Source organism: Amphibalanus amphitrite, unplaced genomic scaffold (assembly GCF_019059575.1).
Source record: "Amphibalanus amphitrite isolate SeventyFive unplaced genomic scaffold, NRLGWU_Aamphi_draft 000265F_arrow, whole genome shotgun sequence".
NCBI classification, from domain to species: Eukaryota; Metazoa; Arthropoda; class Thecostraca; order Balanomorpha; family Balanidae; genus Amphibalanus; species Amphibalanus amphitrite.
In genome coordinates this window covers 398,110-460,000 of record NW_024881760.1, presented here as the reverse complement: position 1 = coordinate 460,000, position 61,891 = coordinate 398,110, and the positions used below count along the sequence as shown (strand labels likewise).

The following is a 61,891-nucleotide window of genomic DNA, read 5'->3' as shown; positions in this document are numbered from 1 at the left end:
ATATTACAACAATGCGGATTATTCTGATAATATTTACGCCTTAGTTAGTTGTTCTGCAGAGCATGCTGGTACCGTTTGAGTGTTCGGAAATGGAGCGTTTCTGCCGGCGCGCTCGGGCGGTATCAGTGGCATGGTCGTGCCGAGCGCCAGTGTCTGTGTGCTGTTAGTCTCTGTCCAGTGCAGCCGCGAAATGACGGTCTCATCAGGCGGCCACAGATGGGCGCCGACGCGGCGGAGTGGACCGTGACGCCGACACGACCCCGCCGCCGCCGCCGCCGCCGCCGCCGCCGCCGGGGCTGGCGGTCAGAGTCTGCCGCCCAGAGTCGCCGCCCTGGGCCGCGGTTATCATCGTCTTCAAATCTAGAGCGTCGTTCGAAAGGTTTAAATTAATGTAAAGTAAATACAAAATATAAATCCTTACCTATTGGCTATTGCAATCGCTTCCTCAGAAATTAGCTGAACCGGCTTCCATATGAGGGATAATGCTGTGAGAAAGTTATAAAATAATTGATCATGTCTCTATAACTCTATTTAGTTTAACTCTTTATTATTATTACCTACTATTATGATTTTGTTGGGTTAGGCTCACTCGGTCGAACGAGATCACTTCAGAGCAGGACGGTTGATAGGAATTAGGGGGAGGGGGTGGACATTGGTCTGGGGGAGCTTTTGCATTTTGGCAAAGTGATATTTGCCGACTGGCTTGCTTTTCTATGAACTGGACCCTGCTCCTGGGGTGGAGTTACCCGCATGGGATAAAGGTGATCGTCCAGCCCGGGTCAGGGGGTTGAGGTGTGGAGAAGGATTCTAGGAAGCGACAGAATGGAGGTTTAACTCTCTAATTATTAGAAATGAGATGCTACCAATTACCAAATATATTTTGTAGAAGAAACCTTTCTGACCGAAAGCCATTCATGTTCCTGAAAACATGGACAGTGGCGGCGGAACACCTTCAATTAAGGGGGGGGGCAGTGGGCACTGCCGACTTTTGGTCCCATTCTTTCCATGCAACGCCCATAGGGCTAATGTTAAAATGCCAGAATCAAAGGGGGGCATGGTGCCCCGGTGCCCCCCCCGTTCCGCCGCCTATGAACATGGTGAACTGGCCCCCGTTTTTAACGGTGGCCAGTTCACCTTTGACTCATTTCTCTTCCACACAGTCAGAATCACCCTGCCGCATTTCGGCGCCGTCATCCTGTCTCAGTCGGCACGGCTCATCGGACTGTCTGTCTGCGCGGCCATCCCCGGCCCGCGGGCCGCCGTGCTGCCGGACCCGAGATGGCGCTGCAGGTCCCGGCGGCACAGGCGGCCACCGCCCCTCCGTCAGCTGACGGGTCGGCCGGCCGGCTCGCCAGTTCCTCGCCCCGCCGCGCCCCGGGCACACGGAGTGTGGAGAGCGGTCGCCAGCCGCCACCAGCCGGCACAGAGAGTCATAGACACACGCTGGACATAAGGTAAGTGATGGATGTGAACGGTCCTGGCTGGCCCTCTTGTGCTGTGACCTGTTCTTGGTGGTTCTAGGAATTGTGCTTTACCCCCGATCCATGTGATATGGACATTTTCATTTTTGAAACGTATCCCGGGTCTTCAAGGCGATAAACTGCTCCTAAGTTAGTTCACAGAGTGTTTCCTAGGGAGTATGTATATTCAATCTAGGGCAATTACCCTATAAAGTTGTCGAGGCATTTCGATTATGAGCCATTTCCGGAAACCGTGAGAAAATCGCGACTGTCGTGGGTGTGGCTGCTTGGTGACTTCCGGCAAGGAAAGTCTCGCCTTGAAGGTTGAACAACTCATTTTCTCAGCATTTCATCTCGCCTGGCTGCCTAGGGAACACATTTAAACGGTTCCTTCTCTTTTCCCCATTTCTCCCGTCTCCGAAATGTTCCGCTTGAATTCGGTCCGGTTTTCAACGTCGAGCGTCGCCGCGCTGCGCCCTCGCAGCATGACGTCACCCGGTACGTCCTTCCTGTCTCTGCGGCTCGCCACATCCTCCTGCGTCTCGGACGGCCGGCGGCGCCGCCAGGGACCCTCCGGCGCCGCCGCCGTCGACAGAGCGGGGCTGTTTTTAGCCCCGTCGGCGGCGGCGGTCGTCGGGCGTGGTCGCCGCCGCTCTATCGAGCGCTGCTCAGCTGACTCACGCGACGCGAGGGGACTGCGGCCCGGGGTCGGTCCGGCCCCTCCTGTCCCCGCTGCCGAGGGGACACGGGAAGGTCGTGACGTGCACGAAGGTCAGGAAAGTGACTGTTGTTGTGGTTTAGTGTTTTGATCAGGTGTGACGACGGCGCAGGTAGAGGCGCGGTTATTACCTGCAATTTTAAGGAAATGTCGCGAGGTACTCGTGGGTAAGCGATGAAGCTAAAGAAGCATGAGGCTTCTGAAAAGAGCATGGGAAGGATGAGAGTTTCGTGAAAGTTGAACAAAGAGAGCAATGCAAACTTACAATTGTAAGAGGAGAGGGATACAGTTAGATCTGATGGGATGTTTATCCAGTAGAAGCGTCGTATTGTGGGGACAACGAACGGAGGCCAATGCTGGCGATCTGAGGTGACATAAACTCAACTCTCATCCTGAAGGTTATATCTAAAAACGGAAATGACTCTACCTATGCCTGTGTTATGGGCGATGTTTGCCATTTCGTAAACTCATTCATTGACAATAAGCTACCTATATTGACTATTTCTTATGGGGCTTCAAGTAGCTGCGAACGGCTCTGCCTCTGCTGTCCCAATAAGACATTTGCAACGCAACCAGATACATCCTGCAGTAGTGATCTCTGCAACAAGACACGATCCAATCATGAGTCCCTGATACTCTGCAACGCTCGGCGATCCCATTCGCTCTCCCCAGGCGCGGTAACTACTCCATCACGAGTCAGCTCATTAGGGACGTGCCGAGTCACCCTGCCGGTAATTACATCGGAAATCAGCTGACGCACCCCGTCGCCGCCGGCCGCGTCCCGTATCTGTGAGACAGTTCTCATCTGCTGGAAAGCATTGACCGTTTTTGTGCTGACGGAAAGCTGCAGAAAGTTCTACGAGATGCTTGTAGGAGTGATGAAGGATCTAGGATGAGATTCGTGCACAGTGCAGCTGCATATTTCGATATGATTTTGAACCGTAGGAATCGTGGAGCTGCATTTGACCCTGACTCCAGAAACGTGACTCAGAGGTGTCTGTTGTGACGGACTGAAGGTCCTCTAGCCGTCCACTGTCAACTGCCGCTCGTCTGCCGCTCGTCTGTTACTCCTCTGTCGCAATATTCATGCGACTGCGATGCACAACTGCGACATGCGACTGTCATTCCAACATCGCAGTCGATGACATTCTGGCACCGTCCGGTGACATTGACCCCGAGACAGGGGCGGGGCGGGCCTGCGGTCAGCCACCGCCGCTGCTCCGTCCGTCCGTCCGGCCGGCCGTCCGTCGTAGGTGACGACACCCGAGGAGCGAGCCCCTCCCTCCTGGGGGTGTAACGTGACGTGACGACACGCTGTGAGCGGTACCCCGGACACGTGGTCGGCCCGCCGCCATCAGTCACGGCCCGTCACCATACCGTGCACAGTGCACGGTGCAGACGCCAGCTGTCGACAGAGGGGTGCACCAACCGCCCTCGGCGCCGAGCGGGGGTCGGCGCCTGAGGCAGGTGGCGACGGGAGTTGGGCTGGTGGGATGTTCTACGCAGCGGGAGCGGTCGTCTATTTCCGCTGACTATGGCTGACTTCATCACCGGATCTGCGTTTAGACGGAACTGCAGGCCAGTTCGGGCTCTCGGCCAGCCGCGCCGCGAACAATGCCACCTACGAATAGCGCGTCTCTGTTTCACGGTGGATCTTTGGTGACACAAGTAGCGGAGCTGGTGGCCGACTCGGCTGAACAATAGCTACTCATGGCAGCCCCTTCCGCTGGGCGGATCTCGCGACCTCACGGTCGCCCCGTCCCCGCCCCCGTCCCGCTCACAGACAATGCGACGCTCGCGGAGTCGCAAATTTCCCGCAGACAATGAGCGGCAGAGTAGGGGTTGGTGGTCCAGTTAGGTCTGTCTTCCCCGGTCGTTCTGCACAACCGACCCTTGCGCAGACTGTGCTCTCACTCAACTCTCATGACTGCTATCTTGAGGTGACACTTAGTCTGCCCCTCCCTCGCGTCGTTGCACCCGGATGAGTTATCTAGCGTGTCATGCTGCTCTCCGTCAGCCACTTATGCGATAAACGAGTCATAAAACTGCACTGCCGCCGCCGCCGGCCGTGCTAAAGACGTCGTCATGGGCCATGCTGTGAACGGACCGTATCATGACAGATTAGCAGAAGCACCGCAGAAGAGCTGTGTGTTTCTTTACATTGAAAACTTCAAGTGGTTGTCCTTGAAAGTGTTGGTGAGCAACATTGCACTCCGTGAGATATTTCTTCCTAATGCTGTATTCTGGTTCTGACCGACCATGATGCCAGTCTGTCGGCTCGGCCAGGCCGGGCTGCTGCTCGCCAGGTCTCTCGTTCAGCCCAGCAGGCCTCTGCAGGCCATGCCTCTGCTCCAGGCCAGCAGGCTGCCACTCTCCCTACCTCTGTCCGCGTTCCCACTCCATCTGGATAATAACGCCAGCGGCACAAAAACGTGGGGTCGAACCGCACGCACTACTGGTGCGTGCGAGCGGTCTGCACGAGGGGAGGGAGAGAGGTGCGTGTCTCTTGCGTCAGGGGCGTGGCTAGTAGGGGAGGGAGACGGGGTCGCTCGGTATTTCTAACGCTACGCTGGTCCATTGGCTGCAGTTTAGTGCAAACGCCGCATTTTCCACCGTGCCGCCGGAGCAGGGCGGTGGTAAAAACTGCACCGTTTTGACTGTGTCCCGTGCGTGACTTTACCTCGTGTGGCTGCAGGGGAACGGCAGCCCGTCCGGTAAGCTTCGGGACAACGCGCCGGATAGCGTGGCGCGATACCTTCATGTCGAATCCATTGTGGCCCAATCGGCGTGACATTGCGCTCCCGGCTCACAGTGGCCGAAAAATTGCCGGCCTTTTGAGGCACTTATTGCATCAACTCTGGGCATGAATTGTAAATTAAATCAGCGATGGTAATCATGTGTGTCACTTGAGATATGCGGGGCTCACCTTTCACCTGAGGTCATGGAATTGCCCGTTCATTGACGTCGAAGGGTTTTGCATGGTGAATTATCCACGATTTGCATCTTAGCCTTATTCAGGGTTGATACACGATATTCCTACCATTAGCGGCACAAGCTTAATTCGTATTGATCGTCCTGGGATCGGATCCCATTGTGTTTGAAGATACCTTATCGGATATTCGCTTTGACCAGGTCGACTCTCTGGTCTCGTGTGTCGAAATAGCCAGTGTCTATATAGCCATGTTTATTACATTTCTGGCCATGTCTTTCCTCCCTTCCTTACGCTCGCCGATACCATACAAAAAAACCTATCACATACAATAACAAGTAATGAAGCACACAACATACCGTCGTAACATGACGTCTTGTCGTGATGTCATATTTGGCCGTGACGTCACACATTGTCATCGCGCATCCCCGTCAGCGACGGGCAGGGTGGCGCCTGCTTCCTCGACTGTCGAGTGACATTGTCTAGCCATGTGGACGAACTGTCTGACCCCAGAAGACAGAGGTCCGCCGACAGGGTTTCAGTCACAGAAAGGAAGCTCCACAAATTTTGTCAAGTGTTGCAGAGACTTTGGAATCGATCGCCTCGAGAAGATTACGGTGCAGGTCTTCAGCAACTTATCTGCTGTGGGATTTCGCGACGGAAACCTACCCGCACCAGAGCGACAATCTTGAAGGGAATTTATGGGCAGGTGACCTTTCAAGGCTCTGAGGGCAAACTTTGATGCTTTTATTGTAACGTATGCTGCTGGGTCTTTGACTCACCGGAAACCTTTCAGTGCAACATAAACCCAAAATTAAATTACCGGCTTTGGTATACTGGCACTGCTACTAGACGACGACCTATTCCTGGATAATGGATAGCTATTTACGTATAACTCGTTCAGCGCATATGTAACTAAATTTGTATCCAAACAATCTAATAAATGATTGCGAGTCGTTAATTTATTTCAGCAATCCCTCTTTTTAACTACCAGTAGTGGCGCAGTCTCGGTCGCTACCAGTTAATAACCACTGAGGCAGTAAAGTTCACCGGAATGTTTCACGCCGGCTGTTTTATACTGGCCGCTCGAGTTCGGCGGCACGGCTTGCGCCACTGCCGGTCGCGTCATCGGCAGCGCGCGTGGCCGAATGGGGATAGAACACACTGCGTGGCCGAGGCTGGGAGCGGCTCCAAAAAATCACACTGCCAGCTTCCATGGAGCTACCAAGGAATATTTAAGCAGCGATCTGGGAAAGACAGAAGAGTGTCGAAGGAGTGACTGGGAGTGACGGGAGTGTTTTGAAAGCACCCAAGGGATGCCTTAAGGCCCCCAAGCCTAATATTGTCTTAGAAGCGGCTGAGAGTGTGTAGAGGCCACGAAAATAAACGTGCATGTATGCAAATTTAACGAACACCCAGGGGCGTTTGTTTAGAATGTTGTTATTTAGGTTCGAGATTTCCAACAGTAGCAGAATATCATGAGTCATGACCAGTCCTCGATAGCTATCCTCGAACTGCGCAGGTGGAGAGGAAATTGGTGAACATCGGATGGAAAGTAGCATTGATCAGCGCTTGGGTGGTCTCCAAAACGCCGCTAACGTGTCACTGAATCCAGAGGAAGTCGTAACATTCCAGCCCGGACATCAACTTCAGCGCTCTTGGTGTGGAACGAAGCGCCAAAAACACCGGCCGTAACGTGCCATTTTCATGTCTCGGACGCACCACTTTGATTTATATGGTTTCTTTTATAAATTAACCGGCATCAAATGGCCGCTTCCCAACCAGTACCAATAAGCCGTGTCTAGAGGTGGCGATTATAAGTCTTCCTTCGGCTCGCAGGGGATGACGATCGGTTCACGGCCTAACCGAGCCGTCTGTGTCGTGATAGAGTGCCGGCAGCATTCTCAGGGTCACTGTGCCGGTCGGGCGATCTGCGGCGTTTTCACATGGCTGGACAGCTCAATGCTGACCTTGGTCAGTGCCCCGCTCCCACTGTCGACGGCCCGAGCACGGCCAGGGCACGACCAGAGCACGGCGGAGCACGTCTGGGCGCGGCGGGTCGCCGTGGTGGCGCCGCCGCCGCTCGGTCTTGACAGCTCGCCGATCCTGTTACAGTCACAAGAGAACAGTCTGTCGGTGCCACGGTGGCTAAAAAAGGCCCGGATGGCGCCCGGCTGACGCCGAACGCCCTGGCGAAGTATGACATACTCTCACACAGACACATAGACTGAGCGACGCCACCCAACAGACTCACACCTACATACAGTCTACAGAAGACCAAGACTGATTGGCTCTGATTTTCGGTCCCGCGCTGGATTGCATCTCTATCCCCTCCTTCAAAACCTGGTATAGTGGGAGCCTCGCCTCCAGCGAAAATCTTTCGACAATAGCCAAGCCTTTGTTTCGGTTTTCTGTTCTGTTCTCGATGGCGCCTCAGCCTCTGACACATTTCCAACTTAAAAGCGATGTTTTTCTTCGAACTTGTTTCGCTCTGTTTTCCACTGGTCTAGACGCTGGACTTGCATTAAAACTTCAAATGGCTCAATGCACACGAATTTTCTGGAGTGGCAGCCCAGCTTTAAAAACCAGCCAAAGAGCCCCGCAAGCGAAAGAGTCAGGCGTGGCAGGCAAGCATGCTCCACTGGCAAATCCCTCCAGGAACTGACAAGTGACAATCCCTCTTCTTAGTGGATTCTGTTATTGACTGAGTCCCCTGCTAAAATTGAATTGATACCAATTTAATTATTCCTTGAAAGCTGCAAAACTTAAAGTCTGGACAAGCTGATTGCTTACACTGACGGAGGCACTTTCACTGATATCAATGCAATGATTTGAATAAGTTCTTTATTTATATAATTGTGTGAACAGCAAATGGTAACTCGTGGTCACCTGCAACAGCATGACATCAATTCCGTAGCGAAATGCAATTAATTTGCAGTCCACTTAATGCACTTTCCCACCGTTTAATTAACTGTTCTTTCGAAACTTCAATATCATGCTGCAAGCTGCACAACGTGGTATAGCCTTTCAATGCATTTAACAGCAAGGCTCTCCTAACAGAAGTCGTACGATCACGGATCAAAGTAATACCTCAATTAATACAAAGAACGAAAGGTAATCCTGTTCTGTCATAATCTATCGCGAATTTTCCCCTTTCCTTCCATGCAGCACGGCTGCACGATGTAGGACTGCGTTTGTCATGTTAGAACCTTACTCTCAGGAACGGTCGACGGGAGATGTTATTGGAACTGAGCGGGGTGCAATTCTGTCACCACGTCATGCTCGTTGGTCTAAAATTACCTCGGCGCAGGAAAGCTCACCGCCATAATGCTCCTTCGAAAATCTTTGCGTAGTATTGGAGGCATTGGAGCCCCTTGCGACCAAAGTGCTGATTAAACTGCTCTCCTAAGTCCTTGTGCAATCGCTTATATAATTTGACATGTGCGTCGCAACGTTGAACGCTTTCTCGTAACTTCCAGCGCGGCAACGTCGGATGAAGCTACGTCTCATTAGCTTACATAATCGTCCCTAGATGGCAGCAGTAGTCTACGCCTGTAGGTAGGCTGTACCGCAAGGCACGGTCGATGATAGGTAGGTTTATACGCGTAGAGAGGTTCCAGTATTTCAATCCTGCCATTATTAGAGAAGATGGGACTGTGATTCCCACAGGCGTCACATCTGTGCATTGGAGTTCCCGGTATCGATCGATACAACTGGAGCATATTGCACAGGCCTGCAGCGTTCATTGAGCCAACATCAATCACGCCGAACCGTGCCGGGCCACATGTCTGCTGCGGTGGCCTGCGCAGCTGGCGGAGGGGGGGGGGGGCGATACCGGCGCTGCCTGCCCGCTCTCTGCGACGCACGAGCTCCACGTGAGTCAGGCAGCAGTGAGTCCCTGAGCAGGGCAGCAAGCCAGCGAGCCAGGGAGCCGGCCGGTGCGCGGCGACCCCAGCGCCGCCCAGTGGCAGTCATGGCAAACCGCCGCGCCGGCGCGGAGATACGGTGCAGTGACTCATCGGTCTACCGCGCCGCGCCGCGTCGGCCGGCCGCCGCCCCGCGGGACTCGGCGGCCGTCTCCGCGAGCGGCACCGACGCGACGTCGCGTGCTCAGTCGGGAGCGGCTCCTCACCCGCCGCCCCCGCACGGCCGCGGAATGTGCGTCACACCCCAGTCGCCGCACGCGCCGCCGTCGTCTTCACCCGCCCCACCCAGCCCAGCCCAACCGCGCCGCCGCGCCTGGCCTCGCCTGCCCAGCACAGGAGGAAAACTGGGCACGTCACGGCGACTGTCACCGGACAGGGTGTGACTGGTGACGACACATTTCACTGCCTGGAACTAGCTGCCCATAGAGCTTGGTCTGGTGGCGACGGCGGCGACGGCGGCGGTGACACTCAGTCTGCCTCTGAGGTCACAGCCCAGCCGACCGCGGCGCGGCGGGGGTGCGGACGACATTCCTAGCACGGCACCGACGCGGCCAGCGAACCCAGCTGTGGTATATCCACCGCCCGAGCGGTGAGAAACTGCAGCCGCGACGGGCGCAGCTGGAAAGGCGGACAGGCATGCGACTCGGCGGCCGCGGAGCCCCTTTCGCCGAGTTGCAGGCGCTCCGCTATCTCCCTCGCTGCACCATCCCCGCCTGGCCTCTCCCGGCGGCCTACATTCCATTTCCAGGAGTGACTGATCTTTCCGAAACGGTGTCGGTATTAGCAGCGGCGGCGGCGGCGGCGGCGCCCGACACACCACATTAGCGGTGATGGAGCCGGCCGACGACTCTGCCCGCGGACTGAGGAGCAGCGGACCGGTCGGCGGAGGGCGGGGCGTGCCGGCTCGTGCTATCGGGCCGTGACCGCTCGTGACGCGGCCCGGTCGTGACGCGGTGGTGATGGCCGTCGTTACACGATGCGCCCGCGCCGCGCCGCGTGATGGACGCGCGTCTGTCGGGCTCGTCCCGGCGACGACGGCCGGCGGCGGCGACTTCCGGTCCGGCGCGGCCCGCTCCGTGACGGCACGACGTCGAGCCGCTGCTATCGCGGGGCTGAGCTGACGTGAGCTGTCCGTATCGCGGCGCTGAGGAGCCAAAGCTGAGCGAGAGTAGCTCTCAGTAGATTTTGAACTTAACTGAGGACTCGGTAACTTAGTGATGTGCTTACTTGCTTTCGTCAGAAACCTTTGACCCTGAGCAGATAGGAATGTTGACCGAATTCCTAACTGACCAGCCCCCAGTGGGTCGAAGTCAGCAGCTCAGCCGAGGCGCCAATGTTTATCGTGGGGCCCATGCGCTGTGCATGCACTGTGCATCGCTTTGGCACGGCTCCGACAGCGCTGTCGTTGGAAGAGGCGTGATGCAACTGGCGGCGTCTCTGTAAACATTCTCTCCGTCTCTGTCGTGTTGCCTGTCCGCCCACCGGCCGGCCCGGCCCTCCTATCTCCCCCTGGCTCTCCATGGGTCATCAGTCTCGCTGACACGGAGAGACACCACCAGGCGCTGACCGGCGTGCCCCCTCAGCCCCTCCCCCCGCGCACGATCGGCCGATCACGGTGACTCACCGCCCCCCCCGTGCCGCTACTCACCCCCCCCCCCAGACCGGTGGACCAGTCAGTTAGTCTGCACTGCAGCGGCTCCATCTAGGGTCAAAACCTCCGACTGGGCCGGAATGTGACTCAGCGCCGCTGGGCTGTGGAGCGGCGCGTGGGGTGGGGGGTGGTGGTGAGGGACCGAGCGGTGAAATGAGATCTGTGCCGCCGGCTGGACTCCAGGGGACCGTATGAGTGACACGTCTCCCACGGCGCTACTGCACGGCCGCCCACTCGACGCCGCCAATCCTGAAGAATTTCTGCACCGACACCGACCGACTTTTCATCCGGCGATGTTTCCGTTCGTATATGACGGTCTCCGGCTGCCTGCGGCGTTTTTAGTTGTCTCCGCAAGCTGAGCGATACTTTTTTTGTGAGACAAACCCCGCTGTTGTCCATCGTGGCACGCTTCCGTCTGCCATATCTGAGCTTTCCAGTCGGCCGACCGCATATTGAAATCCTATGCAGGGGCGGCGTCGTACCCTTGCAAATGCTGATCTTCATCAATCTCCCGTCCCGGCGGATGCTCGCGCCAGCGAGCTGAAGTGGACCGGCTGATAGGATTCCGATTCGCATATCTGTTTGTTGCTTCATCACTTTTCATTCTGTTCGTCTATTGTTTCCGCATTAAATCAGCGCACGCAATCGTGGCATCGAGCGGGAGCCAGACGGCGGTTTATCAGAGAAAGTAGCCGGCCGTAGCTGTCTGGCTGCCGATGCGTTTCCCACCGGCAGCCCATTCTGGAGTCGGTGTGACATCACATTAACCAAACTTGGCGTCACCGGCCTTTCTAAACACAATCCCACCTCGCCGCGTGGCGGCCTGTTGGCTTCCCTCGTCCGTCCGTGTCCGCTGCCTTTCACACCCTGTCACCGGACTGTCGTGCGCTCTGTCCCCTGCCAGTTAGGTCCGGCAAACAATTTGTCTCTGTTGGTGGTCGCATTTGGGCCCATTCAGTGTCATGATTAGATCAGTGTCTGTCTATTGTCCCAGCGTATAGTTCCGATCTGTCTGGCGCTGGACAGCAGACAGCTCAGCCGTTGTGTGTCGTGCGTCCGTCCCCTCTGCTCCCTCCCTCCCCAGCTCTACCGGCCGGCTGTTTAAATGGCCCGGTCGATGTCCCCTCCCCATCCCCCGGTGTAACTGACCGCGCGCCGCTGCAGAGGGGGAGAGAGGGGAGCGGACGCGTGCCGGGAGCGGAGCTCAGAGCCAATCAGCACTCGGCGTCAGTGGTCCACGCCAGGTGGTCCTCACGCGCCGGACGCCGGTCTGCCGGTCTGCCGGTCCGATGGTCCATTGGTCCACCGGTCTGTCGCCCACGCCGGCACACCGGACACGGGGCGAACCTAATCAGCAGGTGGTGATTGGCAGTTCCGAGCTGCCGACCCTCCCGGGTCCGCCCTCCGCCCTACGGCCGGCTGACGAAAAACGCCACTGGACGTCTCCTGTCTTGACGACGCCCTGGTAGATGTTTGGTTGATGTCAAATCCTGTTATATGGATATTATACTTTGAAAAGACGAGCAGAAGCTTCGTCGGTATATTCATTTTTACACACTCTCCTACAAGAATTTCATGGATCACTGGATCACCAAGGATTACTAACGGTATGAATCTTTTATAACACACGTGGAGAGCGAACCAGCTAAAATCATTTCGATTCGCTCACGCTCGAGTTCCGTACCGGTGTGCTCTATATATGGCACTGCCTGCGTTTCGTGCCGGTTCGCTGTCGTACGGTTCTCGCGACACGACAGCCATCATGCGTGCCTCGCGACTCTGAGTCGGTTTTTATCGTCTGCACGGTGTCTGTGTCTCCTATGTGCCGTCTGTTGTCTCCGCTGCGCTGGTCATCACTCGCCGTTACATTCCGGCGTGGACACCGTTGGGAGAGGCGTGGGTGCCGGCTGGATGTGGGTGGACACCGGTGGAGTGTGGACACCGGTGGAGTGTGGACAATGGTGGAAACAAATCGAATGAACGCAGTCCGAGAGAATGTCGGCAGTAGGTGGGCAGTCGTACGGCCGACTACGTGCCGCCGGCTGAAACCGAGCTACATCTCCAAACGGAAACGGACGGTGATTCGGGCAACTCGACAGGTACTCAAAATTCAGCCCATTTATCCACGACAAACCGACGACTGATAGGCAAATAGATAGATCGGAAGCTATCAGTTGCTCGGTTGACAAATGGGGCCAGTCAGCAGCTGCAATGGCGCAACAGAAGTTCGGTTTGACCTCAAATGGTAATACAGTGGATGGGCCAAGTAGATGATAGCTGCGTGTTTGTCTTTTCTTCTGATAAAGCAGAAGTTCATTTCGGTTACGTTCTGTGTAACCATTTCAGCGTTATGAGCCGCTAACGAACTTTTATCTCGTTCGGTATTTGATTTAGCTTCAGTGATGCATGGCTTACTAATGCACCAAGGAATAAGTAATCATACACAAAAGTTAATGTTTCAGGAAATGCATGCATAAATTTACGTGCGTCATTTAACGCTCAAGTTAGAACAGTAATCATCTTCCGCTTTTCTTATGAGCCACCACATTTGTTTATTTTGAAATCAATTATATCAAAGGGTCAGCCAAGCGGCCGATAGGGGCACCAACTGTGAATTTGGGGCTGCAAGGTCTGTTGGATTTGGTGCAAATCGGGGCTACAAGGCTAATGAACTGGGACTGGTCGGGTCAGTGGGTTAGCCGTCACGCCGAGGCCTGCTGGCGAGTTGAACAAGTGCTACAAACGCGGTCAGCCACAGATGCCAGCAGCAGCGAAATTCCGAGCGCCGGCGTTCCTGTGGCTAAGATCAGAGAGTCTGTGCTGGCCGACAGACGCGAAGACAAACATAATGCAGCGGCTCGGCTGTGATAGGTGGGCAGATGTACTGCAGCCGGCTGTGTCAGAAGGTGCCAGAAGCGTCAGAAACGTCGGCGGAGATGGGCTAAAGGAAGCGCCAGTCGCGTCATCTCAGTCTGGCCTACTGAATTTTCTCAGCCGCCTCCTGTCGGTGTCTAGGCTCTTGTCCTTGCTTTGCTGGTCTGCGCCGTCACGGTCGCATTGGAACAGGATGACGCCAAGAGAAGAGCGGAATTTTCCATTTATTTCCTGAAACCTCTTTCACATCGACATCAGTCTGTTGTGAACATGACATAACAATAAGTAACGGTTGTCTCGGCCTCCTGAACCATTTCGGCTTGAAACTCCAAAGTCACGAAGGGACTGAAGACTGCCGATCAAGCGAAACACTCTTCACACCATGTGGACAGCGTTCAGACCATCAACCAAAACACAAGTCGTATTGTAACAGCTCATCTGCGTGCAATGGGCTTCTGTCATCATGTGGCTGGTGAGGCAAGTCAAACGTTATCCAATCGCTACCGCCGTTCCACTGACAGTCCCGGTGGTCCGCAGCGTCATGACTAGCCTGCAATGACGATCTCCGCACCGCTCGGGCGGTGACCTCAGCCCTGCGGCTCCGCCTCGGGGCGCGTCCGGTCAGGGGGCTGGCCGAGCGCCGCCCGCCCCGTCTCGGTCCATGTTTATTGTATCTTCGCCCTGGCGCCGCGCTGGCGGCTGTTGGTGTTTCACTGGAGCCGTGCTCAGGTAGGTCGACACCGCTGGATGACGGAGTAACACAGGCGAACACGGGGGAGCACAGAGCACAGAACACACAGGCGTCAGACGGACCAAGCAGGCGCCAGACGGACCAGAGCGTTACTCTGGTCCGTCCGACCCAACCTGACCTGACCCTAGTCCTACCCGGCCGCACCGGCCACTCACAGGGAATGTGGCTGTTCCGGTGCTGCAGTGTGGGTGCAAACCGCACGGCATACCGACGCCAGTATGGGTAGCGGTCAGGGGCGTGTCACGTGCCCATAAGCACCGCTGATTGGCGGCGGCGCGGCTCCTGGGAACCTCAGCGGCTGATGCCCGGCCTCCATGAAGGGCTGTGCAGCCAGCATGAAGGACAGGTGACCGTCGCGTCGGCGGCGGCGCGGCGCCGGCACAGACGACGCCGTCACGCGGCGTCAGGAGGTGATGAAGATGGCGTGCGGCTGGTTTAGAGGTGGCTAGGTGTAGTGCGCCCGCCGACCGTCGCCCCCCGGCCGGTGGAGGAGCTCGAGGGTGGCGGTTCTCTGCTGTGTGACCGGGACGCTCGGCTGGACACGACCGAGAAGCGTCCGCTGGATGGTGCTGGGGGAAGAGGTGCAGCCTGCCGCAACTATCGCCCGATCGGTGATGGAACTGGTGATGTGGTGTCTCTGATCGTCTGATGTTGCCATCAGATTAGCATGCGACCTGGGGATCTTTGGTGATGTGTTCTTCTTTTTGTTAGCGCCTACCTATGCACGTTTGGAATATTATTCTATTGATGGTGCTGATAGCCATCTTAGGCTGGGGAGATCCATGTGATCGCAAGGCACCTCGCAGTTGCGATCAAACGTAAGTTGAATCGGAACAGATATTGGAGGGATCCATCACATCGTAGGCTAAGTAGATACGCAAGTTGTATCGCAAATGGTGAAGATACGAACTAACTTTACGAATCTTCTCGGTCGATCGGAAGGCCGATCGTAGCGAAGCTTTACCTCTTTCTCAAGAGAAAAATATAAGAAATTTTCAAAATTTTCACAAAACCGAAATATATGTTAAACAAATATGGTTGATGAACACGTGTGCAAAATTTGAAGTCGATTTCTTCAAAAATGGCTGCGCTAGAGCGTTTTAAATTTACACGTTGAAAACGGTCACTTTCACGTCATTTTTGTAATTATTTTTTTCAATTTTGAAGTTTAAAAAGTGTTTTGGGCAATTTTTCGCGTTAATTGCGAAAATCTGACCAAAACATGTATCGCACCATCAATGATCCGATACGCCATCAGAGGCCGCGCCGCGGACAGGTGGGCGCGGCGATACCTAGGCCGCGTGGGGGTTACACTGGTGTTCGGGAAGGGCTATGTCAACGCGAGGCAGGCCGCGGGGGAGCCGGTTGCGGCGCCGGTCCGTATTTGTCGGCGCCTAGCAGTGCAGCGGTGCGTTTATGGCGGAGGGAGGGGAAGCGGTGTAGTGTCGGCAAGGCCGCACACAGGAGAGGGCACACGGGCCTCCCCCCCCCCCATTCGAGTTGGGGCCCCTAATCTTTAGACCGCCGAAGACCATGTAAAATGAACTGAAATAATGATTAAAAAGACCGGGAGGGCCCATCTCGTTCCCCAGCAGGCCCATACGAGTCCATAAATGCCCAGTAGCGCAGCCAGGGGTATTGTGGTGAAATTTCAATGGCCCTCAAAAGACCTCAAAGGGCCCACAGATGGGGTCACCGGGTCCTCAGATGGTCTCGAAGGGCCCTCGGTTAGCGTCAAATGGCCCTCATCTGGTGTCAAAGGGCCCTCAGATGGCCAAATGAAGGGCCACAAGATGGCCTCAAAGGGCCCTCAGATGGGTTCAAAGGGCTCTCAGCCAACGTTAAACCTACCTCAGAAGACCTTAAAGGGCGTCAAAGGGCCCTAAACCTGCATCAGAGGGCCCTGAGCTCGCGTCAAACGACCCTCCGAAGGCCTTAAAGAGTCCTTAGCTTGTGTCAGAGGGCTCCCAGCTGGTGTCAGTGAGCCCTCCTCAGCTGGCGCCAAAAGTCCATCTGAAGGCCTCAAACGGTCGTCAGCTGGAGTACAACGGTCCTCAGATGCCGTCACGCGGCCCTCAAAAGCCTCAAGGAGTCCTTATAAGGTCTCAAAGGGCCCTCATTTGGCCTCAAAAGGCCCTCCGCTAGCGTTAACCGGACTTCAGAAGGCCTTAAAGGGCCCTTATCTGGTGTCAGAGGGCCCCCAGCTAGTGTCAGAGGGCCCCCCGGCCCTCAGTTGGCGCAAAATGGCCATCAGAAGGCTTCAAACGGTCCGTAACTGGAGTCCAACCGCAACGGTCCTCAGGTGGCGTCAAGCGGCCCTCAAAAAGCCTCAAAGGCCGCTTAGAAGGCAGCAAAGGGCCCTCATATGCCCCCAAAGGGTCCTCTGCTGGCGTCAAACGGACCTCAGAAGGTCTCAAAGGGCGTCAAAGGGCCCTGAGCTCGTGTCAAATATAAAAGCGCCCTTAGTTGGTGTCAGGAGGCCCCCAGTTGGTGTCAGCGTGCCCTCAGCTGGTGTCAGAGAGCCCTCAGTTGGCATCTACTGGCCATCAGAAGGCCCCAAACGGTCCTCAGATGGCGTCCAACGGTCCTCAGCTGACGTTAAGAGGCCCTCAAAAAGGCCTCAAAGACCCCTCGGCTGCTGAAGAGGCCCTTAGCCTCAAAGGAAACTCAAGAGACGTTAAACGGCCCTAAAAAGGCTTGAAAGGGCCCTCTGCTGGTGGCAAAGGGCTCGCATATGACATCAATAACAGCTTTGTCAAAAACGGACCTTAGAGACCTTGCCGGTCCCTGGTTATAAGGGACTCCTGTCTCTTGCAGTAACCTGAGTGGCCCACGTTTACTGAGGGGCCCCTGGTTATTGAAGGAGTCCCTGGTTACTGCAAGGGCCCCTGGTTATCAGAGGGTTCCCTGATCACCTGGTGGGTCCCTGATCAATTGAAACCTCCCGATCATCTGAGCGCCCCCTGATTGCCTTGGTCTTGGCGTTGGCGTACAGTTTATAGTCGTCGGCACACTGCGGCCTCCTCTTTCTCAACAAGTCCCTCTATTTCTTCTGCAGCGAGGGCGATTTCGTCAAAATACTCCTCCATCGCGAAGCCTCGTGCGCAGACGCAGTCTTCGGGGCGCTCGCTGCGCCAACTCTTGACGACAACTGACGGGCTCCAAATGGAACAGATGGACTCCGAAACGAACGTGGGAATGCCGACACATGATCCCTCCAAATTTACAGAGGAGGAGATGTCCCTGACAGCCCCTTTGCAATAGGGGTCACTTTTACACTATAGACGTATGGGGAATTCGACCTTATCGACATGGTACTACGAGGTCAGCTGATCTGCTTGGCATTTAAATCGTAGTAAAACTGGCATTTAAACGCTGCGAAACAACTTACGTACAACGTAGCTCCGATTTGCCCCTCTTTCTTTTTCATCCCTCCGATTTTCTTCCGATCAAGAGAAGTTTCGTACCGAGAGAAGTTTCGCAGCCACGTCCGATATAACTTACGATAGCACGGATCCCCCCATCTTTTATCAGTTTTATGTTAGCTTTGTTATATTCAGTGTTTTATTTGAAGTGAAACGGGCAAAATTAATATGCATTGCACACTGCCATTTAAATATAACTTCTGTTAGCGCTTATTAGTTAACTAAATTTATGTCACCATTCATAAAATGTGATGACCTACATGATTGCCAAACTGGCATCCCTACTTTTGCTTATCATGGAACATTGTAGCCTGCTCCACCAGAAAGTGGAACCAGCTAAATTTGGTTTCCAGTGTAGGCAACGGTATCTAGCTCGTCATGGCCTGTCTGACAACAATAATAAGCCCCATTCTATTGCCATTGTTTCAAATTTCATTCATTCGTTTTCTGGGAGTCTCTCATTTCACTTCAACAATTCGTGAGCTCTGGTATGATTGTGTATTGTCTATCAGAATTTGTTCAATTTTAGCTTTCAGATGCACTCATACGGCGCCCGCATTGTGTATTGTCCGTCGCTAGGGAAGCACGCTTGTTTTCTGCTTCGACGCGCCTGTTTTCGACTCTGCAGAAAACGTGCACTCCCGTCTTTATCTGACACCGCTATTCCTGCTCGAAACACGGTCCATGACGCCTGCATGCCCGCACCAAGCTGTCAAAGTATAAATCTGTATGATCGACGGGAGAAATACCGACAACTTCGCCTCACGAGACCGCGGCTCTGCAGTTTGTGCAAGCCATCTGTGTTCCCCGAGCCTCTGGCGCCGGTCTCAGCAGATTTCGGCCATTGCATTGCAACATACATGTCTCCATCTCGGTGCAAACCAGTATCCCTAGGGAGCACGAGCCCGGAGATATGGCAGCGGACATGTTGAGGTCCAGTTCTGCACCAGCCCCAGCCCCGACCCCGGCCCAGGCTGCAGCTCGTATCACGACCCGAGTGAATGATTGTCCGGTCGGAGACGGAGACACTAATGTCCGTTCCCTGTCCCCAGAGACTGGCATGACCGGAAGACCATCGGACAAATGATGGTCGTTCGGTCTCTGCCCGTGGCGACAGGGCGGTCCCGAGGTTTTAGTTTGTCTGGAGTAAGACAGCCGTCGGCATATAATTGTGGGCTCTGTTTGGTGAAATGTGTTACCTTGGGCCGCTGTGAGTTCGTGACGTGGACTGGGTTTCCCAGTTAGGCCTCCCGCTATGGTCTTCCTGTGATGCTCTGTTGTTCAGAAATTTTCGGCTTATGCAATCGTTTTTATCATTCTATAACATTTTGTTTATTTTAGTATGACCGCGGGGCATTTTAAGATCTCAATTCTTCTGCCGTAATGTCTTGTTTTCTCCGGAGTCCGGGATGCGTCGGGATCCCCCAGTGGTCTAGCAGCGCGTTCTGAGGTTGCGTTTGCAGCTGGACTGACTCGCAAGATGCACTGCGCACTAGTCCGGAGCGAATGACCGCAGTTGTCCGGTCTTCCGGTGGCCTGATCTTTCGTACGTGTCGAATGGTCCTGTGATCGGTTCGTTCAGTCCGGTCGTCAGCTAGCCCGACCGTTCAATGGTCCGATGGTTGGCCGGGCCGGGCCACTGTCTCTGCAGTTCGTGGCCTGTCCCATAAGACCTTCTGTCTCCGGTTCACGAACCAAGAGACGGCAACATAACGGAGCCGTGAACTCACGGAACGGCCGTGCCGCTGTCTCCCTCGGCCAAATGTCGTGCTGGGATTTACAGAAGTCGCCGATCCGTGGCCGGGTGGGATTTCCTGTCTGGTCGATGCACATTGGGCGTGTCCCGCGCCGTGAGCCCACAGCTGCGGTTTTACGGTGCTGGGGAAGATCATCGTGTGCTCGGGAGTGCGGCTGGCGGGCTGTGACGGCCAACGCCTCTTCATTCTGTTCGGCTATGATAATTCAGCCTCTCCGCGGAGCACACCGGTGCAGGGTGTCTCTCATCGCCGTGAGGGCCCGCGACAGGTACCGTCGGTGGCAGTCCCATGCGACTCTCCGGCTGACACGCTCCCTGATGAGCTTGGCTGACGGCCAGCGTCGGCGCCGACACGAGGCTCTCGCGTGTCGTCGGCGGCGGCGTCAGACTGTCGACCGTCCGAGCGGAGAGCGAGCCGACCTGACGCGTGCCGTGCCGTGCCGTGCCGCGCCGTGTCGTGCCCGTCGCCCCGCCCCGCCATCACACCGCACGCGCAGCCGTGGCCCAGTTCGGTGGGAGCGTGGTAAGAGCCGCGCCGCCACCGTGTACGGTGCGCCGGGTTTGTCACGTCCGCGCAGGAAGGACAGCCGTCAGCTGCCGTCACGCCTCGCGCCGTGGTCTGTCGGCTCGGTGGCGGCGGCTCTCAGGGACACCCGTCCCCAGCAGCCCGTGTTTTCCTGTGGTGTCGCCCGTGATGGGGTTCGTGAGTAATCCGTGACGCATCGGGTGACGTCATCTCGGAAGGAATGAGTACAGATCGGTCTGCACCGGACGGCTCTTCCGCTGCTGTCGCTATAATTGGGCGCCCTTGGTCGTCCAGGGTCTCTGGTCTGATTGTCGGGGCTGGCCGCTGACTGTACCCCCCCCCCCCCCCGCTACAGCTCAGTGGAGTTTGACGAAACGGCCGCGCTCGGAACCACCTTGAACACGGACAGGTGTAACCGTGCGCTTTATCATCGGTAAAAATAACGCACTGTCCACGCCGGGGCCGCGGTGCTAGCTGAGCGTGTCGAACTAGGTGCACCTGCTTCCCAGAATGGGTGGCGAGCGGAGTTCTTTGACGTGTGGACTGCTCACGGCACTGTCTGTCTGTTCCAGTGAGCTGCTTCTCGCCGAAATCTGCCGACAAACGGCGCAGTGAGGGCGACATCTCGGACGAGGAGGGTGACCCGAACGGCGTCGGCCGGCACCGGCGGCAGACGGCGGAGACCTGGGGCTGCGCCGATACCGACAACGATAAACCCATCGACCCCGACACCGACGCTCCGCGACCACTCGTAGAACAGGTGAGCGAGACGCGCTGGGCCGCGGGGGCTTGGAGGAGTTGATAAAGTGTGCTGTACAGCAAAGCTTTATGGTGATATTGTGATAAGGTCAGGCTTAAATTATACGTTGAGGTATTTAATAAGGAAAGTTTATTTGGCCATTATATACATAAATGCCAGGTACAATGGCGTACGGGTTCAAAAGTGTACATTTATCGGTAGCCCATCAACACTTGTCGACTGTTTTTACATACATGAGCCTCATCTAAGGTGTGTTTAAACTCTGTTTTGTTGTTGTGCCAGTATTGTTGTCAATTTTCTTATTTCCCACCTTCATACACCATTATCAAACGTTAAGTCAATTCTTCGAAGGTAGGATGCAGACTTTTACGAGAGCAAAGTACTTGTAGCGACAGTGTCTTAGCACATTTGCAATGACTGAATGAAACTATATAGGTATATGATCATTTGGCCTGTTTTCCTCACTTCCATGGCTCTGTCCCAGGTCCCTGCCTTACACACGTTCAACCTTTCACATGTTCCCTGTTCTCTGGTGCATGTGCTCGCAGTTTGTCAATAACCATTTCGCTATCATTGGGCACACCAGACGTGACACGTATTTTCGAATGACAACAATGGGAGCCACTGTTGAATCATCCACACTTTCCCCTCAAACAGTAATACCCGGGTTTCACCGAGTCGTAATTATTTTTAAGATCCTGCTTTTATAGTCGATTTGTATGTAGCGTCAAAAGCAAAAGTATTATACGTCATCTTGCAACACATTTATTGCTCCACCTGAACGGCCTCCTTATACGGTAGTTCCAGCGCAATAGCTCACCTCAGTTCTCGTTTCACCAATTTGCATTCCGCCGCGTCTCGTGCGGTCATTCTGAGGGCACGGTGCAGCGGGCGAGGTGAATAGAACCTGCCATCTACAAAAACGGCCTGACGCGGCCGGCGCCGACCGCGGGGTGCACATGCGCTGCTGCCCTCGGCTGCACGGCCCGACGGCTGACTCACGCGGGGAGGGAGGCGGCTCTGTTTGTGTTTGGTTAGCCACTGGGAGTGACGAAACGCCCCCTCCCCGGCCGCGCCGCCCCCTCGAGTCCCCCCCCCCCCAGACCGGCGCTGCACCCGAGACGACCGAGTCAGGTTCAATCTGACGCAGCGAGTCTGGTGTCGACTCGGCGCCAAATGAATCGTCTAATCTCTCCAGTTTATCGCAATTGAAATGTGCGCCGTTATTGTCTAGATTACAGTTTACACCTCGGCATCTCGAAATACCTATCGCATCTCAATCTGCAGCTTCAGAGCAGCAGAGAGCAAATGTTACATTTCTTTAGGACGTGCAATGGCGGCAATGACGTGAAAGGGCATTTCGTATGGAATGTGTAGGTATGTCGAAGCGGCTTAATTTTCACTGCTAGTCAAATGTCGAATGTGAGAATTTTAACGCTAATTTGAACATTAGCGTATGATTATGAAAATTACGTGCCAAATTCATTCACATTAATTACAAGGTTTTCACAGCCTTTTCTCTCGCTTATCAACTCAAGACATTTGACGCGCTAAATGTCATGTGTTGTAAGTCAGCTAGGTAGACATTTGGGAAATTAGCGTAAACCAACGCTTCGAAGGCGTTTGTGTAGATGTTGAAAGCATTCTATACCGCTGTTAGTTGTGTAGCGAGTTATCGCATGATATCTTTTTGATCAATCATTACGTGAAAAAACCTAATAGCAACCATTTAACGTGGTTATCAAATCCAGGTCTAGCCTGACTAGTGTCTAGGGGTCATCAGCTAAATGACATCATTGCAAATCTCCCTACACATATGCCGTTTTCTCAGTGTTACCTCACTCCCAGATTTACTGGCCCACACCTTCTGACGTTATGAGTGACGATATGGGACCTGTGTCACACTGGGAAAGCTGTGACGGCCGGCGTCACGGATATAAGCTACTCACCAGGCTGACTTGATAGCGGCTGACTGTTGACTATACGAGTGGTTTCTAGCACCGGGCTTCCGGAGTGTCGCTATATCAATCCCGTTCTATTCTGGGTATAGTTTCACTGTACCGAGTTATCAATACGTTGACCGGTCAACGGTCTCGTGGTAGATAACGACTGACGTGACGACTCCAATCCCGATTGAGGCGCTCATGGTGCTAAATATCATCTCGGGTGAGCTTTTTGTGTAACAACATCCTCCGGTCTGGCAACGTTAGCACGTCAAAGCACACGAAATATGTGTGTGCAGCTCTGTCAGAATACAAGCCGAGTCCAGCCTATAGCACCGTCACGCCCGCTGCCTCCTCGTAGTCTGGAACGACACGTCGGCTGGTTTTATTAGCTGTTTGACGACGCGCCGTACAGAGAATGGACCCAATTAGTGAGTGGCTGACCAGGTCATAAAACAATCAAGTGCAGTTCACAAACGCTGCGGAGCGTCAGTCGAGTCCCCCAGCGTGACGCACGGTAAACGAATTTCGGAGAAGAGCAGGCGAGTTCCGACTGAGCGAATAAGTCGGTGGTCTGTCTCGCCGGCACCGCGCGGTCACCGGTCATTGGTCGTTGGTAGCTCACTGGTCACTGGTCACTGGTCAGTGGGTGTGATTCGCCTCCCCCAGTGGCGCAGTCACCTCGGTCGGATGTTTTTGTTGGCGCCCCGAGCGGCCAGTGGGAAGGTAGCGTGACATCAGCGGAACTCCGGCCGACTCATCCGCCTCATCGCCGCCCGTCGGCCGGCCCGGAGGGTGAGGTGACCACTGGTCGCCGTCCACGCCACCCACCCGCGTGGGTCGCGCTGTCAAAGACACCGCCTGAGCGTCACGGCACACACGTGACGTGAGTTCAGCCGCGCGGGGGAGGAGGGCGGTAGTGGCACACACGCACCACTGCGTGCAGGCTCGCCGGCGTGGCGGCGGCGGAACAAAACCTGTCGACGCTGTGAGGACCTCACCAGGTCACCGGCTTGTCAGAGTTTAGCACTCTGACGTAACCTCTACAGCTGAGAAGCTGAGTCAGAATTCGGCTTATTCCGAGTCCGAGTCAGTGGGTTATCACTTATCAGTCCCTCAGCCGAGGCAGATGACGGGTTGGGATGACTGTATCATCCAGTTAGCCGGGTTGACACATGGCGCTCTAAGCGAGCAGCTGATTTCAGGGCTCGTTTACTGCGCTTATTACCGGATGTGACTCAACATTTATACGGGTGGTAATGCATTATTCATAACCATGAGGAAGATTTCAATGGATTGAAAAGTGTCGTAGGCGCAGAAGCGGCTGTTTATATGTCGCAGGGCAGGGAGACAGTATTTTATTTATTGGTGACATTTTTAAGACACCAAGTAAAGGCGACAATAGAAATTGTTTACAGGTGCTCGAAACTTGAGTGGATGGCTTGCAGTGACCAAAAATGAATGACTCTTCTTAACAAATGATATCCATACGCGCAGTTTTATGAGCAACTGCTGCTACAATGTCGCTACAATTCTGCTACAATTCAACAATGTCGAGCTGCTACAATTGCTGTAAATGTCACCTGCACGCCGTCCGAACCCTTTCCTTTTAACCCGCGTGCACCGGACCGAGCCATAAGGCGGATGTGGCGCTCGCCGACGCCGGCCGGCCGGGCCTTTGGCGTCCGCTGGGAATCGAACGGTTACCGGTGGTTACCGGGCGGTTACCGGATGGCTACCGGACGCCGCTCAAGGTCGCCGCCACTGGAATTCCAGTCGGCAGCACCGGCCCGTCGTCATCGCGGCCCAAATAAACATCTGTGCCCTGCGGCCTGACGGCGCGACGTGGCCTGGGGGTTAGGTGAGCGTCGTCGCCGCCGGCCTCCGCGCCAAGGCGTCTGGGCAGTGGCGACAGTCCATGCCGTTGTCACCACAACAGGAGTGAGGCAAAACACGCGTCTCCTCAGCCGTGTCGTATGGTGGCGACAGTCGAGCTCTAACCGTGCTGGGTTCACGGACCGCTGTGGCAGGGCGCACCGTGCGGCCACTTTGATGGTTATCGTGCGATACGGAGAAATCATAATGGGAAACTCGTGAGATCGGGTTGAGCGTGGCTATCGGTTTGTAGTTCACACCCTTGGTTTATCTTTCCTTGCAAATGACAGAACGTGTGACATTTTTTCCTATGAATAGCACACGGACAGGAACACGATGTTAACTTTAACGCAAACGTGTTCTGCCATTGTTCGCTTTTAAAAGTTCATATTTCGCGATCCAACGGGCCGATTTTCACCATCCGTGCGGCGCCGGCCGACTTGGCGTCCACGCCGACTCAGTCTCTCGTGTCTCGCTTCCCGTCTCCTGTCTCCCGTCCACAGTCTCCATGCCTCCCGTCGCCGTCGGCCGCAGACGATACCATCCGTCCCGTTCCGTTTCGTCCCTTCCCGTCCGTCCCGGTAATGGCTGGCCGTTCCCACGGTATCCAGCGCGGTGCGACTGTTACGTCGGCACGCTGTAATGGCCGCGTCTCCACCGGACGTCCGCCGTCCGGCCGCGCGTCGCGATCCGATCGGTATCCGCGCGCTATCGCAGCTTCTCTTCTCTCATCCTCCTGACTTCTCATTCTCCTAATTTTTCACCCATCTGTTCCCTTATCCTCCTCTCTCTTCTCTTTTCCTTGTCTCTCGTGTTCGCCGCGGTCCTTACGCCATCTTTATTTTTCCTTATCGTACTCACTACTCACTCTCAGTACTCACCTCATCTCTGTTCCCGTCCTTCTTTTCCATGTTTTCAAATATACGTAGCTTTCTCCCTCTCTCCTTTTACGTTTGATACGCTTCTATGGATAAACTTGGCTCGACCGTCCGGCATTTCAAGACTAAAATGCCCCCCAGCCAAGGTAACAAATGATGATACTTTGTGCTCGCTGGAAGCTGGTAAGCAGCAAACTCTCTGCAAACTTTGAGTCTCTAGGGGCTGCGGACCCATCCAAATCAGTCGACTTTCTGCTGGAGTTGATGCCAGAGTCGTCCAGAAGGCTGTGGATCTTTCTGGACCCGACATACATATACGTATGTCGACATACATACTACGTATATGAGTCAGAAGCCGCTGAAGTCGAAGGCTGCGGAGTGCGGACCCTTCTAAACCCGCCGAGTCTGAGTCGAAGTCGGAGTCGCCGGAGTCCCGGTGGAGTCGGTGGCGCGTATCGACGGCGGCGGCAGCGTGGCCGGGGCGTGTCCGTCGCAGGCGCGCCGGGAGCGTCGACCGGACGGCGAAATCGGCCGGAAAATCGCCCGCTCGGCTGCTCACGAGCCCGCACGGTCTGCGGCCGGCCCACGGAGCAGCAGAGCACGGGAACACCGGAGCGCAGGAGCACCGAGGAACAGGAACACTGGACAGAACGGGCACGGCCCACCAGATAGGCTTGCGGAGCATCGGAACACAGGTGCACAAGACGGCGAAAGGCCGGAGCAAAGGCCGGACTAGCCAGACGAGCACTTGAGCACATGGCATGAGCACGGGACCGGGCGAGCAGCGGACCAGCCAGCCAATCATCAGGGCCCTGGGTGGGTCCTGGCTACGTCAGCTGCCGACAGCAGATGTGACGCTTCGCTGACCTCCGCGGCCGCATGTTAGCCGATGTTTGTGCATAGATTATTACGTTAGTTATTCCACCGGAGGCGCAAACACCCTGACGTCCTCCGGATGACCTCTGTTGTTGATTTCTCTTCGTATCGTGGCGTGTTCGGAAACAGAGCAGAGCTGTGACAAGATGTAGTCTGTGTCTTAGTCATTGCGTGGTTCGAGCGATGATGGTGCGCGTCGTATTGCGAGCCAGGGTCTTATGGCGACGGTGAGTCGGCGGAGGGAGAAATTGATCAGCCTTTGTCTAGGGTTCAGAATGACGTGATATGACGTGATATGACGTGTACAGAGGTATGATCTAGGCTAATGTGGTGAAGCCGGGCAGTGCGCTCCGGGACACGAGCGGGTACGGGTGTGAATAGAGGCATCTGAGTGTACTGGACTTTTTGCATTACTACAAGCTATTTCGGCAACCATGTCACAGGAAAGCGCTGTGGCAAGTTCGGCGCTGGACATGCGGCTAATCCCCGAGTTCGATGGCGGTAACGCCTCTGTGGAAGAGTGGCTGGATAAGACGGAGCTCGTCTGTCAGCTGCGCGGAGTGTCCGACATTCAAACCGTCGTCCCCCTGCGGTTGACCGGCGGAGCCTTCAGCGTCTACCAGCAGCTGAAGCCCGAGGAGAAGCTGCAGTACTCTGCCGTCAAAGCTGCCCTGCTGCGGGCGTTCGCTGTGGATAAGTTCCAGGCGTACGAGGAGTTCACGGCGAGAAGACTTCGTGTCGGCGAGAGCGTCGACGTCTACCTGGCAGACCTGCGGCGGCTGGCCTCCCTGTTCGGCGGGCTCGGCGACACGGCGCTGATGTGCGGCTTCGTGGCCGGTCTCCCGGATGCGGCGAGGCATACCTTGAGGGCCGGCTGCCGCATGGAGAGCCTGACGCTGGCCGAGCTGGTGGAGCGGGCTCGGGCGCTGATGGCAGAGAATGCCGTCGCTGCAGCCGCTGCCGCCGCTGCGCCGGCCCGTTCCCGCCACACGCCGGCGTCATCACGGTGTTACCGCTGCGGTCGAGCCGGTCACTTCGCTCGTGACTGCCGGGCGGAGAGGAGAGCGGACATCATCTGTTTCCGGTGCGAGCAGCCAGGACACGCCGCGGCACGCTGCCCGGAACGGATGCCGGGAAACGCGTCAGGAGAGGCGGTGTCTGCGCCAACCTCCTCTCGGGCAGCCCAAGAGTAAGAGGCGCGCTACCGACGGTGCAGCTGCTGGTGAATGGGCAGCGCAGAGTGGCTGTTATCGACTCGGGCTGCAGCTGCACCATCATCCACGAGTCGTGCTGCGCGAGCTGGAGACGGTGCGGCGTGACTGTAATGGCCGTCAACGGGTCCCGGCTGCCAAGCAGCGGAGTAACGGAGGTGGCGGTTCAGCTGAAGAGCGGCGGGCCCGCGGTGACGCTCAGCGCCGTGGTAGTGCCGGACAAACCACTGGGCGTGGATATGCTGGTGGGGATGACCGGCATCGCGGCGCTGGGCGGGGTGACAGTGCGGGCGGCGGACGATGTGGTGTTCGGTGCCAGCGAGAGGCCCGACGTGGCCGTGCCGGGCCCGGGAGGGGTGCCGCCGCGATGCAGCGCCGTGACGCCCCCGGCGTTGACCGTGGAAGAGCGAGACTTCACGGTCACTTATGACGCGAAAAGTCAACACTGGACGGTGGCGTGGAAGTGGCGGAACGGGGCGGAGCCAGGGTGCCTGAGGAACGGTGTCCCCCAGTACGGCGTGCCGGCCGAGGCACGGCAGGAGTTTGATGCTGAACTCCGTACATGGATCGACAACGGCTGGCTGGAGCCGTACGACGAGACGGTGGACGGGCCGCCGCGCGGGCTGATCCCTCTCATGGCTGTTGAACAGCAGAACAAGACTAAAGTACGACCAGTCTTAGACTGCCGCGAGCTCAACAGCCATGTGGAGGCACACACGGCCGACGCTGACGTATGTGCCGACACGCTGAGGAAATGGCGGCGGCACGGGGCCAACGTCGCCGTCGTCGACCTGAAGAGGGCGTACTTGCAGCTCAGGACCGATCGTCGGCTGTGGCCGTTTCAGACAGTCGTGATTGATGGCCAAAGGTACGCTCTTACCCGTGTCGGATTCGGGCTCAACGTCGCGCCTCTCATCATGAAGGCGGTGGTGCGGACGGTGCTGCAACAGGACCCAGTGATGCAGGGCGCCGTCATACCGTACGTCGACGATCTGTGCGTCAATGAGGACGTGGTGAGCGCGGAGCGCGTGATCGCCCACTTCGCGAGCTATGGGCTCCAGTGTAAGCCGCCGGAGCGGGCTGCGGACGGAGCGCGGCTGCTGGGACTGCGTGTGGAGCCAGTCGGGGGTGGGCTGGCCTGGAGGCGTGACAACCCAGTCGGCTCACCGCCCGCGGCAATGACGCGGCGCTCCGTGTTTTCATGGTGTGGTCGTATCGTGGCGCACCTGCCGGTCTGCGGTTGGCTGAGACCAGCGACAGCGTGGCTGAAGCGTCGTGTCAACTCTCTCACACGCGGGTGGGATGACGTCACACACGACGCGGCCCTGCGGGAACAGCTGAAGCACGTGGCTGAGCGACTGGCGAGCGAGGACCCGGCCCGTGGGCAGTGGTGCGTGACTGGGCACCGTGCCGTACTGTGGACGGACGCCAGCTCGATAGCCGCCGGCGTCGTGCTGGAGAGCGAGGGAGGTGACGTCATCGAGGACGCGTGCTGGCTCCGCCGGGACGAGGCCACCCACATCAACATGGCGGAGCTCGACGCCGCCGTGCGGGGCATCAACCTGGCCCTGGCGTGGGACATGAAGACCATCGAGCTGAAGACGGACTCCGCCACTGTTCACCGGTGGGTCAGCGACGCTCTGAGCGGGCGCGCGAGACTGCGAACCAAGGCACATGGAGAGATGCTTATCCGCCGGCGGGTCGACGTCATCAGGCAGCTGGTCGCAGAGCTGGGCATTTCTCTCACCGTGTCTCTAGTCCGCTCGTCTCAGAACCGTTCGGACACGCTGACCCGAGTGCCGTCCCTGTGGTTGCGTCAGGACTCGCAGCCAGCGGACCAGCGGCCGAGCGATGGACAGCCAGTGGCAGCAGCGGCAGTGGTTGGATCGGAAGTGGGAGACGGCGGCGGCGCCGTTACCGTGGACTTCCGACAGGCCGTCACTGACGTACATGTCAGGGCGGGTCACCCGGGTGTCCGACGAACGCTGTATTTCGCGCGTCGGGATGTGTCATCGTCGATTTCCCGGAAAGTGGTCAGGGAAGTGGTGACGGCCTGTGACGTCTGCCGCGCGGTTGACCCGGCGCCGGTGACCTGGAGGCACGGGTCGCTGGCTGTGGAGGGGACGTGGGACCGGCTGGCCATCGATGTCACGCACTACGGTGGTCAGTCCTACTTGTCGGTGATAGACTGTGGCCCGTCACGGTTTTGTGTGTGGAGGCTGCTGCGGCGGTCGGACGCGGCGACAGTCACGAGTGAACTCGAACAAGTGTTCGCGGAGCGAGGCGCACCGGCTGAGCTTCTGGCGGACAACGACACCGCTTTCCGCAGTCGTCAGTTCGCCGCTTTCGCTGCCCGCTGGGGAGTGCTGCTGCGTTTCCGCGCAGTGCATCGCCCCAGCGGGAACTCCATCGTGGAGCGGAACCACCGCAGTGTCAAAGTGATCGCGGCGCGGAAGAAGTGTGGCATCGGAGAGGCCGTGCACCTGTACAATATCACGCCCCGTGACGGCGGGACGGCGGCTGAGGCGCCCGCCAACGGCATCTACCGCTACCCTGTGAGGGACGCCGTGAGACAAAGAGCTACCGCCGGAGCGTCCGAGGAGGCCGTGATAGGACGGCCGCCAGCCCGGCGGGAGGGCGACTTCCAGGTGGGGGACGCCGTGTGGGTGAGGCGGCCGGGCACCCGCTGCACCGAGCGGTCGGTTCGAGGAACGGTGTCTGGCGTGGTGTCGCCGCAGGTGGTTGAAGTGGGCGGCGTGCCTTGGCACATCAGAGACCTCCGCCACTGCGGTGACACCGGGGGACCAGCAGCAGGCCCTCGGACCCCCGACCGGGGCAGCGGGGGCCCACAGGAAGCGGAGGAGGACCGTGCCGGGTCCCCGATCGTCATGACATTCGGTTATGAGGGCGATGGCGCGCCGGGGCGCCCGGTGGAGGAGGCTGATGATGCGGGTGGTGAATGCGGCCGGTCTGAGAGCGACAGCGGCGAAAGGGTGGTGCGCCGAGGTCAGCGTAATCGGCGGCCGCCTGACTTCTTCGGCCACGTGGTGCCGATTGATGCGTTAAACAGCAGCAGCGGAAGTGATGATCTTGAGGATCAGGGTGAGGTGTAGTCTGTGTCTTAGTCATTGCGTGGTTCGAGCGATGATGGTGCGCGTCGTATTGCGAGCCAGGGTCTTATGGCGACGGTGAGTCGGCGGAGGGAGAAATTGATCAGCCTTTGTCTAGGGTTCAGAATGACGTGATATGACGTGATATGACGTGTACAGAGGTATGATCTAGGCTAATGTGGTGAAGCCGGGCAGTGCGCTCCGGGACACGAGCGGGTACGGGTGTGAATAGAGGCATCTGAGTGTACTGGACTTTTTGCATTACTACACAAGAGCTGTGACAGAAGCTGTCGCAGCCTCCGCCAGAGTGCCGACACTCGGACTGTTCAGGCTGTCAGCGCTGACAGTCGTCAACTGGGCCTCAGTCGCTCCCTCTTTGACTCCACTGACCCCGCGTGCCGGACAGGGCGTCCACCTCTGACAGCGCGGTACTGATGGCGCTTCTCACCGGTCACTCGGAGACAGATCGAGCTGCGAGGCCGGCCTGCTCAGCTCAGCTCAGCTCAGCTCAGCCCGCTTACTCAGCTCATGTCGTCTCGCGGCACATCATCACTCGATGCGTCACTGCCCGTCTCGCCGGCGTCAGGTTCGCCGCGCCGTCGGCGCGGCGGCTGGCGCCGACCTGTCAGCGGCCGCCGTCTTGGGGCGCTAATTGCCGAAGCGGGGTGTGTTTTTCTGCAGCTGGCCGCCGCTGCAGCTGCTCCCCGCCGCCGACTGAGCGTGCCACGTGCCGACACGTGCGGACTCCGCCTCGGCACGGGGCGCGGCACCCTCCGCGGGGGCGGAGCACGCCGCGGCAATCAAAAGGAGAAGATGATATCTTGGGCGCGGCGTCATTGTTTTAGCCCGCTGAAAGTCATCGGCGCAGTACCGCCCGCGCCTGTATGCGTACACACCTACTCCGGAGTCTCTCGCCATGACCTGACCGTGGCGCGCCAGCTGGCCGGCCGCCCTGACCCCGTGAGTCGGCAGTTGGCCTCCTGCCCTCCAGCCGAGCCCGGGGCGAGCTGGCCCCGTGCCCGAGCTTCCCGACATCACCTGCTGTCATAAATATTCCGCTGAGCTGGCACCCGGAGCGCCCCGTGAGACCGGGCCGCCCCGTTGGAAATGATGGGGCCGGTGCGACTTCTAAGTAGCTGAAGCAGCTTCGGCTGCTCGGCTGTGGATCGATCCGTTCCCCAGCTGGCGGCTGTCGAGCTGCCGGCTGCCGGTCGTCCAGCTTCCAACCTTTGGATGCCTGAGATCGATGGCCGCTCTGCACTGCTCGCTGGGCGGACAAAATTGTCTCCGGACAGACACCATCAATTTTCTCGAGTCCGCCTGTGACGGGCGCTGATGAACGCTTTGCCATGAGACACCACACGGTTTGTCGGAACCAGAGAGGAGCGGGAAATGCCGGACATGCTGCAGAGTGCCAGGGCTTGCACACGGGAGTGCTGGTGATGGCACTCGCCTGAGTGCTGCAGATGCTGCACAGGAGTGATGGAGATGACACACGGCAGTGCCGGACATGACGCAGGGTGCCGAGCACAGGGTGTCTGCTGCACACAGAGTGCCGACCAGAGGGTGTCTGCAGCAGACAGAGTGCTGGGGGGTGAGTGAGTGCCGCGGCGCGTGTCTAGCTCCGCTGATGCAGACCACGTCCGATGGCGATAAATAGTCCGTAACCGACGGCCCGTCGTCTTCGTCTGGCGCTCGGGGAGCCCGCCGGCCCAGAACGGTCTGAGCACCGCACATCGCGCCACTGTGGGCAGACCCCGAGCCAGAGCAGCCCGAGAGCTGCACATCGCGCCACTGTGCAGGGTAGACTCTGAGCCAGAGCAGCCCCAGAGCTGCATCGTGCCACGGTGGATAATGTCCGCGGTCTGAGCCGGCAGCTCTCGTATTTGGGGCAGACTCCCGGCAGCTCCCTTTTGGATAAAACGGGAGGATTCGATGACGCAGTCTGATGGCGCGCCTCCCGCACAAAGTAGGTTCCATCCCTGGTGACGCTGTCTAACCGGGCCTCCAGGGCAGAGATGGTCCGATCTCATTTACAGTATGGCCGCCAAGGGAGCGATTAAGCCCACTTTTGGAGCACATCGCGCGATTGCTTATATCTCGCTCAGCAAGTGCGCGAACGGTTTAACTTCAAAGGCGCTGTTTCATGCTTTGCGGTAAATAAGCTTATTTTGCCCTATATATTTAAACATCGAACATCTGATGTAATCTGGTGATTATCAGCAATCTGTGTGTGTGTGTTTTTTTTTTACATTTGACATCTGTGTTGCCATTTGACCGTGACAGCGGTGATGCTGCCATTTAAATGACACCTGCCACCGATCTGTAACACAACCTGCGTCTGACGGATGAGGCGTCTGCCGCCCTCTGTCAGACGTTTCCTGCGATGTTATCTGTCTCGGAGTCGGAGCCAGGGGCCGTGACCAGTGTCCAGCTCGTCGGCCACGCCCGTTGGACCGCGCGGGCTGGACATGCTCGGCGGCTGTCGGCGGCCCCTCTGACCGCGCTTCCTCTGCCAGTCCGCTCATGCATCCCATTTTAATGGCCTCCCGGGCGTCGCCACGACTCTCGCAATGGTCAACCACGCTTCACTGCTGCCGGTAACGACGACCACTAGCGCTTAGTGATGGTCAACACGACCTGAGTGTGGCAGCCGCGCTACTGGATAATGGGTAATGGTGAACATCAGCCTGACAAGATACCGACCGGATGGCAGAGCCTCGGATGAAGGATAGTGGTTGATACCAACATGGCCAGACTCCCGGCAGTAGCGCCGCTAGATAATGGTTTATAGTCAGCGTCAAAATGACATGATACTGGACAGTGGCGTTATTTCATAATGGTCGACATCAAAACGGCCACCGTCTAAACAGCGGGCAGCCCATCAATAATGGACAACGCAACAGAGAGCTCTTGGTGTCAGTTAATGATAGTTCGCGGGAATAAGAACAGATAAAACAGACTGGAATATCGACGCACACGCAGTCCTCACACTAAAACAACCACTTTCAGCGTCAAAACAACCATAGTGCAACGACGAAATGCATCGCCTTAGGCGACCTAGCGCCTCTTCTCGCCTCGAGCTGCAAAACGTTCAATCTCTATCGCTGTGCTGACGTCGACCATCAGTCGCCAAATGAAAACGTCCATAGCATAATGAGCAGAGGCATTGATAAATGACTTTAGAAACCCGCTCTTCAGTTATGAATGAACGCAATACCAAGAGGCGTCAAAGCATGTAATCGTGGCCTTGAGTAGCCGACAGCAGTCAGCAGACCCCGATCATATATCGGAACAGGCCTGTGAGTTCGTAGGGCATAACTACCACCCGAATAACGCCCAGGCATAGCTAACCCAGTTTTTAGCACAACTCTCCTGTTTTATCGCCAGCACGACCCCTGGCCCGCCAATACGTGCACAAACCTCCCGCTCCTGTGGCGGCGAGGTCAGCTCGGTAATAGCAGCTGACAGGCGCGGAATGGCCGCTGTCCCTTGTGGGTTTACGGGGACCGAGAAAACACCGACGATCGATACCCGGGCTCGGACAGACTGGGCAGCGGCGGGGGCGGCGGCGGGGGCGGGGTGGGGGAGGGTCCGGCTCTTACCGGGATTGGACTGGCCACCGGCATCGTCAAAGCGCGCTCTGCCGGTAGTGGAGCGGAGCTCTGCACTTTGCGGAGCCGTATCCAGGGGTGACCGGAGCCGCAGCGGCTGCTGCTAGCTAACTTTGGCCTTTTGCTCCTCCAGAAGTGAGACCTAGGATCAGAGGCAGGTTGATGGATTGAAATGGGAATCGCGTCATCTTCTGGCTTCTAACCTCGATTGGTGCTGGAAGTCTTCTTGTTTTATTGCAACAGAAGGCCGATCTCTTTTCATTCCAAAGCATGCGATTTCATATCGCCCCTTTGGCATTTGCTCGGTTGAGTGACCGCGCTGACCTCTGCCGGTCACGTGGTCGGTGTCCGTGTGGCGGAACGTGAGTCACGTGACGGTGACGTGGCAGACGGCCGTCTGTTTCACCGCTCCGACCGCTGAGAGACGGGAGCGGCGGCGGCGGCGGTAGCGAGCGCGACATTTACATGGAAATGGAATGGCGCTCCGCTGGCGATCGGTGGAGCCTAACGGAGTCACCGCGGCGGCGCGACGCGCTGGAAAACGCAGCAGGAGCGCCAGAGAACGGCGCTGGAGCGTCCCTCTCGCCGCAAAGGCGCGGCACGGCTCGAGTGGAGGTGCTGAGGGACGCCGAACAGTGAAAAGTCAGTCGCTCACTCAGCAGGCTAAATTGGGAACGATCGTCTGTTCTCAGTTGGTCCTAGGAGCTCGAGAGGCTCTTTCTTCTATGTGGACGTGCCTGATCACGGTAGAACATAACTCGTGTCAGGCGTGTTATAATGGGCACTGGGCAGCACTCCCATCAGCTTATTCAAATGCCTTTTGGCTTTTTATGTCCAGAACGAAAGGGAATGTTTGGGCACCCGTCGGCTGTACAGATGAACCATTAAATGCAACTCCATCACTAGGTACTATCTGGCACCTCAACCTACATTTAACATGTACATAGCTTAAAATATTCAATAAACACAAATAAAACCTCATGCATAACATAAATATGAAAAACATAATAAAGCAAGAAAACACGACTTTTCAATATGATGATGCCTATTATGTACCTATATGAATAGCCTGCTTAATATTAGCCCTCGCCCGGCGAGGGGGGGGGGGTTGATGCAACCCCCCAAGGTTTTTCGCAAATAACGTAAAAACGGCGGCGCTACACCAAATTTGGCATACCCTCTGGGGCAACCTTTTCGCATCAATCCTGAAAAATTGAAGTCCCAGTCTTTTCAGGTCCGGTCATCAGGTCACAAAAACCGGTACAAGTTCAGGGGAAAATTGGACTAGCTTAGCGGCAACTGAATTCCAGAGTTCACTTAAATTGGTAACAAAGTAGGTATATCATTCGATGCGGACGGTCGTCCTGAGTTCACTGGTCTTTTATTTTTGCTCTATTTTTACTAGGTAAAAAGTTATAAGCGAAAAACGTTTGACATGTTTTAGCAAAACTTTTGCACTCATACCCCCCTAAACCCCCCTAAATATTGACTTAGAGTCACTAAACTTTCACGGGGGCGAGATCTCCTATGGACCCACCTACCCTGTAAATTTGGCGTTTCAAAGTGCCATAGGAGCCAAACGCGAGGGGGGTCGTACCAACCCCCCCCCTCGCCGTCCTTGTTATGGAAAAGGCCCTCGCCTGGCGAGAGTTAGTGCACAGACTTGACAGAGAAGTCTGTGATAAGTGTAATAACAGGAAATCAAATAAACATCAGCTATGTCACACGAGACCTATTGGACAGCATTGACCACGAACTGGCATATCATTCCTAATATCTCTGCGCAATGTTTTGGGAATTGCACCCTTTTGAAATGTCGTGTCACTTTCTAGACATCTTTCAAACCATTTTTGACACTATAATCATGCGAGGAACACACAATGCACAACACATTCCAATTTTCATGTTACATAAGATCGTGCGCATCTTCTCACGACTTATCACGAAAATGCCGTTTTCCTTGACGTACCCAACACGGAAGTACTGGGCTGTTTCCGCCGTTTCCGCCACGTTTTATCTTTCGTCCGGCTGGCTAATCGCTTGGCTAATTAGAAAAGCCTTGCAAGCGGGAGGTGGCCTCACAGAAGCGGCGAGTTTTTAGACATTTGCGGCGATAACAAACCACGAACGTTTACAAGCTTCTAGCAGTCTTGCTAGCAATGTGCGTGCCTTGGACAAATTGAAAACGCCTATGATAAATGAGCATGATGCAACTCATCCAGTGTCAGTGAGCTTATATGGGTTCAATTTTGCGTTGTTTTTTTACGATATGATAAGTAATTAATTTCTTATCTACTTATTTGTTGGTTCTGACGTCAATTGACAGTGGCGTTCATTCGAATCGCAATTAACCAGGAATGTCCGTTGGCTCCTTAGATAGTGGAACAAAGTGACGGTAAGCAGCCTCCAAACAATTAAACAATCTCGTACGCGCCTTGTACAATACCTTCACTGAATCCATCACACTTACCCCAAACCGCAAAATACGTGTGACACACCAGAACGCTACCAAAACAAGCCACCTACGCTGTCTGTGACCCGATTTCCCCGGCCGACGGCCTTCGGCGCCACCAGACCGAGCCGCGCCGACGGCCGACGGCGCTGGTCGCACTCCGCTGACCCCGTCCTCGTCGTTCCAGGGGCCCACGCAGACAGTCGTCCGCGACCCGGCCATGGACTTCAACCCGTTCGGCAACGGTCACCACGGCACCAACGGCTCCGGCGCTGCCGACGGTGCCAATGGCTCCAGCGACTCGCACACCTTCGGCGTGGAGGCCTTCGGCGCGAAGCTCGGCTTCGGCTCGGGCCAGGCCAGCGCCGATCCTGACTCGCCGCTGAACCCGCAGGCCCCCGAGTTCACCCCGGGCCAGCTGAAGGCGTCCTTCGGCGGCGGTGACTCGGCCCACCTCGACCCGAGCGCGGCCGAGTTCGTGCCCTCGGGCGGCGCCGTGTTTGAGACCGAGGTGCCCGAACAGTCGACCGGTGGTGGCCTGTTTAGCCAGCTCAGCGACGGACTGAACTCGGCCGCCGCCGGCCTGTCCTCGGCAGCCGGGTCAGCAGTCGACTCGTTCAACCAGCTCACCTCTGACGCCGGAGAGGGAGCGCAGACGGCGCTCGACTCGAGCACCGAGCTGGCGCAGGGTGCTGTCGACAGAACGGCAGATGGTGTGGAGACGGTCTACGACAGCGCCGCCCAGCAGCTTCAGGGGGCAGCGGACCACACAGCACAGGGCGTCGAGGCCGCCTTCGGCAAGACGGCCGAGGTAACCCAGGATGCCTACGACAAGACAGGTGAATTTGCCGAAGATGCTTATCAGAAGACGAGTGACTTTGCCGAGGACGCATATAAGAAGACGAGTGACTTTGCCGAAGACGCATTCAATAAGACTGGTGAATTGGCCGATGATGCCTACCACAAAACGAGTGAATCGACCGAAGACGCCTTCCACAAGACAAGTGACTTTGCTGAGCACGCTTTCGACAGCACCGCAACCGCCACTAGCGATGCTCTCGGGAAAGTGTCTGAAACTGCTGGCAACGCACTCGACGCGACTGCTGAGTTCGCTCAGGGCGCATACGACAGCGCCAAGACGGGCGCTGAGACTGCGTTCGACAGTACTACAGAGGCGGCAGAGACAGCGCTCGGTGCAGCGGCAGAGGGCACCAGCGCGGCCTACGAGCAGACCGCCGAACTGGCTCAGAACGCGGCCACCGGTCTGGAGGAAGAATATGACCGAGCAGCACAGGGATTGAGCTCTACCCTGGAGAAAACAGCTGACGCTGCTGATACCGGCTACAACCGAGCTGCCGAGTATGGTGAGGAGGCCTTCGACACCATGGCACGAGGCGCCGATTCTGCGCTGGAGCACGCCTCTCAGTTCGCAGAGGAGGCGTTTGACGCACCGGCACGGTCGGTGGGCGCTCCTTTCGATATCGGTATGACGGCCGAGGAGCTGGACGCTGCCTACGGCAAGACCGAGGACGTGGTGGAGAAGGTGGAGAAGGACGTCGAGGGCGCCCTCGAGACGACGGCCGAGAAGGCCCAGGAGACCGCCTGCGAGGCCGAAACAGCGGCTAGCGGCGTGCTGGGCTCTCTCGCTGAGACTGCGACGTCGGCGTACAACACGGCCGCCGAGAAGGCATCGTCTGCGTTCGACACGGTCGCTGACACCACTGGCTCAGCGCTGGACGCTGCCGGTCAGGCTGCCACGTCCGCCTTCGACACGGCCGCCGAGACGGCGACCTCAGCCTACTCTACCGCCGCTGAGAGCGCCGGGTCCGCGTTCGAGGCGGTCAGCTCGGGATTCGGCTCTGCCTTCGACACAGCCTCGTCCACTATCGGATCGGCCGTCGAGTTCGGCACGGACTCGGCCCAAACTGCCGTCGACAAGTCGGCTTCCTTCGCCGATGAGGCTGCCGACGCTGCAGCTGACGCGACGGAGACCGTGGAACGGAAGGTCGAATCTGCCGCCGCGTCAGCGACTGAAGCGTTCGACGTTGGCGCCGGCAAAGTGAACGAGTACGCCGATGAAGCTGCCGAAGAGGTGCAGCAGCACGTGGACGAAGAGCCACTGGCCGAGCGTGCCGGCTCGTCGTTCGAGCCAGTCCAGGAGCGGCTCGGCAGTGCGCTGGAGGCGGCCGGCGACTTCGTCAGCTCGTCGTATGATGCTGCCGCCGCAGAGCTCGGATCGGCGACCGAAGTGGTCACTGGAGGCGTGCAGTCTGCCGTTGAGTCCGCCTTCGACACCGCGACTGCCGCCTACTCTGCCGTGGCTGACGGGTTTGGATCGGTGGCCACCTCAGCCGAAACAGGGCTGGAGAAGGCTGACGACACCGTCACCAGCCAGGTCGAGACTGCTGTCGACGACACACTTGACGCTACACTGGACGCCACAGTGGACGCTGACGCGACCTTGGAGTCGAGTGCGGTACTGGCCGGCGCTAACATCGATTCCGCAGTCGGTGGCGTCACGGCGGCGCTCGATACGGCTGCCAGTGAGTCAGCGGCGGCGATGGAGTCGGCAGCCGACCACGGACGCTCTGTGTTCGACGCGGCCGCGGGCGACGCCGAGGACGCCTACCAGAGTGTGACAAAGGAGGCTGCGGAAACGCTCGAGTCCGCCGCCGTCGCGGGTGAAACCCTGCTTGACTCTGCCGCAAGCAAGATGGAGACCTGCTACGACGAGGCGGCCGGCGCCGCCGAGGACGCTGCCGAGGCGACGGAGCGGACGCTCGACTCGGCCGCCGCTGAGGCGGAGACGGTGACCACCGAGGCGGCCTCGACACTGGAGACGGCCTACGACCAGGCGGCCGACGCCGGCGAACAGGTGTCGGGAAGCATCCAGTCTGGAGTGGATGCCGCCGTCGAGAACACCTCTTCCCTGCTGTCGGCTGGAGTCGACTACCTCTCAGGCGGACTGCAGTCGGCTTACGATACCTCCGCTGAGGCCGTTCAGTCTGCCTACGACACCTCTGCCGAGACTACTAAATCTGCTTACGATACGTCAGCTGAGTTCGCTCAGTCAGCCTACGATACATCTGCTGAGACTGCCAAGTCTGCTTACGATGCCTCCGCTGAGGCTATCCAGTCTGGCTTCGACACCTCTGCCGAGACTGCTAAATCTGCTTACGATACGTCAGCTGAGTTCGCTCAGTCGGCCTACGATACATCTGCTGAGACTGCCAAGTCGGCTTACGATGCCTCCGCTGAGGCTATCCAGTCTGGCTTCGACACCTCTGCCGAGACCGCCAAATCTGCTTACGATACATCAGCCGAGTTTGCCCAGTCGGCCTACGATACATCTGCTGAGACTGCCAAGTCGGCTTACGATGCCTCCGCTGAGGCTGTCCAGTCTGGCTTCGATACCTCTGCCGAGACTGCTAAATCTGCTTACGACACTTCAGCCGAGTTCGCCCAATCAGCCTTCGACAAATCAGCCGAGGCCGCTCACTCGGCGTACGATACCGTGTCTGGAGGTGCGGAGACTGCCCAGCAGGAGGCGCAGGCGCTCGTCGACGACCTGTCTGACCCGCTGCACGCGGTGCGTGATAACGGCGAACAGTTCAGCAAGGTGATCACCGACTCTGTGGAGTCTGTGTCGGGTAGTGTGCCGGACACAGAGGACGTTGACGTCGACCGAGAGCTGGAGGTCAAGGGAGAGTCTGTGATGGAGCAGCTGAAGGACGGTCTGCAGTCGGCCGCCGACTCTGCCGCCGAGACGGCCACGTCCGCGGCCGACTTCTTGTCCCAGGGTATCAGCTCTGCGTACGAGACGGCAGCATCCGTCCTTCCTCAGTCCCAGGACACACAGGAGGACGAACAGCCCGAGCAGAAGTCTGACAAGAAGGCCGGGTCCGATGAAGACGAGGCAGAGAAGGAGGCAGAGAAGGTGATCAAACAAGACACCGAGGAGCTGTCGCACGACATCCAGCGCGCTGCCGACGATATCGAGAAGTTCGTCGAGCACGCCTCCGAGACGCTGCAGGACGAATCTGAGGAGGCACGCGAGGCCGTCCGACGGATGGAGGAGGAGGATGTCTCCTCCGTCACCCCGCTGTCACCCGCCGAAGAGCTCAGCTCTGTTGCCGATGATGTCACCGATGAACTGAAGGAGACTGCTGCCGAGGCGGGCGAGCGGTTCGAACGCGAGGTGGCTGTGGATGTGCACAGCTCACCGGCGGCAGAGGAGCCGCCTGCCCAGCTTGGAGACTTGGTTCGGGAGAAGGTGGCGGCGGCAGTGGACGCTGCTGAAGAGGCTGCTGAAAAGGCTGCTGAAGCTGTTTCTCCGGCAGTGGAGAAGGCTGGTGAGCTGCTGGGGACGGCAGGAAGCCCGGCTGAAGGTGACGTGACTGAGGAGTTCGAGACGATCGAGCAGAGCGAGGTGGAGGCAGTGCGCCGCGAGATGGCTCAGGAGGAGGAAGAGGAGCCTCAGATGGACCCGATTGAGTCCAACGAGCTGCTGCAGGCCTCCTTCCATGAGGACATGCAGACGTTCTCGCACCACAGCGCGGACATCCTCAGCCCCGAGCAGGAGCATTTTGATGCCATGGAGAGGGCGCTGGAGCAGGGAGACGAGGAGGTTGTCCCGGGAGGCTTTGTCTACCACACGCCCGTGCGCAAGCCCACTGAGCCACTGCTGCCAGAGATGTCTGAGCCGGCTGTCCCGGCCTCCGAGCCGGAACCTCAGCCGACTCCGGAGCCCGCCGCTGAGCCTGAGAAGGAGCCTGTCGTCGAGCCGGAGCCGGTGGTTGAGTCGGCGCCTGAGCCAGTCGCTGAACCTGAGCCGACACCAGAGCCGACCCCAGAGCCCGAGCCAGTCCGTGAGGCCTCCCCAGTGCCGGAGCCCGAGGCTCCTGTCGAGGCGGCCGCAGTCGCTGCCGACCAGGAGTCGGCTCCCCCTGCTCCCAAGGAGCCGGAGCCGGAGCCCGCTGCGGAGGACTCGTCTTTGTTGGCCGCCGCCGGTACTGCTATTGCCGCCGCCGGAGCCGCAGCCGTCGCCGCTGTCACCGGGGCTGCAAAGAAGGCCACCAAGCCAGACGCCAAGGCTGACAAGAAGGCGCCGACCGTCAAGAAGACCGGCAAAGAGCCACTGAAGAAAACTGTTGCTGGTAAGACCGACACAGGCAAGCCAACCGCCAAGCCTTCGACGACCACCACCGGGAAGCCGACCGCGACGAAGACGACCACCAGGCCGGCCACGAAGACGGCCACCTCTCGTCCCAGCACGGCTCCGTCGAGCCGTCCGGCCACCGCAGCCACTACCGCCGCCAAGACGACCGCCGCGGCCCGCCCGCGCCCGGCCACAGCCACCACCAAGCCATCCACCACCGCGTCTGCCAGGACCTCCCTGGGGGCAGCCAAGACGTCCACCACACCCACCGCGCATAAGACCACCACATCCGCCACCAGCTCTGCCCGGCCGGCCTCGGCCAAGACGGCGGCTCGTACGCCCCTCAGTCACCGGACCACCTCGCCGACCAAGAGCGCGTCTGCCACCGCGCCGACGACTGGCACCACTAAGACGCCGACCAAACCCAAGCCGACGACCACTAGCGCCCGCACCACACCGACCACGGCTCGCACCACCACCTCAGCGCGCACCACCCTTCTCAAGAAGACGCCCACCTCGCCGACCAAGAGCGCTGACGGCAAGACGGCTGACGCCAAGCCGGCGACCAAGCCGACCCGTCCGAGCACGCTGAGCACCCGGCCGGTCGCCAGTCGCACCTCGACCGGCACCAAGTCGAGCTCCACCACCGGCAGCAGCACCAGCCGCACCGGCACGACTGCCGCGGGCCGCACCGGCACCACATCCACCAGCCGAACGGGCACCAGCACCACCCGGCCCACGAACGGCACCAAGACGGCCAAGGAGGCGGTCAACAGCAAGATCTCTGCTACGCTGAGCCACCGTCCGACGGCCGCCAGCAGCACCAAAACAGGAGGAGTCGGGTTCGGCACCAGAGTTCCCAGAGGTGAGACATTGGGGAGGTGTGGGGGGGGGGGGGGGCGGCGGCTCAGTTCGTACCACCGGCCGTTGGACCAGAGAGGTAGTGTCAGGACGGGTGATGGGGCTATTGCTTGGTCTTGGGAATGGAATAGGCGTTTCACGAGGCTTTATTTTGTTTTTCTAAAAGAAAAGGTTTTCAGTCCATGCATTATATTCATTCATTTATTCATTCATTCTTTCATTCATTTATTCATTCATTCATTCAATACATTAATTCATACAGTAAATTTTCATTAAAAACGTCACACATAATTGACACGAGCTGTATCGATTTGATACAAAAATGTCTTTATTTAATGCCTATTATTCAATAATGCGCCTAATGTGCTTTTAAAACAATCAATGGTCACGTTGACAGCTCTCAAACTCTTCTCACCTCTAGAGATGAGAGATGACGAGAGGTAGCTATAGCTCTCATCACCAGAACTCCGGCACTGATTCTTAAGAAGTGAAACATAACTTTAACATTTAACGTTCTGAGATAGCTGACATACGCCATAGGCCCAATAAAAAATGAAAAGACGTAGGTATGGCCTTTAAGTACCCACATGAAGACGATCGAATGCTGGTACCCTCCTGACATACGATGTGTTGTGAATGAACAAAACTTGTATGAATTAGGTATGTGGACGGGAAGCCATGCTACAGCATTCTAACTTCTAGCTTTGTCGTCTTCTGTCGGTGACCCAGCTGAGCAGCCGTTACACTGGGAGGACCTCTGAGTGGGGAGTCGCATATGAAGAAGAATTGGCCTCCTCGCAAATGTTCACCACTAACTCTGTCCCCGTGTGCCCTCAGACGCGGTGAAGAAGGCTGCTCCTGGCACCACTGCCACTAAGACGTCACCGCGGGCCCCGATCAGCGGCAGCCGAACCAAGACGGCTTCCAAGACCACGCCGGGCAAGGCGGCGCCCATCAAGAAGGGGGCGTCGCCGATCGTGGCCGAGACAGCAGCGCCGGTCGATAACGGCGGTGGACTGGAGAAGTTCACCTCCGAGGATGTGGTGATAGAGGTGGCTGACAAGCTGGCCGGCGAGACCAACGGCCACCACACCGAGCTGGCCAGCTTAGGAAACGGAAACGGCATCGATCACCACGCGGAGGAGCTGTCGTAAATCCCCGAAACGACACGGAGCATGTGATAGACTGGTGGCGGACGCGAGCGACGAGCGCGTGACGGGAGTGTTCCGAGTGGTAGAGGTCGCCCCGCGCGGCGACAGTAGCGTGCAGAGGTCGCCACGAGCGGCGGCGGCACCGGGCGAGGCCTGGCGAGCCGGGTGGCGCCCTCTGGGTGCCACCGGCCGCCCTGCATTGTGATATAAGCACGCAACGAACTGAGGGACACGAGGCTTGAAGCGCTTACTTTTAGTTTATTTTGGTAATTTATTGTGCGGCGAGCCCCATTCGGGGCAGCCGAAGAGCGTCTGAGTGTGTCACCTATATGGATGGATGAGCGAGTGAGCAAAGCGGCGCCAGAGCCAACTCCAAGAATCCGCCGGCGGATTGACGCCTGTCATATAGCGAGCGATGGGGCGTGCCTGCCCTGTATGCGCGGAGCTTATCGTTCCTGCATTCTTTACGAATGGCGCCGCGGAGCGCCTCTCAGATTAGACTGTATTTTTAGATTGTTGTCGAGTCTCGGTTCGGGGCGGGGGAGGGATGTGAGGGAGGGGCGCTGCCGGTGGCCCGAGCAGGGTCGTCGGCACGTCCACCTTTCGGTCAGGTCAGGTCAGGTCAGTGTGCGGCTTCTGGCCGCTCGCTGCCCTTCCGTTCCGAGCTGCTTGGCCTGTTTTATCCTGCGGCCGGTCGTGTTTGTGTTTCTGTCTGTCCGTCCGACCTGCCGATCGGCGGGCGCGGACCCGCCGTCACATGGGGAGGGCTGCTCTGCATATACTTACTCTGACCGGCGCTGCACGTCGGCCAGCCCGCGCCAGACATTCTCTGTGTGTTTTATTATGATTATTATTGCAAGGCACAATAAATCTTCCTAGTTTTCTTCATTTTGTATTAGTTCGAGTCGAAGAATCAATCAGCTGTATGGATGTGCTTACATACCTTCAAATAAAACTGAGTATAATATTGAGAACACCTACCGAGCTTTGTCGATCGTGGGACAGAAATATGTCGAAACCGACAATGCCCTCTCTGGGACCGGGCCCTTGGGTCAGCATCCAACAACATTCTATAGCGTTACGTGATACATGACATAACTGATAACGAGGCATGCATGTGCTCATAGTAAACATCGCGAAGTCACCATACTTTTTTCGCTTTTTCCATTGCAATTTGCATAAGCCAGTACCTATCTCCAATCACCGCTCGCCACTGATCGCTCACAAGTCACAACATCAACAAAACTCACAACTCACGTGTTCTCAGCAGTCTGTTGGAGAAAGTCACTCGGTGCCCGAACTGCGACTGTCACAGTCTGTTCGATGCCCCCGGGATGTCATGCGCGCGGCCGGCCCTGTGCTTCCATGCTTCCAGCTCAGCAGTGACGGCGGTTCCATGGTACAGAATTGCGGTGTCACGCCAGGGCGCACTAGTCGTGAACTCACGAGGAGCCAATCGCACCGTCAGCGTGTGTGGAGCGGCAGATCGTCAGGTGCCGGGGTGTCAATGACCCAAAGATTGGCCGATCTCTCTCTCTCTCTCTCTCTCTCTCTCTCTCTCTCTCTCTCTCTCTCTCTCTCTCTCTCTCTCTCTCTCTCTCTCTCTCTCTCTCTCTCTCTCTCTCGCTCTCTCTCTCCCCCTCCGTCTCTCAGTCTCTCCGTCTTTTCGTCCCGATCTGTCTCTGTCTGTGTCTCTGTATCTGTAGCTGTCTGTCTTTGTCAATGTGCCTCGTCTCCGACTGTCTCTGTCTCTCTTCTTGTCATGGTCTCTCTCCTACTTTTCTCCCTACCTCCTCAGGGTTGGAATCCAATCGAGCGTGAATAGAGGGTGGTGCGAATGGCGAGTGTCATGCATAGGAAAATAGTTTGACATGGATGCCAGCAGTAATAGTAAATAGTAGGTCCGAGACAGCGAAGCGTGACAAGCCCGAAGATTGAAAACTAAGACATCGGTGAGAGCGGCTCTGTCATGTGAATGCAGTGTATTTTTTATGAATGAAGTGCGATATAATCTTACGTGTTTCAAACGTATAAAAAACAAGCACTTAAACCCTCGCCAGCCGAGGGGGGGGGCCGCCCCCATACGTTTTTTACACGATAGCTCGGAAGACGCTGGTGATAAAGAGCTGAAATTTCGCACGCCTGACTTTTGATTCAATCCCAATCTTGTGGCACCAATCGCCTTTGCAGGTCAACTCCGGTCATTGTCCTATGGCGTCATTAAGTGAACCTCTGCACTGTCCTAAGAGATTGCAATTTCGTAACGCCCTCAGTGCCAGATAAGTTTTCGAGTGGGTGAAACTTACAGTGCGTAGTATCCTTCATAGGCCCCTTACTTGTATGCCTCGGATTTTTTTCTAAGGGTTATCTGAAGTCAGGTCGGTCATGTGATTATACGTCAATGGCCAAATAAATGAAATCTTTTTTTTTGCCCAGGGATTGGCATACAACAAGCTAAAACACATGGAATCGTAATCTCATGCACTCCTTGCACGGTCCGATTGTTGACCTTGCGTGACGTCATTAGTGACGTCACTAAAGTCATAGCAGTTTTTCGTCAATAGCTCCCGATCATATTGAGCTAGCCTATCAGGAAAGCCACCAATGGACTGAAAAAGGCCTACCGAATTGAATGATTAGCGATACGACCTCCTTCGGCCATATTTATGACCTGAGTGGGCCTGAGCTGACTTTGTCCCCGAGGTGACCTTTACCTGTCCTCACCCAAACAAAAAGTATATCATTCGACGCGCCTGAGCACGAAGATTACGATGCTGCCCAAATCCCGGCTCTGTGACCATTTTTAGCAATGCTATTAAACAAAAACCGAACGCGTACCTTAGGGCGCTTGAACTGCAGAGGTTACCGGTTGACCTGAGACCTTAAAATCGGGTACCTGCCGCTGCGTCTCGTAACGACACACACTCATTTTTCCGCGAGCTTTAGCTCAATTAGGGCGAAACAATGAGGGGGGCGTACCCTCCCCCTCGGACAGAAAACCATAGCTTCGGCGATGGTTAACTTCGTAATACTTCTTCGATCTTACTTTCGCCACCATAACACATTCATATACCGAATGGTGTTAATTTTATGCACTACTAAATTTGCACTGCTCCATTGGTTTGAGAAAGATCGAGATTCCGACTGACGGAGCGTCACGGAAAGTCGACTTTGCACGCTACTGTGCACACTCTCATGTTTAATCGCTGGAACACGCTGTGTCGCCTGCAGCCAGGAAGACATTACGAACATTTCATAACGTGTATTCCCACAGAACATCGAGAAATGATATCAGCTCAACGTGAGAGTGTGATATGTTACGCGATGGCGTTGGCAAACTGCCGTGGAGCCGTTTGAACCGAGTCATAACGAGAGTAGTGATGATGAATAGACGGTTGGTTCATCAAAGAGTGATTCTTTCTAGGATGTCCCAACAAGAAATCCAGATGGCATTTTCATTGGGCAATAAAACCACACAATAAAAGCAAAGATGATTTGCAGTTAAACGCTCGAGGGAAGGAGGCATCACAACAGTAGTCAGTAGAGCTGCTAACACTGAACACAGCTGCTAGCAATGTAAGCAAGTATAGTTCGTTTATTTTCAAAAGGACGCTGGCTCAAAGTTCAATATCGAAACTCTCACGTGAGTTTTGGCAGCTTCAGTGTCTGGTCAAGAATTTCTTACCGAAAAAATAATCGATTTCAAATTGTGCACGGTAAGTAGCTGGAAATTGTTGCTTAAAAATGAACATGCTATGATTACGTCACTGGTGGCAGCAGGCACCCAAATGTCCGTGCAATGGGACAAGTGTCAACGAATTTGGGTGAAACTTAGTTTTTCACTGATGCCGACCTTATAATCGAGTGAGCGATTCCGTCCATGAAAGTTATACGTTACATTGCAATACATGTTCGACAGCATGACGTCACCACTGTTCTCCTATCTGGTTCCAAAACGCACATATGGAAATTATGGGGAAGAAATCACATGTTAAAATTAGTCGACGTTCGATTTTCTCAGGTTCAGTTTTTGCTCGTTTTGCCCGCTAAACAGTGGCGCGGGAACTTCTTCCAGACTGGGGGGGCTGAACCATCATAGAGATCAACCTAGGGTACAGTAGGTCTATTAAAAAAGTCCCCAGCACCAGTGGGCGCTGCCTTCGCTGAGCCGAACCCCCGTCTGCCTGTCCCATATCGCGCCGGGCTCAGGTCAGGTAGGGTCAGCGGGACCGCTCGGTCCGGCCCGCGGGCGGTGGACGGGCGGCCAGTAACGCTTTCCGCCAGCCAGCTGTAGAATCCAACAAACGGACGGCCACTGCTCAGCGCAGCGAAACCGGTGTTAAAGAATGGCAGTAGATGTTCATGGCCACAATGATTATGAGATAGTCATTGCTCGGGGTTACATGAGCAGAGTTAATACGCATTACAAACGGACTACAATGGTGAGCGAATAGGAAAATCCGTTCCTGATACGCATTTACTTGCTCATGTAACCCCGGTAATTGTTAGCCCGTGCCCCACAGGAATGCCTAGACTCTTACGCCCTGTTGGAGGGGAAATGGGGACTGAGCATCATTCTTATAACTCAGCTTTGGGCATTTAATTGGTATTCGAAGTAGCGTCAAAAGAAGCAAAAAGAAGAAAAAATACTTCAGCCAATTTTGGATCGGGTCATAGCCAGAGGTCATGTCACTAGAGGTCATCGATGATAAAATTTTGCTTAGACAGGGTGCGTTGCGCGCACCGGTGCATTAGGTTTCCAATTTCCATGGGAACATCAACAGACTCGGAAGCTCGCAACGCTAGCGTGGAGCCGAATTCCTATCAACCGCCGCAACAATGCAGCAGCGCAGCGCAGCGTGCTGCAGTGCGGGGCCGTGAAACACCGCCCAGGGCTATCCATGTGTCAGGGCAATCCAACCCACGTGATGGGGCCCAGCGGAGCATGAGGTCCAGGACTCCCGCCCAGGCCCCCTGTCTCCCCCTAATTCCTATCATCCTTCCCACTCTGAAATCGACCGAAAGAGCCTAACCTAACACAACAATCAGCTCGTTTACCGCTGTCTGAATAATATTGCGATTTAATTAAGGTCAACGGCTTAGCATGTAAATAACAACAACTGCCACCATCGGTATTATGAGAAAACCAATTGCTTTTCCACAAACACTTAAAAGTTTTTAGCTTAAGACTTCCATGAAATTAATTTTACCAGCCTCGTGTTCCTCTTATCAATACGCTTCGAATGAATCAAAAGTTGATCTTCAAAGGTCATTTGAAAAATTTGGCCTATGTTCGAAGACATGACCTGACCAGAAATGGTCATAATGCATAGCAGGATATTAGATCCGTATCGTGGAACTTTACAAACACCTCAGATGATTTCATAACTTAAGCATGTCTATCAAAAATGATTATTACATGGCTCATATGTAAGCTGGGTGTGTGAACATGCTTATGAGTACCTATGTTGAAGGCAACTGATAATGTTCTATTGGCCACAATTTCTATATTTAATTTATCCTCCCGGATTTCATATTTTTGTTAATGACACCTTGACGATGTCGAGAAAAAACGCTTAGGAGATTTAACAGCCTGAGATACATTCAGTATAAGGAAGGTTCAAGGGTGCTAGATTCCTTCCGTCCTCGCTATCCTCAGGGAAAACCAATCTGCATCGCCCCTAGTCTTCATGCTTCCCTCTCTGAACTGGAGGTCACCTCACCAGCCAACCTGTAGTTGATTTCGGATCCATTCCAGGACACATAATCCTCTTCGGGTGACCGTTTGGGAGACGGCTGGACCGTCCCGACAGGGCAATCGTCCCACGGGAACAGTCTCGCTTCCGCAGATCACTGTCGCTGGCTCGCACAACCCAATTACTACAACAGAGCATAGTTATGTCATAGCTCTTCAAGGGCCTTTTCAGACCAAAAAAGATGGCCCCAACAAAACAAACAATTTTTCTCATTCGGTATTGTATCTCATCAAGCATCACATGTTTTCAGAGTGTTTATTATGCGTTCCGTCCAAAAAAGCGCAGTTCAATTTTCTCCCATTGACTTGAGTGATCTAAAAATTGACCCGACCTTTCTGTCAACAATGTCAAAATTGCAAAGTAAACGTTTCAAATACATATACTGTTGCCCATTAAAATCGCTGAAAGTTCTGAAGCGATCGGTTAGTCGGTGTATTTAGATATGATGAGCACAGGAACTTTCCTTGAGGTAAGGTCACTTGACGTGACCTGGTGTTATGACCCTGAATTGAAAGACTTGGGCGGGAACAATGGGTCATTTGAAATCTTAAAATGCTAGATTTTAACAATAATTGCAAACACTATCCCGGCCAAATAGTGAGTGAGAAGGGAGCGATTCCCCGACCCCATGTTTAGCTCCTATAATTGAGCTAGCTGCTAGAGCCTCGCGGAAAAAAATCGAGCGCTTGCTTCGTTACGTGACGCAGCGACTAGTACCCCATTTTAAAATATCAGTGACCTCTTAGGGCAGTTCAAGGGCCCCAAGGCATTTGATCTGTTTTTGGTAAATAACTAAACGCATTATCGTCATTTCGATACAATCGTGTTTTCCGTTCTCAGACGCGTCGATTTATATGCTTTTTTGTTTAGGTGATGAAGCAATTTAGGATGTTTACCTAAGGTCAATGTCTTGTTAGGGCAACGCAGGTCCCGCAGCTGTTGAAAGGAGGACATGTTGCATAACATTTGATTCGGCAAGTCTTGCAAAGTTCATTGATGGCTGTCCCGACTGGCTAGCTCATTTTGATCGGGAGTTATAGACGAAGCACTACTATGACCCTAGTGACGTCATAAATGACGTCACGCAAGGTGAACAATGCAAAAGAGAAGCATAAGACCTTGCCAAGAATGTATGAAGTCACGATTTCATGTGCTTTAGGTATAGTTTCAGATCATTTGCGACGCCAAATTAACAGTTTCCACAATTCCCCATTATGCTTATATGACACTAAGTGCATTGCGGATTGCATCATTTTATAACCGACAACCGTGCAGAGGTTTACTTAAGACGTCATAGTTAAGTGACCTGACCTGAAAACGTGGTTGATGTCAAGTGATCCGGCTTGAATCAAATGTAAGGCATGTGAAATGTCAGCCTTCTATCATCAGTGTGCTTTGAGCTACCGCAAAAAATACATGGCCGCCACTTCTTCTCGGCCGGCGAGGGTTAAACCTCGCTTCGAATTATTGCAGATGATTATGCGACCGAAAACAAAGCATTTATCTGTGTCTAGAACGGCCGCTGACTTATTGGACAAGATCCCCAATCTTAATTCGCTAGATGGGAATAAAATAATCGGTATGTGATACATATAGTTATACCCCTCGATTTGCCCTCGCGCTAAGTCTATTTTAATCATCACTGTCGTTTTTTATCCGAGATGATGTCGCCGCTAAACGGGTTGTTTTGTTTGCTTGCTTGCGTTGAATGGCCATTACGGATTATTGAAGGATTATGATAAAATAGGAATGGGGCAAGAGAGGATATGCACTGCAGGTGTTTAATTTAGATCACAAAGGCATCATTTCCGGCATCGTGCAGAGTCATTATCTTCCCCTCCTCTGCCATGCGGCACCTCTGCGCCCCACACAGCGCGTCCTCACTCCACGGCCGGCCGCCGCCAACTGACCCACTCGCCAGGCGCCGCGACCTGACCCGTGTCGCTGCCGCGGCCTGCGCAATAGAGTCGGGGCTGGAATCCGGGGGTTCGGCCGGCCGGCCGCCTCTGGAGCGGGGGACTTTTTTAGTAGACCTACTGTACCCCCAAATCTAGTTTTCTCATCGGTTTTAGGCCACTTATTTTTCAGACCTTGGCCTTTTCAACGAAAAAAAAGAAGAAAATATTTGCAAAAAAGTGAGGTATTCCGTCTCAGCTGAGTGAAGAAACTACCGTTTTGGCAACCTGGAATAAAGGTTTTAAGCTGCCAAATGAGTTGCCGAGTCAGTAAAATAGGTAGATTTTTCACTTACATGCTTTCTTTCTTTGTGACTCACAACCCCTAATTTGGGGAGGACAAGCTGCCCCAACGGTTCCTGGCCTCATGAAAAGTTGTGAGGCACCGCCCCCACGGCCCCAGAGTTGTGAGGGCAAGCTTCCCCCACTGCCCTCTCCCCCGGTTCCCGCGCCCATGTATGAATCTATGAAATTGTGTTGGTAAATTTCCGATTTCGATTCCTCCAGCTGGGGGGGGGGGGGCTCAAATACATTACGAGCCCCCCCAGCCGAAAAGTTGGAGGGGCTCAGCCCCCCCTAGCCCCCCCGGTTCCCGCGCCACTGCCGCTAAAACACGTGCTTGTTCGAAAAACATACTTGGAGCCAGCGTCCTTTTGAAAAAAAAAAACGAACTATAGTTACTTAAAGCCACTTAACCCTATTAGTGGCAGGTAGTGGTGTCAATCGGAACTTGAATCTTCGGAATTCCGATTTTGTCCAATGTCCAATTCGGAATTTGGTTGGACAATGACAGCGGGCTTTGGACAACTTTGGACAATCGCTTGCTACACCTCATTTTTTTTTATAAAGTAATCGTGTTTAACATTGATTGGCCATTAGAAAGCTCAGTTTTCCATATGATTAACACTTTTGAGCTGGTAACGATACATTAAAAGCGAATTAAATAACGGTGTTGAGTGTAAATTATTGCGTAGATGTCGGACATCTTTGGACAAATGGCTGGCTTGGACATTTTTGGACGGACAGTCGACGTAAGTATTGGACATTGGACGGACATTAAACATACGTTTTCTGAAATTGACACCACTAGTGGCAGGCTCCTGGCTACCCCTATTAGTGGCAGGGGGCGGGGCTGTTTACGACCCCCCCTTGATATCTCGAGATCTAACGGGCCGATTTTCAAAATTCAAACGGCATTCGATTTCGCTCAACGTGATCTACATTTCTAAAAAATAAAAATTAAAAAATGTCAATAGGGGGGGGGGGGTTAGAGGGGGGTAAAAACGGGCAAATTGCAGATACATTTTAGACTGTTTATCACGGCCAGGTTTCTGAACCAATCTTAACGCAACTTTTGCCGATCGATAGAGAATGAACCAGGAATTCACATGGATCCTAAAAATATGCATTTTCAAAATCATAGGCGGATACAGATCATTGAGATTGGGGGTACACAAAAAGTATGTAAATAAGGTTTTTGTTGGTACTGTTTCTAAAAAGGGTGGAAATGGTCTTGTTATGTTACAATTTTCTTATGAGAAAACGACTACAATTGTATTGGTCATGCATAGGCGGTATCAGGGCACCTATGTTGGGAGGTAAAACATAACCCCCTTTTTGGACGCCTGGATCCGCCTATTATAGCATAAACGTGTCAAAAGAGGATGCACAATAACTTTGTATATGTTATCACATGATACCTTTCATTCAATGTTCGTAAAACTGGTGTATACAGTTATAATACATCAGCATCGTGATCTTCGCCCCAAATGACTCGCTTCACGAATAGGACCCCCCAATTCCCAGTGCTCTGGAGCCGCCCCTGGTAAAGGTATGAACTTGAAATTTTCAGAGAATGTGCCCAATGTAGTTTTAGGAAAAGTCAGAAAATTTCAGCATCGTAGCTTCAGCGGTTTCGGAGATATTCCCGAAAAACCTGAGGGGTGGATAAAAACAACCCCCCCTGCCACTAATAGGGTTAAAGAACAAAAGTCAAACGTACTTATCATTGTTAAAAACACAGTTTCTCATGACGTCACGATTTTTTCATTACATTTTATTTTATATATCGGAAGTCGGACACGTTCTGCTATAACGATATAGGTATTCGTGTTTATTTCCAGGTCCTCCCCTTCCTGGTCATTTTATTAAAGATCGATATGCCACACAGCAAAAGTCTAAAAAAGAACATTTTAAATACGTGAGTATGACTTTGATGCATGTTAATACATACTTGCACAGAATTAATAATGCCATCCAGAAATACTCGCATTTGTTACACTTCGTGGTGTTGTTATATGCGCCACTGCAGTCTCCTTTTCGGGCTAATTTGGGTGCTAGTCTTTTGTACATTCGTGCAGTCTCCCTGCGTAAAAAAACAGCAGCCGCGCCGGCCGAACGCCTGGGGTGGTATGCTGTTCCGCACTACATGAGTTTGATACCGCGGCTGTTGGCTGAATGGATGGTTGAATGGATGGTTGCAGAGGAGCATCGCTGGTCATGTGAGAGGGAGTCAGCCGACCTGTATTGAGTAAGCTTCACGCCAAGTTGATGTTTGGACTTCTGCTTCACACTATCCTACCTTTCTAATTGTGTTACCAGTGGTCATGACTTCTAATGGGAGGTTGTGTCCGACGTTGATGAAAACACGGTTCATTATTGGCATAATTCACTATCACAACACAGCTTAACTTCTTCAAAGCCAGCCGGGCTGATGGTGATGGTCTTCCATAATGCGGTTTACGAGCATTTTTGGCTATTTCAGGGGAGTGTGATATTCACTGAAACTTTGTTTGCTGGCTGGCCGTGTCCTGGCGTGCAACTATGTCAAGAAAATGTTCTTACCCCCTCTCACCCTGTCGCTGTCAATATTTCTCTGCCTACCTATCTCTCTGTTTCTGTATTCACCTGTCTATTTTAATCTCCTCTCCCCTCTCTCTCTCTCTCTCTCTCTCTCTCTCTCTCTCTCTCTCTTTTCTCCCCATCTCCACCTTCCCTTCCGGCATCTTCAGCATCATCGGAGAAACGAGTGCTGACCCGGTCACTAGAAAGCTGATCGCCGCTACCATTATTCAGTGCCGGGTCAACAGCCGCACATAGTCCAACAAAGGCCAGCCATGCCTGTCAGGGTATCGTCAGTCAGCATACGTGACAAGTAAAACGACCAAGGCGTGTGTTGTCACCGGAGCAGAAAATCATTCCTTCACTGTACCGTGAAAGATGGAGAGATGAGCATCATGCTTATCGATGAAGTACAAAGCTTTGAACCGATGTGTAAAAAAAAGTTGAATATTTAGTTGCAAAAGTTTAGTTAGAATTGAAATTGGAACAGAATGCGCTTTCGAGAGTAAACAAAAATTTTCTGTAAGAGTCCAAATGCATCTTCAATTCTTCACACTCGCCGGCATTTTGCATTTTTCGACCGCACAAGGGCGACACAACCCGCTGTCGCGTGTGACCCCCTCCTGAGCTAGAACTTTGCGAAATAGACGCGTGCATTGTTCTACGCTCCTATCTCTAATAGTAACCATTTTTAAGGCCTCAGGTCGATAGATGATGTCAGAGGTCGGATCAGGACTGTGGAGTCAGAGTATAGGAGTCGGAGTCTGTCGGAGTCGACAGACGACAGTTCTGCCCGGAGTCGGAATTGACTTTGTAATGCTCAGTCATGCTCGACACCTGGTCCTCGGAAAATATTACCCAGGACTGGTTTTGTCGAAGATAAGACTATACTGCCGTTTTGGACGAACAATTTTAGAGTGGAAATCAAAAGATGCACCAGAGCCTGTTTTCAGTTCATTGGGGCTAACTTGAGAGGTATTTTGCAAATTAACATCTTGGGACTCGCCAGGAATTGTTTCAGGCAAGCTAAAAGCATCTTCGGTATAAACTTTACCATTACAACGTTGGCTTAGAGTCCGGAGTCGAAGTTGCAGTCGGAGTCGGAGTAGGAGTCACCAAAAATCCATCTAAACCGCAGCCCTGGGTCAGATGAATGATAAAAGTGGGTTTTTGTTGTTGGCGAGCAGCTTTGTGATACATGAGAACTGAGAAGTGGCCCCTTTATATCATTTATCAGCTGATTGTGTTGCATTCTATAAACAGAAGTCTACCACCCTGAACACCATCGTATCTCTACCATATCTGCCAAACAATGGACATGCGCCGATGATCAGAGCTCGGCCGGGAGGGCGCCTACAGCTCCGGAGAAACCGCTCACTATAAAGGCTCGGTGGGCGCCGGCGGCGGGCCAGTCGGTCGCGCATCACCATGGCGTCTGCACGCGCTGCCTGCCTCGTGCTGCTGGCCCTGGCCGGCGCCGCCTCAGCCGGTAAGGGTTCAACTTCCACCTACCTTGCTTGGGTTTTGTAGTCCGTGTTTACAGTGCGGCGGTACTTTTTGGACCAAAAGTTTTGTTCCAAATATTTTTGTCTGAAGTGTCACTTCAACGGCTGATGTTGACACTAAGCATCAGGGTCTGACGTAAATAAATATAATAGATATAAAGTATTTTCTATTTCTTCTTGTAACTTGTACCGTAACATTTTCTCATATATCATTCGAAAACATTTTTCGAAGCTTCCCTCATAGAACACAGACCGGTGATTGACCCCTCGAGCCGTAAATCCCAGTAATCAGCCTGATATCGCTTCCCCAGGTTCGATGCTGAGGAGGAGACAGCTGGACACGTCTGGAGCCCTGCTGCAGGCCTTCGTGTGAGTGCCCACTGCTCTCGACATGTATCATGTTTTGTGACGAATTAAACGTTTGATGATCTTTCTACTGATAAGGGTTTATGAGGATTTTGAGCTGGCTCACAATCACATATAGACAGTGGACTGTCTTTAAATGTGTAAATGTATATTGATCGCAATCTTTTACAACTAAGACCAGATTATTGCTGGGCGGCATACAGAGTAAGTTCTCATATAGACAAAATCATGCTTTCAGGTTTGTTGTGTCGACGCAAAGCTAAAAACCACAAAACAAAAATAAAAAGCTGGAAGAGATGTGAACTAGTATGGCCTTTGTCTTCTTTCATGCCCTCTGTGACCTCTGTGACCCGATGTAACCCGCGGCCGCTGTGTGCAGCCCCCAGGAGCCACCGGCGCTGGCTGACCCTGCCGGCGCCGAGAACCGCCAATCGGAGGGCGGCTTCAGCCCGCAGATCCCCAACTTCCAGGCCGGCAGCGCCCTCCCGCGTGAGTAGAAAACTAACAAAACACTCACAGCAGTCTCGTGAATCTTATGAAAACGTTTGCGAGTTTAAGTGGTTTGTTGAATTGATAATATCATACTGGCACTGTGTTGAGTCGAGTCTTAGGACGGCACCCTAGAAAAAAAAAAAAATGCATCGACATACAGTCGGCGCAGTTTTCTTTCAGCGATTATGCACAAACATTCCGGATACGATGTCGGTAACCGTTTCTTACGGCAGCCGCATTAGAAGCACGGTGACGAAAATGAATGGTGCACAGTCACCATGAGTTTGGTGTTACGAACGGTAGACTGCTGTTACCAGCAGCGGATAATTAGCGAAGGATAGCTCGCGTGAGATAATTGCGTTATGTGGCCATTTCGAGAGGCAGCTGTGTTGTAACCATTGCGCAGGAGAGCACCCATCATGCAAGACGATGCACGGAGGCATGCACGCGTGACGCAGATGCCGTCACCTACACTCTAGAAAGCATAAAATCACGGCTTCCAGCGTGAAATTATCACGGAAAAACTGCCGCGCCGTTGGTCGTTATCATGCCACCTTGCACGCCGAGCCCGCACGAGCACCTGCCGTTGCTCTGACGTCACGCCTGAAGCCGGGACACCTTTCCAGGTGAAGAGCCGACCACCCACGGGCGGCGGCGGAGACGTCAGATCGCGCAGAAGCTGCAGGACATGCTGAACGCGCCGTACAGCGGCCGGCTGCCCACCGACCTGCAGCCGCTGATGCACCAGAGTCTGGAGCGACGGCGGCACGTCCAGCAATTCAACGCCATCCGGCGCAGTGGCGGGCAGCAGGAGGACCTGCGCAGCCGGCCGGCCTTCCAGCCGGGTCCGCAGCCCAGCCCGCAGATCGACCGGCTGGCACTGCCCAGCCTCTTCCCCGAGAGAGACGAGTCGGAGGAGCGGCGTCCCGAACAGGGATTCGGACAGCAGCATGAGTTCGGCGGCCAACAGGATTTCCGGTCTCAGCAGGACTTCAGAAATCAGGACGAGTTCCGGCCTCAGCAGGACTTCAGAAATCAGGACGAGTTCCGGCCCCAGCAGGAGTTCCGACCCCAGGACGACTTCCGACCTCACGATGAGTTCCGGCCTCACCAGGAGTTCCGTGACCAACAAGACTTCCACCCGCAGGACTTCCGTCCGGAGGACGACTTCCGCCGGGATCAAGGCTTCAGACCGGAGCAGGACTTCGATCCAACTCACGACTTCAACTTTAGCCCGGAGCACGACATCCGTCGCCGGCCGCGCCCGGCTCGCAGGCCACAGAACTCAGGCTTTGTGCCGGACAACGGCGGTCTGCCCAGTCGCCTCTTCAGCCAGATCCGGAGGACGTTCTTTGGAGGCCAGGCGCAGAACCGCCGGAAAAGAAGTGTTGAACAGACCAGCGACATCTCGAGACTGACACCACGGCAGTTGTTTAACGAAAGGCCAGCAGACAACCGGCCAGGTGCGTTGACAAACAATGCAGCCCCGACAGTTTTTTTGTTTTGCGTTGTACTTATGCGATGGATGTGATATGCGATGGATATGGTGCTGCGGAGGTGCAGTTCGAAGTAAGACGGGTCACAAAGCGCATTAGTTGAGACAAAACCATAACAACGGCCTAACTATCCTGACAGGATAGGTACGGATACAGGACGCAGAATTGAATGGAATTATAAGTTACGTGACACATAACACCAAAGTCCAAATAGGTAGGCATATCACACTGCAGAAGGTCTGAAAGTGTATCTATTTTTAAACTACGCTTCCCCTATCTCCATGAACTGACGGCGGCATTTTCCTCTTCCGCAGCCGCCGACGAGAACAGCGCCGGCTTCTTCCAGATGCCGCCGGGCTTCCCCAACATGGCGTCTCTGAGCGGATTCGCCGACCAGTTCCAGGACTCGCCCAACGCCGGTGAGTGCGCACGTCATGCAAATGTATGAAAACCGCAAAAAGGAATTACATGGCAATCAAACCTTTTTTTTTTGTTCAACGAAATACAATACAACCAACCCATCAGTGGGATCAATGACCACCGCAGATGCAGCAATGATCACTGAAAGCTGATTACCTACTCAATCGTTGAGAGATCGATATTCGATAAATACTTTGTGCGAACTTTATCCGGCGTTCCACGGCTGATCCATACCTTTTGTTTGTGACTGGCGAGGTAGTCGACATCGTCGTTTGACCCCTCGCACCCATGTTTGTCGCCAGTGAACAACATCGACGTGCCGGGCATCCAGTTCCCGGCCTCGCCGTTCCAGTCGCGCTTCGACGACGAGCCGCAGCCTGTGTTCCAGGAGACGCCAGTGAGTCTCCCGCCGCCTCAGACTCCTCCTATGTAGTCACTCAGTCACACTAGCCCACTCACCCACTCATTCACTCACTCAAAATTCACAAATTCACTCATACCATTACTCTTCTGCTCTGGGACGTTTACTCACTCGCTCGCTCGCTCGCTCGCTCACTCACTCATTCACTCTCTCACCCACTCACCGACACTCCGAAACGCTCACTCGAACACCGCACACATCCCAAAATAGATGCCGTGTCGCGCCTCGATGAACCTCCAGTCAATCAGTGGGCGGCTGACCCCGGTATCGAGATGAGCCAGACTTTCACGAGCGGCCAAGGAGGGTGTGTTGGTCGCGCCCGGCCGCCTTCTCCAGGCGTTAGGGAGAGAAACGTGGTACACTGGCCGATACACTGTCAGCGACCGCACCACGGCGAAAGTGGCTCCACTCGAATGGTGATGATAATGAACGAAACCTGTGATCATCTATTCAGCTGAGTTCAATTAAAAACGGCATCAAAACAATGAGCCCAAGTCCATAGTTGAGGGATTCAATACCATTAAAACAGTATAACTGAGTCAGAGATAACTCAGACCGTTCCTTGCATTTCATAGGCGACTGTGATCGTATGATATATCATGGCAAAGAGCACTTTTCCAGCTCAGTATACTTGTTTTTCGTTCCAGGCCGGCAGCAACTAAACTCGAGTTCTAAATGTGCCCGCGCGGACTCTAGCACATAGGTAAGTCGATTTTATGCATCACTTTTCAATTTTCATAATTGTATGTTTCATAAATGTATAATGTATTGCATGACAGTTAACTAGGATATCAAATTTCTTATATCTGACGATTAATACATGAATAATAATTACCGACCATTAATTATAATAACTGGCAGGAAATGACGGGACACCAGTGTTATGTAATTGTAGTTACATCGAAGTTTTCCTCGGTGTCAGGAGACACGCTCCCTAGTAGCTCTCCCGTTTCTCAAGCCGTCGCCGGCGGCGGTCGTCCACCGGCGCCGCTAAAAGTGAGAGTATCACCCGGGAGGGAGGTAATGGGCCGGAGAAACGGCCGCATCGGACGGTCACGTGAGCGGACGAAGCAGTGACTCACAGTTCACACACCATCCCATTGTATGAAAACGGATGGCGAACGCAGACAAAAAGAGTAGTGGCGTGAGTCAAGAGAGTAATTGAAGGGGCAGTCAATAAGTTAGGTAGGTATATCGCCCAGAGAATACAAATGATCTGACGCGGCGTTTCTCTGTCTGTTTCAGGTGCCAGAGCCGGCGCTGCGCCCCTCCCCCACACTACTCCAGTGACTGAACACCCCTTTCAGCTGACCCGGAGGAGCCGCCGCTCGGCGCCGTTCCCTCGCGGCGGCGGCTGGCGGGACGCCCGCCGACACTCCCACCACGGCCCGACGTACCCGGCGTACCCGGTACACGAGCGGCACGACCCCGGCCCGAGCGGCGGCGGCGGCGGGCGCTACCAACTGCCGCTCAGCCCTGTGCCGTACCGCGCGCCGTTCGACGAGGCTCGTCACCCGGTGCTGCCGCCGCCGCCGCCGCGGCCCCCGGCGCGGGCCCCCTCTCCCACCTCGCCCCGGCCCGGCTTCCTGGAGGGATTCCGGGAGCCCTTCCCGGCCCAGGAGCGCTCCAGCCTGCTCGGCTCCGGTAACTACATCATCCTCCGCGGCGGATCGTTCGTCGACGACTACAGCTACCTCGACAACCACCTGTCGGCGCGGCCGTACCCGGACCGGCGGCCGGACATCATCGACAACTTCAGGGACTTCGCCGAGTTCGCACACGGTTCCGAGCCGGCCTACAGCCTGGCGGTGCCCGAGCGACGTATGAGCACGTCAGAGACGAGCACGGACGTTGTCAGAGCATCTGCTGATAACAGCATGGAGGCCGGTACGTCTGAGATCCACAGCACAGCGGACGGAGTGGAGATAGAGGAAGAGAGTGAGGTTGAATTGAGCGGGGAAGATGAGAATCGACCTCGCCAGGCAGCCAATATTCAGGAGATCCTGTCTGATATCTCAAACGACGTGCAGGCCGACCGACTGCCTGACCACGGCACCAGCCACGTCAAGAAACGCGTGTTGAAAGACAAGCGACTGAGGCTGCGCCGTCAGCGACAGAAAGAGGCGAGTCTGGAGAGCCGGCCGTCGACCGAGCCGGAACCCGAGGACCCGATGGTGGCAACCTTCTGAGCTCCGGCCGCCCGGCCCATCTGACCCCGCTCAAACATCGTCATGATCATAGCGTCCGGGCGCCGCGGCCGCGCCGCCGTCGCCTCCATTCATCAGTGAGTTTCTCCTGTAACTCTTTGTCTCCCTCGGCCGGGCCCATCAGATCGGGGCCGGCCCTGTTCAGGGGCTGTCGGAGAAAGTCCAGGGCCGGCCGCCGCCGCCGCCGCCCGACTTTCACTCTCAGACGGGGAAAAGTGACGCAGGCCGGGCCATCCGGGCACGAGTCACGCTCGGTCGCGCACCGGTCTGTACGGGGACCCGCAGTTGCTATTGTACACCAACCCCAACTCTAGCCGTCTGTCCTGTCCAGTAACAACCGATAACATTGATATCGACTGCCGGTCCCTGCACAAGAGCAGCTGAGGTTTTCTGTGCGTGCCCTCTGACAGCTTATCGTTGTTCCCTGTGAGGGTGCTGGGACAATTTACTCAGGGTCGCTGTACAGTAGCAACTGCGGGTCCCCGTACAAAAAGCGGCCCAACCGTCGTGTCGACGATCCGGTACTG

The 61,891-nt window shown here is 55.1% G+C and overlaps 4 protein-coding genes across 5 annotated transcripts; all 4 read left to right on the top strand.

Annotated features, from left to right (window-relative positions):
- Positions 1–1,329: 1,329 nt before the first annotated feature.
- Positions 1,330–44,789, top strand: LOC122386873 (pneumococcal serine-rich repeat protein-like). 2 transcript variants are annotated; one of them, XM_043376562.1, is made up of 4 exons: positions 1,330–1,454; positions 20,589–20,776; positions 36,923–42,758; positions 43,592–44,789. In XM_043376562.1, exons 3-4 carry the CDS (start codon positions 36,956–36,958, stop codon positions 43,906–43,908), a joined length of 6,120 nt encoding a protein of 2,039 aa, XP_043232497.1. In that variant the 5' UTR covers positions 1,330–1,454; positions 20,589–20,776; positions 36,923–36,955; the 3' UTR covers positions 43,909–44,789. The 2 variants fall into 2 exon arrangements, with proteins under 2 accessions (XP_043232497.1, XP_043232498.1); XM_043376563.1 differs by lacking the exons at positions 1,330–1,454; positions 20,589–20,776 and adding an exon at positions 36,435–36,678.
- Positions 26,783–27,554, top strand: LOC122386874. Its single transcript, XM_043376564.1, has 2 exons — positions 26,783–27,454; positions 27,527–27,554. The coding sequence occupies exons 1-2, from the start codon at positions 26,783–26,785 to the stop codon at positions 27,539–27,541; spliced, it is 687 nt and encodes a 228-aa protein (XP_043232499.1). The 3' UTR covers positions 27,542–27,554.
- LOC122386859 lies at positions 27,673–30,672 on the top strand. Its single transcript, XM_043376533.1, has one exon. It carries the CDS (start codon positions 27,673–27,675, stop codon positions 30,670–30,672), a length of 3,000 nt encoding a protein of 999 aa, XP_043232468.1.
- An 11,049-nt stretch (positions 44,790–55,838) lies between the features above and the next one.
- Positions 55,839–60,599, top strand: LOC122386872. Its single transcript, XM_043376561.1, has 8 exons — positions 55,839–55,946; positions 56,274–56,331; positions 56,708–56,817; positions 57,447–58,283; positions 58,631–58,735; positions 59,039–59,133; positions 59,805–59,860; positions 60,403–60,599. Exons 1-7 carry the CDS (start codon positions 55,886–55,888, stop codon positions 59,817–59,819), a joined length of 1,281 nt encoding a protein of 426 aa, XP_043232496.1. The 5' UTR covers positions 55,839–55,885; the 3' UTR covers positions 59,820–59,860; positions 60,403–60,599.
- The last annotated feature ends 1,292 nt before the right edge of the window (positions 60,600–61,891 follow it).

Coding starts and splice junctions, on each gene's coding strand:
- LOC122386874 (XM_043376564.1), top strand. CDS start 26,783: ATGTCACAGGAAAGCGCTGTGGCAAGTTCGGCGCTGGACATGCGGCTA.
- LOC122386859 (XM_043376533.1), top strand. CDS start 27,673: ATGGCCGTCAACGGGTCCCGGCTGCCAAGCAGCGGAGTAACGGAGGTG.
- LOC122386873 (XM_043376562.1), top strand. CDS start 36,956: ATGGACTTCAACCCGTTCGGCAACGGTCACCACGGCACCAACGGCTCC. Junction 42,759..43,591: donor CGGCACCAGAGTTCCCAGAG/GTGAGACATTGG, acceptor GTGTGCCCTCAG/ACGCGGTGAAGAAGGCTGCT.
- LOC122386872 (XM_043376561.1), top strand. CDS start 55,886: ATGGCGTCTGCACGCGCTGCCTGCCTCGTGCTGCTGGCCCTGGCCGGC. Junction 55,947..56,273: donor GGCCGGCGCCGCCTCAGCCG/GTAAGGGTTCAA, acceptor TCGCTTCCCCAG/GTTCGATGCTGAGGAGGAGA. Junction 58,736..59,038: donor CCAGGACTCGCCCAACGCCG/GTGAGTGCGCAC, acceptor GTTTGTCGCCAG/TGAACAACATCGACGTGCCG.